The sequence below is a fragment of the Lagopus muta genome, chromosome 24, assembly GCF_023343835.1.
Source record: "Lagopus muta isolate bLagMut1 chromosome 24, bLagMut1 primary, whole genome shotgun sequence".
NCBI classification, from domain to species: domain Eukaryota; kingdom Metazoa; phylum Chordata; class Aves; order Galliformes; family Phasianidae; genus Lagopus; species Lagopus muta.
The window spans coordinates 1005281-1073615 of record NC_064456.1 but is presented as its reverse complement, the minus strand read 5'-3'; the positions used below and the strand labels follow the sequence as shown (position 1 = coordinate 1073615).

General features: G+C 53.0%; 4 protein-coding genes across 8 annotated transcripts in view; 2 read left to right on the top strand and 2 right to left on the bottom strand.

The window, feature by feature from the left end:
- CEPT1 (choline/ethanolamine phosphotransferase 1) overlaps positions 1-14861 on the top strand; it is a 23017-nt gene extending 8156 nt beyond the window's left edge. For 4 of the 5 annotated variants that reach the window (XM_048926366.1, XM_048926367.1, XM_048926368.1 and 1 more), the window contains exons 5-9: positions 7907-7991; positions 11319-11450; positions 12260-12418; positions 13084-13209; positions 13937-14861. In XM_048926366.1, coding sequence (XP_048782323.1) covers positions 7907-7991; positions 11319-11450; positions 12260-12418; positions 13084-13209; positions 13937-14056 — 622 coding nt within the window. In that variant the 3' untranslated portion in view covers positions 14057-14861. Of the gene's footprint in view, positions 1-2361; positions 2447-7906; positions 7992-11318; positions 11451-12259; positions 12419-13083; positions 13210-13936 lie in introns of all 5 variants that reach the window. The other variant, XM_048926365.1, reaches the window with a different exon arrangement.
- Positions 14862-18249: 3388 nt separating this feature from the next.
- DENND2D (DENN domain containing 2D) lies at positions 18250-27444 on the bottom strand. Its single transcript, XM_048926361.1, has 12 exons — positions 27009-27444; positions 25051-25235; positions 24744-24856; positions 24594-24663; positions 23640-23717; positions 23415-23555; positions 21689-21837; positions 21429-21606; positions 21228-21269; positions 20718-20808; positions 20355-20594; positions 18250-19700 (listed from the first exon to the last, which is right to left on the bottom strand). The coding sequence occupies exons 1-12, from the start codon at positions 27064-27066 to the stop codon at positions 19639-19641; spliced, it is 1407 nt and encodes a 468-aa protein (XP_048782318.1). The 5' UTR covers positions 27067-27444; the 3' UTR covers positions 18250-19638.
- An 8366-nt stretch (positions 27445-35810) lies between these two features.
- MYBPH (myosin binding protein H) lies at positions 35811-45607 on the top strand. Its single transcript, XM_048926360.1, has 11 exons — positions 35811-36467; positions 36649-36783; positions 38332-38499; positions 41077-41165; positions 42121-42316; positions 42649-42788; positions 42901-43060; positions 43514-43650; positions 44090-44276; positions 44944-44985; positions 45447-45607. Exons 1-10 carry the CDS (start codon positions 36047-36049, stop codon positions 44952-44954), a joined length of 1644 nt encoding a protein of 547 aa, XP_048782317.1. The 5' UTR covers positions 35811-36046; the 3' UTR covers positions 44955-44985; positions 45447-45607.
- Positions 45608-48118: 2511 nt separating this feature from the next.
- Positions 48119-62831, bottom strand: ADORA1 (adenosine A1 receptor). Its single transcript, XM_048926369.1, has 3 exons — positions 62390-62831; positions 61744-62118; positions 48119-49053 (listed from the first exon to the last, which is right to left on the bottom strand). Exons 2-3 carry the CDS (start codon positions 62082-62084, stop codon positions 48420-48422), a joined length of 975 nt encoding a protein of 324 aa, XP_048782326.1. The 5' UTR covers positions 62085-62118; positions 62390-62831; the 3' UTR covers positions 48119-48419.
- Positions 62832-68335: the final 5504 nt, after the last annotated feature.

The following is a 68335-nucleotide window of genomic DNA, read 5'->3' as shown; positions in this document are numbered from 1 at the left end:
GCAGAAATTGAGGGCATTCAGTGGTATGGGGCACAAAACCGGAACAGAATTTGCCTGCTGTTAGCTATGCTGTTGTGGTTACTGGCTCTGGTTCTAGACCCAGACTCATTCTGCTTGGATTCTGTACTGCAGCTGCTCATGAATGTTAGGAGCAGCTGTTTCTGCAGACTCAGTACTGCATTTAACCTTGTGAGGTCGGTGTGCAGGCAGCCTGGCTCTGCAGGAGCTGTCTCAAATCCAGAGTAGTTAGAAGTGAAGCTGGAGCTCTCAGTCACTGCTGGAGCAGTGTGGGATTCTGCATTGGCACTCAGGTGCTGTTCTAAGGGACACAGACCACAGCAGCGATGCTGGTGCAGCACAGGCAGTGGCACAGAACAGAAGGGAGTCCTTCACACTCAGCAGTGCTGGTGGGTAGTGCTGAGATCACTGGCATCCACCCAGAGACATGGGGATGTTGCTGCATCATGATTTCCATCATTTCCCCTGTGAGTTATTCACTGGGTGTACCCTAACCCTGCTGAACTGAAATATGGGAAGTTGGCACTGGTGGAAATTAGTTGTGTGTGCATACAGACAATGGAAATTAGTTTCTGAGGATGTTTTATGATGGCATATCAGTAAATGCTGAGAGGAAGGAACAGCTCAAGAAGTTCCAGTTGGTTCCTTGTGAGCCCTCCTGCTGTACGACTGCTGAGGTAGAAAGGAGAGAGCAATAACTGGGGCTGTATTTCAGAAACCAGCCAGAATGAAGCCTCCCTCTCTGGTAAGTGTTTCACATTTTGTTACACTCAAGTGAAAATGCAATTGGCTGAGATTAAACTCTGTAATATCCCTTAAAACAAAGCATTTGAATTCCAGTGTGTGTCTCACAGCCTTTTTCTTCTGTGCTGTGACGATGAACATTCTTTTCTTGCTGCAGTGCTTCCCTTAGGAAAACACACTTTTGTCTCGTGGTCGGATTTGTAGGTTGTGGCTCAGCCTGAGTAATCCCACTGCACTGCACGACAGATGGAAGAATCATTTCTCAGAGCAGGGTGCTGCTGTGCAGAATTTTAAGTAATGAACACAGCCCCGTGAGTTTCCCAGCCCCATCAGTTGCATTTTGTGATGGGAAAGGAGTGCTGCTCTTGTCTGCCTTGTGCTGCCTGGGGCTGTCACAGGGGATTCTGGATGTAGAGGAGGAGGGCACAGGTCTTCCCCCATGGCTGTGCACAGCAGAAGGGCTGTCAGTGCTGACTGACGTGATTTTGGGGCAGTGTCAGTGTCTGCTTCCTGTTGTTGGTTGGTTCACTTCTCAGGAAATCTCTTCACTTTGAAATCCTTTCAGTTCACCTTTCTGGACAAGAATGGACTGCAGCTGTTTCTGAGCTGAAACTTGATTCAGGGTGATACTTATAAAGCCTGATGAGTTGTTTCATCAAACAGAGCCATCCAAAAACTGCACACTCAATGTGCTCAATAAATTAGCACTGACAAGTGTGTATTTTGATGTCTGACTAATCACTTGTGCATTAATTGGCTCAGGGCTCTTACCAGCTTGATGAGGGAACCTAGCAGAGTGGCCAGCACACAAAAGCCTTCTTGCTGCCAACATCTGAGCAGGGTTAAGCACATGCCAAGGTTGGTGGCCTCTTTGTTGAGCTTTCCTAATGTTTAGGAAAAAGCCACGTGTCAATTACAAATACTGAGTGATGTAGGAAGAAAAGGAAAGTGTAACTGTTCAGAAAGACCAAAGTCATGTGTTGTGTGCAATTTCTCTTCCTATGTTTGCTAAAACAACAATTTAAATCTCCTTAGTCACTGACCGTGATAGAGAACAGAAAATGGGTGTCAGGTGGGAATTGGGGCATGGGACTGAAAAGTGAGCATAGTGAGCTGTGCTGCTCTGCTCCCTGAGCACGGGGCATGGCAGTTGTTGCTGTTCTGAATGGACTTTGTGAAGCACTGCCCAAAGAAGAACCTGTTAACACTGAAGTATTTCATTCTGTGTGGGCTTGAGAACGGGATGGGGAGACGGGAGGTCTTGGGCTGCTCTTAATTGTGACCTGGAGCAAGGAGTTTAATTGTTTCCTTATCCAGAAATGATGAGGCTTTCTCTCGTGCTGAGTAGAACATGGAATTGTGTCACATCTGTGTGTGAATCCCACCTGGGTGACAATGCTTTAAACTCATTCATACTGTCACTTTGTGTGGCTGCTAAAGCCCTCCCTCTCACCCCTTATGTTCTCAGTGGCTGCTCTCTTAACGTGGCATAGCAGTTTTATTTTACACCTCCGATGCAAATCCGTTCTGATGGGTTCTGAAACCGAAGTGTATAAAAAATAATGAACGCTTTGAAATGTTTCTTTCCCTCGCACGTAGATTTGATGTTACAGAGTCGGTGCTCTGTACAATAGTCATGCAGCTCCTCACGGGAACCCTGGGGCCTGCGTTCTGGAACTACACGGTAAAGCCTTAATGCTCCCAGCAGTGGTGGCATGGACTGAGCCTCCCAGCACCTTTGTCATGCACAGAGTAACTGGGATAGGAAGTGCATCTTCCTGAGGGTATTTCACACGTGCTTTGACAGCAGGGGAAAATGTTTGCTAAGTCCGAAAGAGCAGTAAAAATCCAATCTAACCACGTTGTTCTTCTCTGAAAGCATCGTGTTTTCGCTTGGAAACAAAGCAAGGCTGCCCTGAAGAGGAACAGTTTGCTGTGAGCATTGCTTGTTTTGTCCCAGGCTGTGCGAGCAGCTCTGTCAGTGTGCCTAAGAAGCTGTAAAGAGGCATTTCTTTACATGCCATCTCACCAGAAGGAAAAAAAGATAAGGATTGAGCTCATTGAGGGAGCTGTGTGCTGTGTGTTACACAGAGCTGCTGGTTAATGCCTCTCTTGAGCTGTACGGCTTCACCCTCATCTTCCAGTCTCTTCACTGTGCTTTCATGAAGTGACTTTGCTTTCTGCCTGTCTGGATTCTCAGAGTGCTTTCTGCTGCTTTGCCACCCTTCAGGAAGGACTTCTCTTTCCTATTTCAGCTTTCCTAGCATTGCATACCATGGTGTTCTGCTCCCTCCTCCCTGTGATAAGATGCCACCAGTAGGATGCAAGTTGGGATTTCTGAGGTTTCTTGTTTCTCCTGGATTATTTGCCAGGAGTTTTCCTTGAATTCTTAGCGGATAAATGATGGTCCTTTGGCCTTCTCAGAACTGTTATAGACTTTAAAATGAAAATCTCCTGTATTTCACAGACTTGCAGGTCCTTACTTCAAGCTGTGCTGATGAGTATTACACTGTTCTTTTTTGGTCTTTAATTTTCTATGCAGTGTTTCAGCTCAATCTCTGCTTTCAGCATGCTGCTGGGCACGGGCTCTGCTTTCAGTCCAGTGGTGTCAGCAGCCAGGTGTGTGCAGCAGGGTCAGCAGTGCTGTGAAGGCTCAGCTGGTCTCCTTAAACACTTGGTTGTCAGTCTGTGGGAGGCTGGAAATACTTTCAGAAATAGTTTCAGGGAATGGCAGTGTAGCAGGTAATGACTGGAAGGAAGAACTAAGATTATTAGTATTGTTTTTTTGTACCCTGCTGCAGTACTGGGAGGCTCAAACTTCAGAAGCAGCCGGTTGGTGTGGGGGCTGTGTGAGGAATCAGCTTCAGCTCTGCAAGGAAAGTGAATGGATTAGGATGGGTGCAGGGGAGAGGGAAGAGTTCTGTCCCTTTGCACAGCTGGGCAGGGACTAATGGCCATTTGTCTAGGCTCTACCAATAAACCCCCCCTTGGGAAGGATGCTTTGCCATGCTTCACAAATAAATGCTGCTTGGTGGCACTGCTGTGTGCAGTGGGTGTGAGTTCTGCTTCTCATCCTCCAGCAGCAGAATGCAGTGTTTACCTGTGACAATCCCCCCCACATGCACTTATTTTAGGCCAAATTCCAGAACAGCATTAATCATCTTAAATTCTTGCTTTTGGATGCCTTCTGGCATCTGTATTTTTAGTCTTAACTAATAAATGAAGATGCTGCTGCTGCTTCCAGGTGATTTGCCTGGCACACAGACAGCATCACGCTTATTTTGCAGTTGGAGATCGATGGTATAGATTTCATTCCAGTGCTGCTCTGTCTCTGAAATGGATAAGCTACAGGAAATTGCTATTTGTGCTGTTTCACATCTGGTAGCTGTTTCAGGTGGCAGACAATTTTGATGAGAAGGTGTAATTGTGGCCCTGTCCTGGAGCTGCTGCCAGAGGGGCACAGATGGGCTGTGTGGGTTCCTGCACCATAGCCGTGCCTTGCAGTTGCATGTGCTGGCAAAAAGGTTTTTAATGCATTAAAGAGAAGGGAAAAAAAAATGCTAAAAATTGCTAATAGGGTTTGCTTACACTTCTAGCTTATGGAGAGGTTATTTAAAAGATCAGCAGGTTTTTAATCAGTAAAAGAAAACCCTCAAAGACTTTAGGATTCAAGTTAAGTAATACAGTTTACCAGGCTGTGTTGTGAAGTGTAAATGCTCAGGACTGAGGAGCTGCAGCTCTGCACATCTCCTCCCACAGCTCTGCACTGTCATCCTGCAGTGACTGATGGTGGCAGGGGACTTGTTGCAATGTTTCACTCTCTCTTTGCTGCTTCTCACAGCCCAGAAGCAGGAGCTGTAACCAGGTGCTGGCAGCGCTGCTTCGTGCTGCACGCACTGCATTTACAGGAGCTGCCATGAGGGAGCTGAAGGTAAACAGATCTGGAAAAATACTCAGCGCTTCTGTAGAAAGCGTTAAAATAGTTTTGTTCCTGATAATCTGCTGTTCTGGCAGAGAAGAGAGGTGGTAAAGCTGAGGTTGGTGTGGCAGGGCAGGCGCAGTGCATTGCAGCGTGTGACGCCTTGGTGAGCGCCTCCAGCATCTGCAGCAATGCTGCTGCCACACGGGGTCAGGAACACCAGCAGCACGGCATGAAAAGCACCTTTCAAACTCTGTTTCCACGCTTCTCTTTGTGCTCTAAAGCCCTCAGGTATTCTCAGTTAATGTTCATTCAGCTCTCACTGGAGCATGCAGTTGTTGGTGTCATTCGACCCAGTCCCTGCTTGCCGTCCTTTTGCAGAGCTCCCATTTGTTCTTTGGTAGCACAGTGAGCTATCAGTGACTTGCAGTGCTTTTTTCCCAGCCTTGCAATTAAAGGCTCTGTTGAGGCATTCTGAGGTGGTTAAACCAGGTCTGGGTTCTTTGTAGCTTTGCCTTCAGTTTGTTCTTTGTTCTCTGGCTGTCCCTGGTGATTTTAAGAAACTTAATTTGGGGTCCTTTGTTTGTTTTGAAGATGAAACAGTCCTTGGTTTATTTGACAAGGTAATCCTTGGAGCTGAACTGCTTTGTGTCTGCTGAGGAACTTTGCAGTAACTCCACATCCCTCTATTGTAGTGTGGGCATGTCTCAGGGAACTGTTTCATCTTTGCTCCATAGGTTCTGGGGAGCAGCTACGTGTTGTGCCATACATCTCTGCATCAGCTGAGCGACACAGACTGTTTGGGCAATGCTGACATGACTCAATTTATCAGGAAGCAGCAGACAGAAAACTGTCAGGTTAGGGGAAGTGTGGCCCCAAGTGATTGCTGAAAATAGCAAAGAAGCTGTAAGGAACCCCTGCTCTCGAGCTGCAGGACTTCTGCTGCTAATTCTCCCCGTCTGTTTTTCTTAGGATGTCCACCATAGCATTTAAACATACAAACACGAGGAGAAAATAGTATCAGGCTTTGAACTGGCTCATTCCCTTCTTGCTTTGAAATGGTTTCCTGCAGGTCTGTACAGCACCAGGCTGTGCTGCTGTGATCCACTGGGGGCTGCACATCCCAGGGCTTCTTCTCTGATGGCCAAATGCCACTTTCTGTCTCCTTGTGCAGGTGCCACCTCTCCTTTGCCATTCAAGCAAAAATATTCCTCTCTTATGCGGTGTTTTATGTTCCTGTCCTTATAGGAAGAGGCACCTCAGTGTGCAAAAGAATTGTCTCAAAGGAAAAGCTCTATTTCTGGAATATTTAGGCAGGAACTGTGTACCCACCTGCTCCTAAATAACTTCCACCAAAGCAGGCTGTTACCTTTTCTCAGTAGCTTTATTGACAAAGCCATTATTGCTTTAGTTTTTTGACTTGCAAGGCATTCTCCTTCCAATTTTCTTTATTACTGTGAAGTGTTTTAAGGGCTGTTGACAGCTTTTCTGTCTGCTGGTGGCAGTCTGCTTACCCTGCATTCAGAAGCCAGAGCCTGTTGCCATGCTTTCAGTCCCTCCTTGTCCAACTCAGCACAGTGTTGCTCTGCTGCTAAGAGAGGCAGCACAGACCTTCTGCTGCCCTCTGTGCTGTGCTTGCATCACTCACGAGGCTGCAAAGTATGCAGAAGGAAAGCTGATATGCTCTAAGCTGGGATAGGGACCTTTCTTTCCCTTTCCTTCTCTTGTTTGGGTCACTTGGAGCCAGTTTCCTGATCTGGTTGGTGCCGTGGCACTGTGGAGGAAGCAGGCTGAGCTGCTGTGTTTGGGCAGCAAGGAGCTGCTCTTTGGAGATGCTGGGATGAATGTGGCTCATAGAAGCAGCCTGCATTTAAAACAACTGCAGACACAGCATCAGCTCTAGTTAAATGAGTGGAGGAACAGCGTGGCTCCTTTCCGTTTTACCCAGCTTCTGCTTCCCAGGGTTGTTCCCTGTTGTGATCTGGCTTCGAGGAGTTGCCAGTTTAGATTCCTACATTCTTTGACTCCTGAGCAGCAGCCATCTGGCAGTGGGAGCCTGGAAAACAAACCCAAAACACCACTGGGTAATTCCAGCATCAGGCATATGCTGCATTGATGCATTAAAATGTCATCTGACAGTGGGTGATGGTGCCAAGAGGATCCCTTCAGGTTCAGCGTTCCCTGACGTTTTCACCCTTGACACTAAGATGCACTTTATTCTTATTGGTGGCTTAAGCTTTTAATTTGTCATCGGTGGATCTGAAATCTTGTCTTCTGTCCTAAGGAGCCGCTTAATGCCTTTCTGCAGCACTGAAGTCAAAACTCATTTGTTCTGCAATTAAACTGCAAGCCGGAGAGGAGTTCTGAACCCAGGAGGCTTCGAGGTGATTGCTGAACCCTTCCCAGCTGCCCAGCGCTGTTCTTAGTGGTCATGTGGGGGCTGTGGAGTGAGGCAGAGCTGTCTGATGAGAGAAATGTGTGCCATAAGTGTTTGAGGTTGGCCCAAAGGATTATTTGTGATCCGGTATCTGAGTACGAGTGGCGTTGCGTGGCTCCGTATCACACACCAGAGTCCTCTTTGCTTTGCTTCCATCTTTGACTCCTATTTCTGGAGCTGCTTCGTACGGCTTTGCTTTCCCTTCTTGCTCAGACTTTTTGTTTTATGGTTTTCAGAACAAAGGCTTAAACTCAGGCTTTTCTGTAAGCCTTTCCTTCCTGCCCTGCTGCAGCTCTCACTGCTGGGTGCTGCACTGTGAGCAACCTGAGGTTTGCATCCTCTTCAGGGATTTGTTTTGTTTTCAAGTGTGATGCTTTTCAGAGTTAACATCCATTGGGGAAATAATACAGTAGAAGATGTAACAGTGGCTAAAAGCATCTTTCAGGTATTACCACCTGTTTGTTTTTATGGGCAGGGTTAAAACTGAACACTTCTGCAACTGGCAGCGGTCAGCCAGAACAAAATGAAGGGCTAAAAATGGATTTTTATTGCAAAATGGATTTTATTGTGAAATTAAACAAGTGTAAAGCAGCACGGCTTTTACTTTTAACAGTAAAACTAAAATGTATTTTGCTTTTTAAGGTGCTGACGCCTCTTCTGTGTTCCTCAGGATCTTGAAGTTCTTTACACTGTGCATGATAGAGGGCAGCTGCCGAGCTTGCAGATAATTGACTTGAAATTGCTTTGAGTAATTCTGCTTTTCTTTTTGGCTTTTTGTGCTTAATCAGAATTGATGTGACTGAAGTGCAAATCTTCATAATAATCATGCATTTACTGGCAGTGATTGGAGGACCACCTTTTTGGCAATCTCTGGTAATTTTGTTCATGTTCTTATCTCTATCCTTTATTAATAATCTCAGACACCTGGAAGAACCACCTGCCTGCAGCCTTCCTTTGTGAGGGAAAGGTTTTTGCTTCTTCCTGTTTCCTCACTATTAGCATTGAAATGGCAATAATTGCACACTGGTTTTTACCAGAGTTAATTAAAAAAAAAAAAAGAAAGCTTTATTTCCCTTTATTTTGTCATATTTTGCAGGTAGGAAGCTACCAAATATTTCCCATACTTACATGCACCTTCGGTGAAGCCCAGCTTCCTTTGAGTGAGCTGGCCAAAACTTGAATGCATTTTGTGCCACAAGCTAGATCAGGAGCAGGAGAGTACTGAATTGGACTGATGGTATGGAGGAGAGCTTTGGAGATCAGCTGGGGGCCATCAGTACATAATTGGGCCTGAGTGTGCTCAGCTCCTGCTTAGGTGATGGCAGCAGAGCACAGAACAAATTGGCCATCTTTAAAAAACAAAAGATCATTCAGATTGAACCTGGGTGCAGGTGGGTCCTGGGGGCTTCATGGGGCTGCTGCTCAGGGGGCAGCTGAGCTGCTGCTGAAGGCAGCATTGCTCCCATGCTGTGTGTGAAGCCACACTGGGCATTTGAGTGCATGTAAATCTGCACATGTATGGATTAAACAGAAACAGATGCCTGGAAGTGACTTCCAAAGGATTCTTTTCCTGGAGTGTTTTCCTCCCTGGGCACTGATCATGTCTGTGCGCTCATAACATCCTTCTGAAGGTGGATAAGGGAATCTTGATCAGCCATAAAACCAAGAGATGGTCAAAAATACTGAATCGCATCTCCCCAAATCACTGATTGATTGATTGATTTTTTTTTTTTTTTTTTTTTTTTTTTTTTTTCTCCCTAATCTGCTTCCTAAACCCCAAGAAAGGAACCCTCTAATGTTGGAGAGAATGTCTGGCATGAGGAGCTAACCTTGGTTGCCTCCATCTTGCTGCGTGTGCTTTTGGCTTGAGCCTAAACACCCCCAGAAATCACACACGATGCTGCAAAGTGAATGAAGAGCATCAGCAGGGATAGAGCTCTGCTCTACTAAAGCCATGAGGCTGCAGGTCACGCTTCTGGTGCCAGACTTCTCCAAAGCAATTACTGCCACCGACATCCACGCAGCTATTGCTTAGCTTCCCAGTTAGGTTTCCCCAATTTATTCTGTTTCCTTTTCTCTATTTGTTTGAGAAGAAAGCAGAAAAATAACGAGTTCTGCCACAGAACCTGTGGCATGGTTTGGGCAGGGTGTAGTTTGGGTTATTGAGGATCATATCATGGAGTTTGTGAGAAGTGCTGTGTTGCAGCATTGGGTGGAACAAATTCCCAGTGCTGTTTTGAAGTCCAGCACTGGAATTATGGAGGAATCTCCCCAGAGAGTAAATGCCTTCAGGCTTCCCCTGGCAATGAGGAGTTTTCCTTTTTTTCCTTGTGGAATTGCTGCTATTTACAGAGATAAACACTGTCTGCTATTTGCAGAGCAAAATATATCACATAAGGAAACCACCCTTATTTAATGTTGCCTATGACAGCAAAGTTGGTGGCTTGGTCTTGGGATTTGTTTCTTGGGGAGGGGAAAATAAATGCAATGAAATGTGTGGTCGTGTGCTCAAACATTCCACTTTCTGATGCTAAGACGTGAACAAGCAAAACAGCCCCGATTTGCTGAATGCAGAGTTGTGTATTTGGTCAGTTGCTGCTTCCAGGAGCTTTGCTCTGCCAGCTGTGGGTGCTGTGTCAGCGCGGGGCTCTTTCATGGTATGGGTCCCATTGGCTGCTGCCCACACCTGTCTGCTTCCCAGATCTGTTTTTACCACTCACAGACCTGTGATGGCATCTGGAAGGATCCACAGTGAGTCTGCAGGCCTGAGGTTTTGTCTTCTGTGGAACCATTTGCTGGAATTCATTCCCCAGCAAGCGTTCTTTAATCCACTCTTTGCCTGTTGCCACTTGTTTTTATCCACGTGTTTGCTTTTCCCAGCCAGACCTTGGTTTGCTTGCTTAGTCAGGACGTGCCCTGCTTCAGAGCAGCTCTCTGTGCTGCGTGGCCTTTCTCTTTGAATCAGTCACTCTAGAGATGCTTTTTTCCCCACCAAAATCCCCTTTTCTTTGGGGCAATTCAGCTTTAATCCCTTGATTCCCATATGAGGCACGCTGTTGCTTTCCTCCTGTTGGCAGAAAATCCACCTTCCTTAACCAGAGGTGAGACCTTCCCAGGTTCTGTGCCTCCTGGAAGGGATTGCAATTAGCACTCTGCTCTGTGGCAACCTGCCTTTTGTTTGCTAGCCATCCTTCTTTCTCTGCTGTCTTTCAGAGAATGCGTACCAGCAAGGAGTTAATGCTGCCACGTACAGCCCTGAGCAGATCAAGAGATTAAGCTGTTAAGCAGAATAACATGTTAAACACAGCAGAAAAATTAGTGATCCCTATCTGCTAAAAGCTACACCGTGTGCAGCTGAAAAATAGAAACAACCTGACCTGTTTTGGGCTTCTGTGAGTGGTTGGGCTCCTTGCTGCTGGGGCCAAGCGTTACTTTGGTTGAGTGCTGCAGCTGCTCAGCAAAGAGCCAGGGAAGGTTTCAGTGGTACAGGTCGGGTTGGAAGGCGTCGTTGTGCAGCTCTGTCTCAGAACCTGCTTCCATGATGTCTTTGCTGTGGTTTATTTGAACCGTCTTCATTTCTAGTTTCTCCTGTTCTGCTCAAAACACTGTCTTTAAGTGAGGAAAATAACTGCTTTTCAGCGCTCAGCTTTTCCACTTAGCAGCCCACCTGCTCGTGCTCCCAGGCTTGCTTGACTCTGAGATGACTTGTCTGATCTGTTCGCTTCCCTTGCCCTGCCTGTAAGGCAGCACCCAGCTTCTTACAGGCCTTTATTTAATCACCCCGGTGCCTCTTGCTTTGCCCAATGGTGGGCTGCAGCTGTGCATCTTGCAACCCATTTCAGAAGAGATGACAGATGCCTCCATCTTCCCACTTGCAAACTGGGTGGTGTAGCCAGGAGGTTTCAGTTTCTACCTGCTTGTTGGCTTTGGGCAGTTCTTTCCAGGTAACTGAAGGTGAGTCCCACTTCATGGGAAGCTTGATGGAAGCAGGACTGGGCGAATGCACACTTCTCTGATGTGCTTTGTAAAAACAAAACCAAACAAATAACACTAAAAATGAAGTCTGAGTAGTGGGGAGGGGGGGGGAAGAATGCAACAAATGGAGCATTGGAAAGTGGACTGTTTGAGTGCACCAGAAGTATTAAAGCTGGCTTCAGTGTGCTTGTGCATCTTTAACTTCTTTTCTCTTTTCCACTGAAGATCCCAATAATGAATATTCAGGTGAAAATATTCCCAGCTCTCTGTACCGTCGCAGGAACCATATTTTCCTGTACAAACTACTTTGGCGTCATCTTCACAGGTGGAGTTGGCAAAAATGGATCCACCATAGCAGTGAGTACTGGGTTTGCTCATTTTAGTTCCTTTCCAGCATGCAGTGGCTTTCCAGCCATGGCCTTGGTTTTCATTGCACGTGAAGGAAGCATGATGGTGATGCTTTCCGTTCAGTTCTTTGACTTGGGGAGAAAAGTTAAGATAGGCTGTGTAAGAATAGCTTTACAAGTCAAAGGTTTTACATTTCTGTGTTTAAGAAGGCTGTGGTGCTTTGATGTTTTGTATGATTAATTCAGAAGCAAACAGGTAACAGAAACATGTATTTCCAAAAAGTTCCCAGGCATCCAGTGCAGAAATCCATTCAGAAGGAAACTGGTCAAGCAGACCAGCATGGCTTTGCTCATTCTGAGTAATAATTACATTGCCAGTTAAGAAGTATAGATTTCTGTACAGGTGTCTTCTGCTACAGCAGGCAATATTGACTGTGAAGCCCAGGGAGCTTTTCAGAAGGCCAGATTAACAACGACTTGCTGCTTAGAAGGCTGTTCTATTGCTTTTTAAGCTTCACAGAGGGGAATCTCTCCCAGCTTCAAGTCAGCATCAGCCCCTGCCTGGGTGATGAGTGCCAGCACGGTGCAGTTCTTGCTCTTGTTGTTCAGCGCAGGAGAGGTTTGGCCACGCGCTCAGCTGGCGCTGGCTGCAGTTTCACCACATCTTGTTCCTGTTATTGCTGGTGCACAGCACTTGCTTTTCATGTGTTCTTAGTTTAAAAACCACACGTCTGCACGCCATGCGAGCGTTTGGCTGGCTGAGATTGTTTTACAACGTGCACATTGTCAACTTCATGCCTTAACTTTATCTCACTGCAGGGAACCAGCGTCCTTTCACCTTTCCTTCATATTGGGTCAGTGATTGCACTCGCTGCCATGATCTACAAGAAATCTGCTGTGCAGCTGTTTGAAAAGCACCCCTGCCTGTATATACTTACTTTCGGTTTTGTATCTGCTAAGATAACAAACAAACTCGTGGTAAGTACACCAGAGTTTCGGGTTATTGCAGTAAGACTTCTTGTAACTCTTCAAGTTCTCTGGTTATTCCATCAGCTGACTTGCATCTGTTCTGTGTAGCAAAGTGATAAACACACTTCAGTAGCTTGGAGGTGCAGGGGATGGAACACAAGTTTTCTTCCACTTGGAACAGCAGCAGTGAACATCATGCTGATGCCATGGTTACACAGAGAGTACAGCTTTCAGCCCTGGGTTCTGTCTCTCCATCCATCCATCTGTCTCTCCCCCCTTTGCAGCTGTTCATTCACATCTCTGCCATGAGAAGGACTGGAGAAGAGCTGGCTGAATTGCTCTCCTGATGTGTGTGTGTGTGTGTGAGAGGAATGTTTGCTGGGGGAGGAGATAAGCTGACAGAGCTGTGGGAGTCTGGGACAAGAGCTTGAGTTGAAGTTAAGCAATTGGAGAGAAATAGTAGTGAGAATCATTTACTGGGTTGTAGCAGGGAGCTGATCAACCAAGTGCTGCCCCACGCTGTCCCATTTCTGTGGCAAACCAGCATTGCTGCTGTCACCAGGCACCTGATGCATTATACTGCAACGTGGCAGCTTTAACTGCAGCTTTTTTTGACTTTGGGTGAATCACTGTCAGTATGTTAATGTCTCAACTTCCTTTGTTTTTAACTGCAGGTTGCACACATGACCAAAAGTGAAATGCACCTGCACGATACAGCTTTCATAGGCCCGGCTCTGTTGTTTCTGGACCAGTATTTTAACAGCTTTATTGATGAGTATATTGTACTCTGGATTGCCCTGGTAAGTATGGGCTCACCTTGTCTGCAGTGATAACTGATATTTAGTGCTCTTTTCCTCCATGCTGTTGGCATTGGTTGAACCTAGCTGACTCCCCTTGAGGATGGTGGCACTGGGGACCTGCTTGACTGAGTCGATTTTTAAGCAGCCCTTTATGCAAACTGAGGTGAGGAGGGTTTGCTTGGTGCATGGTGCACATAGTTCATGTGGTTGTAAAGCAATGCAGCAGATCTTCAGAGCTTTGAGTGTTTTGAAGGTCTGTGATGATGCCTTATCAGGAAGGGGATGCGTCATTTGTGGTGCAGGAGCAGCATGGCTCTGCTTTCATCTTGTGATGACAAGTGTGCCCACAGTTACTGGTAGAACGCATTAGGAAGAGTCTTAGCATTAAACTCATCTACATTTTTCAAGCAGTCAGCCATTACCTGTCAGTGTTCACCCAATAAAGTTGATGGCTTACAGTTATTGCTGTTTGGAGCTGAGAGGGGAATTTCACAGCATTTGTGTAGCGAATGGAGTCTTCCTTCCTTGGACTCTGCAGTTTGCATTTTCTATTTCACAAAGCTGAAGGCAGTTCAGCATCTTTAGGAACTGCCTGCAGACAGCATTTGCTCCTGCAGAGTTGGAGATCTTCCTCTTGAGAAGAGCCCAAGGGTTATTTTCTTTCTGAAGCACTCGGGTCGTGTCACAGCGATGGCGTGGAGCTGATGTGTAACTCTTCCTTTGGCAGATCTTTTCCCTCTTTGATTTGCTCCGATACTGTGTGAGTGTATGCAACCAGATTGCTGCCCATCTGCACATCCACGTGTTCCGAATCAAGTCCTCTTCCACTCATTCTAATCACCATTAATAAACGGGGAGCCACCATGGAGGAAAACAGGAAAGGAGTTGGTTTTCTACATGAGGAGGGCAAGATGTGTTGGAGACTAAGGCAAAAAGCTGAAAGGAACAAAATCTGTGGTCATCAATGTTGTATAACTCTTACTCTTTGTTATCAGTAACACTCCTTAACTAGTCTCCTGCCTGAGAGAGTGAATTCCAAGCACACCCTTAGTCAGCTCTACATGTAGTCAACTCTGTTGGTTCCGAGCCCAGGAAAGCATGCAGAGAGCATTGCTCTCTTTGTAATTACTTTGATTACAGAATAATCTATGTATGGTGAATGGATCCCCAACAACTGAAGTTTCTAATGTAGTATAATTACAGCTGCAATACGACTTGCTTTTAATTTTAATATTTCGTCATCTCTTAGTGAAATACTTGTTTAGTGTCCACTTGAAATTCATTTACTAAAGACCTGAGCTGGTAACAGCAGATATCTCACTAACTTGTGTGGCTGAAGCAGCTGTTGAGGCTTGAGTCCAGGCTGATGCGGTTCATTTGCTGCAGCATTGCTGATAGAAGTGGTTTCTTGGCTGGAGAATACAGAGCAGGGATCTGCAGGAGGAAGGGATGAGCAGCATGCAAAATAGTGTGGTATCTTTGTCAATTAATTTTATTTTTTTAAATAAACGTGATCTAAAAGACAACTTACTGCTCAATTTTCTTCAGTGGGAAAAACTTTAAAAAGAAGATTTTACTGTTTCCTTTTTTTTATGTATGGAACTTAAGCAAAATTTCCTTTCTGCTCTTAATAAATAAGGATTCTGAGAGCAGCCGTTGTCTTCAGATGTGTGAGTTGCTCTGTCCTGTTGGATTGAAGTACTTAATGTTAAGAAGCAGCCACCCTGCCATTTAAAAAGCAGTTTTCTAATGCTGTAACTGCACAGTGATGTTGTTCTGGGATCTCCAAGACTTCTCTGTGCTGTGTAATGTGGTAAGTTGCTCTTTATTCTGTTTTTAATACCAGTTCAAGTGCGGAGGCTGCTGGATTTAATGAAGGCTTGAAACAGGCAGAAGTGAAGTGCTGCAGTGAGTGCCTCGCTGTGGCACTAAGGTGAATTTTGGACCCTGAACAAAGGGCCCAGGTTTGCTGTGCACAGCAGGATCTGCTCTGGTTGCCTGGGGCTGTTGGTGGGATGTGCTGGGAGCCTGGAGGCTGAAAGCCCAGACCTGTCCATGAGGTGTCTGGCTGATGGTGATGGAGAATTGTCTGCTGGGAACACAGAGCACAGCAGTGCTTGAGAACTGTTTCTTTTCTGAAAGGAGTGGATGTGGCTCATTAAAAGGCAGTGACAATAGAATGCTGAACCAAAGCCCTGCTTGGCTGTGGGAAGTGGAAATGTGTATTTCCTGTGGCAGCCCAGTGAGTGGAAAACTCTCACAGGAAAGGGGGAGAAAATTCAGTTTCTCCTCACCCAAAAACCCTTCTTCCATCTCCTGGGAGAGACCCGGCATCAGTTTATTGTGGACAGAGGTGAAGTCTCCCCAGTGGCAACTTGGAAACACGGGATGCTTGAGAGAGAACGCAGAGGGAGAAGAGCTCTGGTTCAGTCAGATGTTTCCCTTGAGGAGGGAAGAAGTGGGGCTGGCTCCTGCTTGGGGCATTGCAGGCATTGGGGTGAGATGCTGACTTCTCCATGGCAGCACGTCCAGCTGCAGGAAGTGCAGTGTTGGCTTTGCCTTGGTAGGAAGAGGCTTGCATCCTTCCTTGCTGCTCACCCAGCAAGTGTGGTGGAGTTTGGTCACACAGCCTTCAGGGCAGCAGCTGCCCCAGTTCCAGGTAACTGAGATGTAGATAGCATTCATGCTTAGTCTATCTAAACTGCATTCATCTGGATGAAGGTTCTGTCAGGGGAAGCCCAGCCTCTCACTGCTGCTCTTCAGGTGGTGGAGAAGAGCCTGCAGGACTGGCAGTGCTGGAAGCTGCTGAGTCTTCCCACTATGGGATTCCTTCCATCAGATGGGGGTGGGTGCAGAACTCAGGACCTTGGGAAGTCCCTGCTGAAGCAGTGGGGCAAACAGGGAGTTGTTCTCTTGGTTTTTAGGGTCTTGAGATTAAGCTGCTTTGAGTAACTTATCAGTGATGCTTGTGACTGATGTGGTGAAGAACTGAAGTCTTTAAGGGGCTGTCCAGGTCCAAACAAGCTGCTAGGAGGGAGTCCAATGCCTGTTGCAATGGGGAAATGCACTGTGATACCTTTTCCTGAGCTTTTTGTCAACCAAAAGCTGGAGCAACTTCAGGGATCCCTTCCCATGTCTGTGCAGATCAGGTTTCAGTGTTAGCAGAGGGCAGCATCCTGTTCATAAAGGAACATTACTGCTTGTAACCCCAGCCGTGCAGGGCACTGCTGTGGGCGTAGGGATTGTATAAATGCTTGTAACAGACGATGGAACGCATGAACTTTGGCACTGTGCACTGCAGCCCTGCTGTTTGTGATCATAGGTTATCCCAGATATGCTTGTAGGCCTAAAGTTGTTGTAGGAGGTGGAGGAGGAGCAGCAGTTACACACTCACGCCAACCTTGTGACACTCCTTTTCCGCTCTGTTGCATGCAGAAGATGCTGTAGAGGGAAAAGCAGCAGCAACAGCAGCCTCTGTGCTTCCTGCAGCACTGCATGGACCTCACATCCTTCAGAGCTCATAATGAGGTTTCCTGTGAAACCATCGAGGGAAGCTGAGAATGTGAGTTGGTGCTGGACTGCTGCGTGCTGTAAGGACTGATGGAGGGGTTCCCTGCCTTCCGCAAGGGCTTAGAGTGGGAAGAGGATGTTGAGATAGCTTGGGCTCTGATTCTGGCTCATCTGAGCATCAGTTGTGTTTCATGTTTGTGTTTTCTTCCTACCCTGCATTCACCCAGTGCCTCTCTGTGCCTGGTTTCATTTGGGAATGGAGTTATGGAGAGGTTTAATCCTCAGGGGATGAAGGCCACAGCAGTGTTCTGAGGTCAGAGGCAGCAGAGCAGCGTGCTGATAAGAGCTGTGTGTTATCCTGCACTTACCTGAAAGCACTCAGCAATGGTGACTGTGCTGACTGGTAGGTTAAACAGGCACAGGGCTGTTTGCTGCTGGTGTGACACACCGTAACACAAACCTCATCTTCCACACGGGGCAGCTGTGCAGCAGAACCAAAAGCACGGAGCCCCAGCCTGCTGGTTGTTTGTACTGCTGGGAGCTGCACTCACAGCTTATCAGAAATGAGCACTTTCCAGTTCAGGGCAACATTTCCTGGCATTGCTTTATTTACTGTTGCAGACTTAGAGCAAAGTGTGAGACAGACCTTGAGCAGGAAGAAGGGTTTAAAAATGCACGGAGTTTTGCTGGTTGGCTGCAATGTGAGCTGAGCACGGCTGCAAGCAGCTGCTCTGGGAGGCAGCCCAAAGAAAGGAGGGGATTTTCTTCAGCACCTGCCCTGCTTTTCAGCACTGGATCTGCTTTCTTTGCTGCTCTTGCTGCACATCCCTGAGGTCCAGGTTCTGGGTGTTACAGGGCAGGGTGTTGTTAAAGCTGTTGCTGGATTGTGCTGCCCAGGTGAGTAAGTAGTTCTGTCAGTCAAGCTGATTTTCAATGTTGGGCCAACCCAAATCCAGAAGCTCTTAGTGCTCACAGATCAGAAACATCACCACTCATAAAGGTGTAGGAAATGAGGGCTGAGCTGTGAGGAAATTAGAGCATAACCCAAGGGGAAAAAGACAGGAGAAGAGGTGGGGGTCAGGATTTAGGGGCCTGGGGGCAGACTGTGGCCCTGGGCTTTTTTCCTTCCTCTTTCATTGAATCATAGCACATGCAGGATGTCATAAAATGCATTGGAGTTACACCTTGCTCGAGGAAAGGAGCCGTTTTTGCACACCTCCATTCTCTTTTCAGCAGCAGTCGCTTTCCATTGGGTGCCTCTCAGGCAGAAGCAAAGCAGCTGCAGCTTCCAGACCTTCAGGCCAGTGGCGATGCTTCATTACTGAAGAGCTGCTGCCAAAGCAGGGACCACTTCCCTTTCTCCTCAATGAGACGTTATGCAGCTCAGAAGGTCAATGACTTCTCCAAACAACAACGAGTGAGAAGGAAAAGTGGGAGAGTGGTTTGTGCAGAAAGGATAACAGCTGCTTATTAACGCCCTGCGTTTCCGCTTCCCCTTCTGTGGTGGGAGATGAAAAAAAAAAGCACAGCCAAAGTTCACTGCTCTTTATTTCCCATAGGCTGATGGTAACTGTCTCACTCCCCATGATTTGGGACTTGTGGAGGCAAACACGACGCCTGCAGTCGTCCAGCCCCTTTGTGCCCTGACAAACAGCTCTCATCCTCCCCCAACCCAAACAGAAGCGGAGCAAAAAGTCACCATCCTTATTGCAGCATAGCAGGGCACATCACTGCTCTTCAGCAGCGCTTCTGCTGCTTCTATTTGTGCAGGGCTGCACCCTCAGCTGCTCCTCCAACAAATGCCCTCTGCTTCTGCCTCAGTTCTGTCAGGGTCCCAGCAGCTCTGAGCAAACATCTGCAGGTGGATCATGGATCGTGTTATTAAACGTCTCCAGCAGCTCAGTGCCACCATGGGGGAGTGGAGGAGGAAGGAGGTTATATTAAGAGATACTGTGATGACTCAGATGGGGCAGTTTGGCCACGCAGCCTTGGAGAGGAGGACAGAGCTCTGCCTTCCTCCACACCTCCTGCTGGGAAAAGCCAGCATCTCTCCCTGCTCATCCCTTCTCTCCCCTGGGAAGATCCAGTGCCAGGGAGGAACCAGGCAGACCTGCAGCTCTGAGTCTGTGCAGCAGCCCTTGCTTCCTGTGCAGATGCATTAGAAAAAGGGCAGAGCAGTGAGGGTATTTTAAGAGTACTTTAAGTCTGCTGCAGGCATCACGCTTCAGTGGCAGCACTGAGATGAACCACAGTGATACAGCAGGGGTTGGCATCAAACCCAGCAGTGAGGAGGACGTTGCCACGTTTTACTGTGAGTTAACCAGCACTTCCTCCTCCCCAGCTCTCCTCTCTCTGCTGCAGATCAGAGTCCTGTGACTTCCAGGTTTGCTTATGCTGTGAATAAGTAGCCTGTCAGTTCATTTCCCCAAGCAGCTGAAGTGGTTCCGTGCATCACCAACAAAGACAGCAGATACCAGAATCCTCAGAAACTATTCCATAGGATGCTACCTATTTGCCAAACCCATGTTTGGCTTACTTAGAAATTAACAGTGTTCCCTACTCATCACTGGTCCATTTTCTCCTTTAGCAATGGCCGGTCCTGCAGCTGCCCCCCACTTCCATCCATCAGCACACAGCGCTGGGGTTCCCCAGAGCAGCTCAGCGTGGGGCTGAGCACTGAGCCATGCTCCTGGCCCAGCCAGGTGGGAGGAGACACCCCAGCCCGCTTGTGAGCTCTGTGCAAAACTATTTTCCAGTGCAACGGTGCCCTGAGGGAAAAGGGAAAGGGCAGAAACCGGTGCTGGGTGCTTTCCATGAGGCTCAGGCAGGACAGACCCAGCAGAATCCGGAGTGCTCTGCCCTTGGCTGGGCACAGGTGGAACACACAGCCCTGCTGGGTGCCGGCCCTTCAGGCTGCTCTCAGGAGTCCCTTCGGTGCTTCTTCCGCTGGTGGTATTCTGTTATCTTCTGCTGGAAGTAGGCTGTAGGCACAGAAAGGTGGTTTGGGGTCAGCAAACAAGGCCAGAGCTGTCACAGCTGTGCTTGCAGCTCGTGCACAGAACTGGAAGGTGGTGCATGGGGCTGCATGGCACGCATTGGGTTACAGAGGGCCACGTCCAGGGGGGTCTGGGTGAAACAGGGTTGTGGGGATCCTCCACCCACCACCACTTCCCCCCCACAGTGAACTCAGGTTACACTCAGATTGGTTTTCACCCACATATTTGTTCCTGTTCCATTTTTGTGCTTTGTACCCAACCAACAAGGAAGAAAGTGGGAGACCATGAGAGTGCAAGCAGCTAAAAAAGGTGACACAGCAGGACCACAACAGCTCAGATTCTGCCCTCTGTCTGCTGCAGGTTTGTCCCTGTGTACCCTGGGCAGGGCGCAGCAGGCTGGGGAGATCCGTGTCCAAACCAAATATTTGTGCTTCTGTTGGCTGTCTGCCTAAGTGTCAAAATGAGCCCAGCTGGTTTCTGACTGCTAATAGGAGCAGAGAAATGCACTGAAGGTAAATGGGTGCTCAGGTCCCACTTACTGCCCTGAGCATCCCCAGCACAGAGCTGCAGCTCTGTCCAAGTATGGGGCATTTTTTCCCCTTCTCCACCCCCCCCCCAGCACCCTGCAGCCTCCTTTACCTTCCTGTGGGATCCTGCTCTTCTCTGCATCCTCAATAAATAAGGAGAACATGTTGGTCTTCACAAACTTCTTCACAAACCTGCGGTTGGTCTTGGAGGCGATGGCCTTACAGAATGCTCTCTCCTGGAAGGTGCCCAGGCCGTTTTTACTCCACTTGATGTGGGAGGAGTAATGCCCGACCAGACGGACAAAGAACTGCACAAAGGCCTCGGAGATGAGTGCATTCAGCTGCTCGGATGCTGGGGGAGGACACAGCATTAGAGGTGGAGATGGGACTCTGTTATTCCAAATGGAGCCCAGGTCTCATTAGGAGAACCATCTGCCCTCTGTTGCCTTAACCCCATGTAAAGAGACGCCCTTACTGTGGATGTTGTTGTTGCTGTTGTGCCTGTTCAGAGATGCCAGCATCTCATTCTGCAGCTTGATGGGCAAGATCTCCTTCTCATCGCCCACCTGGAAGGCAAATGGGGCCATGAAGGATCCATGTGGCTGTAGAGGTGCTCAGGGGCTCTGCGGGGCCCTGTGGTGTGCAGTGATGCTGGGGATGGGGTGCCCCACACACAGAGGCTGCTGCTCATGGGGCAGCACAGTGGGTGGAGGAATCCCTTCATGGGACACAAAGACGCAGAATCATCGGATCATTAAAGTCAGAAAAGACCTCTGAGATCCCGAGTCCAACCCCACCCCACGTGCCCACCTATGTCCCTCAAGGCCACACGTCCACCATTCTGAGCCCCTCCAGGGATGGTGACCCCCACCACTCCCAGTGCCAAGGCCACAGCCCTGCCACCGAGAGGCAGCTGGGACAAAGTGGGGAAGGGGCCCTTCGTGGTGCTGTCCCTCAGCCCAACATCCTGAGTGGGGAAACCTACCGCCCTGAGGATCTTCCCTTTGCACAGATCAACTATCAGAGCCTGGAAGAGAGCACAGAACAACGGGCTGAGCAACCACAGCCACCGAGACATCCGCTGCGCTCCTCCCCATTGCTGCTTCCCACCCAGCACAAACTCAGGGTCACAGCTGAACCCAGCGCTCAGCCAGACCCCTTCACCCCTCCTGGCTGCAATAAATACCTCCTCCATGGGCTGCTCCAGCACTCGCTCCAGGTGCCGCATCTGGATGCCAACCATGAAGGGCGTGGGGCAGCAGACGGTGTCAAGGAGGCATTCAGGGACCACGGGGATGTAGGTGTGAGCCCATGTGAAGGGGTAGAGGAGAGCAGCCACAGCATGGATGCACTGCGAGAGGACACTGCGAGAGCACAAGGAGCTCAACCTGTGCTTCTCCCAGGGCCTGGGGGGTATTTTGGGTAAAAATACAGCCCAGGACTGACCTCAGCTCCTCAGCCAGGAAGATGAGCCGCCGCTCCAGCACGGCAGAGGCGAAGATGTGCAGGATGAGGATGGGGCTGAGCCGCTGGAGCAGCGCTGGGAACTCCACGTGCTCCAGGTGGGCGTCCACAGGACGTGTGAGCACAATGAGCTGCGGGGTGAGAGCCACCGAGGTTGGAGTAAGGGGCAAACGTCCCTTCTGTGCCCACCTGGCCTCCCAGAAGATGATTTGGGAGCAATTCATGACCACGGCGCTGCCCAAACATCCTGGAGTTTGCAGCATCTGCATCGAGACCTCCTGCAAAGCACAGCCTTCCCCTTGTCCTGCACGGGGATTTGGGACACGCAGAAACAAAATGCAGGGGATGCCACAGGCAGTGCCTACTGTAGCATTTACTGATTAGGGCAGTGGAGTTGTAACCAAAGTCCTCCAGTGTTCACGAGGCCCCAGTAGGAGACCTCAGCACACAGCCTGCGGGCAGCACTGGAGAAAGTCGCCCAGAAAAGGGAGGAAGGCACAACTTCTGCTATGAAAACCACACAGACTTCCTCAAAAGCCATCCCAGGAGGGCAGGCACGCTTCATGCTTGCAAGGATGCAAAGGTGAAACATCAGGCTGGTGTTCGGTGGTGGTGTGTCCCTTCAGTTGGCTTTGCCCTGGGTGCACAGCCCCCAGCAGTGAGCTGTGACACAGCGCTGCATGAGGTGGGACAGCCCTGTCACCTCTCTGCACCTTGCCTGCCCTGTGGGGTCACCCTGTGCTGCGACACTGCCATCAAAGTGCTGCATTCCCAGCAGGCAGCACAGGGCCTCCACAGCCTCTTCCAGCACAAATCCTGTACGATGTCCAGCTCTCAGCCCTGCAGCACCCAGGATGTGTTTCCAGCCCTTTCCCTGGGATCTCCCTGCCTCATTCCAGCCCCTACCAGGAGCCTCACATTCCATCTCTTTCAAAGAACGTCCCCATTCACCCTGCTTCCCCATCACCCCCAGCCACGCTCCTGCAGCCTGGCCCTCAGCCAGAGCATTGAGCAACGTGCAAAGCCCTTGCACAAGTTTTCCTGGATGAAGAAATCCCTTGTAATTTGACAGGCAGCTGCCAAATGGCACTGGAGAGGGAGGATCCTGCTCTCAGACCCACCCCAGCAGGACGCATCCTGGGGATGCTCAGCACTGTTGCAGGATCCAGGGCAGATCCTTCCAACTTCTCACTGCAGTTTCACCGTAAGAGAAAGGGAAGAACAGAACAAGCTGTGCTTGTGCTAACCTGGCCCTGTGCTTTGCATGGGCGAGGTGGGCACCGTGCCCTGCTCAGATCTTTCTGAGCAGCACTGCAGGTAGGAGCTGGGCTTGCTGCATGCCTCCAGCGTGCCTTTGGTGCTCGGCTGAGGCGGTGCAGAGGGCGAGCTGCAGCCTGCACTGCTGGGTTGCAGCCCCGAGGCAGGGTGTGAACCAGCACAGCCCCAGCACAGCAGTGCTGACGCTGAGGCTGTTTGAGCAGCGATGCTCAGGAATGGTGTCAGGTGAGGTTTTGCACCGAGGGCTCTGGGCTGAAGGAGCTGCAAAGTGGCATCGCGCACAGGTGGGCTCCATCCTCACCACTGCTCTCACCCACGGGAGGTGGCACCTCTGTCCCCCAGGGCACAAAGTCCTCACTGCCCAACCCAAACCCATGGAGGCAGCCCCACGCTGGAGCAGCACAGAAAGTGCTGAGTCCCCACAACCAACCTCTGTGCCCGACTCGGGGATGAAGCTTTTAATGGTGACTGTTTTCCCCGGAGCTGGAAAGGGCGATTCCCGCAGGCCCTGCATGAAGGGGTAAATCACAGCCATGGAGATCTGACGCCTCTTCTCCACCTCGTCCAGGATCTGAGGGAGGCAAAAGGAGGCCACGAAATGCCAGCAGGCAGCAGGGCGGCCGCCTGGCACAGCGGTACCCGCATAGAGCCCCACCTTGGAGAAGAGCCCAAAGCAGCCCAGGCAGCTGATGATGCAGAAGACCTCAGGGAGGCGGACACCACGGCCAGAGGGCTGCAGGAGGATGGGAGAAGGGGTTGAGCATCTCCCAGCCCCATCACGTCGGATCCCTCCTCCTCCCAGTGATCTCCAGACCCATTCACCCCAAGGAGAACCTTCTCTGGAATTGGAATGGGAAAAATCCCAGTTGCTCGCTGGGGGACTTTCAGAGCTGGGACTTCAGCCATGGATGTGCTGTGCTGTAAGAGCACAGGGCACCAGGGCCCGGAGTTTGGATGCCAGGGTTGTTCATCATTTTGGTACAAAGCCCTGTGGCACATTCCCAAACTTTCCTCCCCATCTGACACCTCCTGCCCCATTCCTGCAGCTAATCCCACCTCCTGATAAAACAGCACCAGCGAGTGCCCAGGTTTCTCTTTCCTTTCCACCTGGATGATCCCACACTCGTTTCCTCCTTGTGCTTTCAGCCTTTCAGACACCCAGTACCAAAATCTTGGGTGCAGATGTGGGGAGAGAAGGATGGGGTGGTGGGATCAGCAAGTCACTGAGCGTGGGCTGCAGCCTCATGGCTTTCTGTCCCTATTTAAGTATCCTGCATGTGAACTGAGGCCCAAAGAAGAACTCCATCGTGCCCCCATGCTGCCCAGAATCCGTGAGCTGAGAGGCAGCCACAGCTCAGAACATGGAATGGGGCTGAGAGCACCCAGGTCCTCCGTACCCAACATGGGCACCACACACATCCCTGTACCCAGTGCTGTATGGGGCTGGCACCTCCCACATCCCACCTCCCAGCTCTGTTCTGGGCTGCTTTCCTCCACCCAGCAGCCAACTGACATCCCAACAGATATCAAAAAACACCCCAAGCCCATGGGGCAACCCCCACTGCTCATCACACCGCCTCCCATTGGTGCAGCCACAACCAGCGCTCACCAGCAGCCGCCTGCAGTAACCGATCTTCCTGCTGCCATCCACATTCGTCAGGACGAAGGAAAAGGTTTCACTGTGAGGAGATACAGAGCATGGGCACAGGGCAGCTGGCAGCCCACAGCCCTCCAGGTGGGACCGCAGCAGGGCAGGTACCTGGGGAAGGTGGTAACGGGCTCCCAGTTGTTGCCGTCGGGGAAGCAGAAGAGGGGGATGGCCTGCAGGAGCCGCTCCTCCTCCTCCTTCTGACCCTTCAGGAGGTTCTCACGCTGGAACAAAATGATGCCATTAGGGGGATGGATGGCACCCACAGGGCTGGGGTGGCACGGGATGGCTTTGGGGTGCCTGCACGGGGTACCTCCCTGCACTCCTCTGGCTCTGGTGATGGGGAAGGGAAACGTCCCCTTTTTCCTCTTAACCTCAGAAAACTCATCTTTCCCCAGAAGGGTGCAGGACCAAATACCTTTGGGAACTGATACGCTATCTTGGGTTCATAACGTCCATCTGACATCTTCTTCAGTGAAACCACCACCAGGTACTCAAAGAAGAACTGCCCAGCAGAATAGAAGACGGAGCTCCGCTCTCCTGCCTTTCCCAGAGGCACACGAGATGGGATGCTGTCGGCTGCAGGGGCCTCCTGTTTGCCTTCTGCAGCCAAAAAACAAAGCCAAAACCAGCAGAGAACAGTGAAAGGTAAGGCTGGGAGGTGTGCAGGGAGGGAGAAACAGGGCTACTCGTAAACTGGACCTGGCACATAGTGGGTTCTGGTCCCTCTGAGGGCAACAGGGGACCCATGGGTGCAGAACATGGAATGGAGAGAGACAACTTCAGTGAGTCTTCTGGAGGAAATCAAGGCACCATCAGACCCCCACAGCCCTCCTTCACCCCATTCCAGAGAGGTTGGGGATGCCCAGAGCAATGCCTGGGCACGGAGGGGGGATGGAGAGCAGAACCACATGGGAATGCTTTTAGAGCACTTTGATTTGTTTCCTTAGGGGGACAAAGAAACAGCAAACAGCCAGCACAGGTCTGGTTTGAGCACCTCCAAGGGCTCCGTGAGATGAATCCCAGAGTCTCCCTGCCAGATGCACTCAGTCCTGGGAACTGCTGATTGCAAATGAGATACCAGAGGGTTTTCCTTAAACCACAGCTCCCACAGCAAAGCAGCTCCTTGGAACTGCACCCTTTTTCTCGTTGAGCTGGTTGGGAGAGCAGCTGGGGAGCGTCAGCTTCACAGCCCCACAATGAGAAACAAGAACGAGGAGAGCCCACAGCGACATGCCCAAGGGTGCTGGGGTGCTCGTGGTGGGACAGCAGCATGGAAGGCTGGGGGATGAGCTCAGTACCTGTGCTTAGGTACATAGCAGGCAGGAAAACGGGCACGCAGCTGGATTAAACCTGAAGTCTGTCCCTGTATCCCAGGGATTGGCTGTGGGTTCCTGTGGCAGCTTGGCCACTGTCGTGCACCCTTAAGGCTGGCCTGGTGGGCACCTACAGCCTTCAGCCTGCAGACATTCCCAGCTGTGGATTTTCACCCCTCCCTCCCATGGGCACAGAGAGGACAAAGGCTGCAGCGTTGCACCCTGCCCGCAACGAGGGCATTGCAAGAAAGACTTCATGCTGCACACGCAGCTTCCCACGCTGACAGCGAGCTCCTTATCAGCCAAAGGCAGAGCTGGGAGCTGCACAACCCGCCCCATTGTGCCCTTGCTGCCGGCTGAGTTCACCCCGTGCTGCCACCCACCTGCCCCGACAGAAAGGAAATGGCTTTTGCTTCACTTTCTACTCAATGCTGAGAATAAAATCGTAAAGCCCCGAGCGTGGCTTTAGCTTGATGCTGCTGAGAAAACCTCTATTTATGTCTCAGAAACGCTCACAGATCGTCAAAAACCAATTTCTGCACCATCCTCCAGTGGTACCGTGCCCTGTGGGTACCAGGGCTGTGGGGCGCAGCCACGATGCCGGGTTCCGGTTCACCCTGCGGTGCTGCCTTTGGGGACGATCCTTCCACGTGGGGGATGCCCTCGCTGAGCTAAAGGTGTAAATACCCTTTGGTGTGGGGCAGACTCGTTCACGATGGGTTTTGGTTGAGGTTGGTGGGAATAGGGCAGAACGGGAGGGGTCGGGCTGAGCCCCCAGAGGGTGTTGTGAACATCGGAACCTGGGATAAAGCCTCGGGTTTAGGGTGAGCCCCCGGATAACGGATAAACCACGGGGATTTAGGGCGTTTGAGACGAGCCCTGGGATTTGGGATAAGCCTCGGGATTTGGGGTGAGCCCCGCGGCAGAGGCTCGGGGAACGCTGAAGCGGACCGAACCGGTGCCGACGCGCCCGCGCTGCGCTGCCCGTGCGCATCCCCGCTCCGCCCGGCTCCCGCTGTCCCGGCACCGTCCCGTCCCGTCGGATCCTCCCAGCGCTCACCTCTGCGGCGCGGGCGCCGTAGGCTCCGTCGGAAGAAGCTGCTGATGGAGGAGGCCATGGTGGCCCCGACGTGGAGCGGCCCCGGTGCGGCGCTGCGGGGAGCTGTGCTTCCGCCCGTCGAGCTTTCGCTTTCCCGGGGGAGGAGGGACGGGACGGGGCGGAGAGGAGAAGAGAGGAGAGGAGAGGAGGAGCGGGGAGGGGGAGCCGGGCCGCACCTGGCGTCGGATGGAGGTTGGGGAGACGGCACCGGGAACGTGGGGTGCGGAAAGAATGGGGAGCACCGGGAACCAGGAGCACCGGGCACGTGGTTCTGGGATTACCTGAGTATGGGGAGGGCCGGGAGCATCCCTGGGCACAAAGGAGCCGGGCACGGCAGGGATGTCCTACGGCAGCAGCCGCTCCGCCTCCCCGGGGCTCTTTTGGGCAGAGGAAGGGGGCGAGGCTGAGCCGCCCCTGTGCAGGGCGCAGGTCCAGGGCCGTTTGCTGGGATGGGGAAGCAGCTCCAGCTGGCACCGCCGAGCTGCGATTTTGTCCAGGTGTGGGAAAGCTGCGCTCCCACCTGTGCTGGCGCTTCTCCGTGGGCAGAGCTCTGCACCCTCCCTCAAAAACGCCCGGATCGGCCCTGTGGGCACAGCTGTGAGGTGCGATGAGTTGTGCACAGTCCTCAGCCCCGCTGTCAGAGCAGTTTGCAGACGCTGCTTTCCTGTACCCAAACCCCCCCTTTTGCCCCCGGTGATGTCTTTTTCCCCCACCAGGGCCATTGGGAGCCGTGGGTCCGGGGGGATTTCTGCCGTTCTGGGTGGTGGCAGAGCACTCGTGCTTCACTGAGCAGACGGCAGCAGGATTGTGTGCTGCTCCCAGGAGACATTTCCTGTTGGAACAGCAGGAGAATAAAAAATTTAGGGGTTTTCCCTTTCGACTTCAGAGGAAAATCCCTCCTTTCCTGGAAAACGGAGCCATCCTAGGAGAGCAATCATTGATTTCAGCCAGAAGAAATCCCCGAATTCCTTGTTTGGTAGTTGCTTTTTCTTTTCTCTCCACATGCACAAAGCTTTTCTGCTTGCTCCCTTTAAGCCAAGCACGAATGCATTTCGCCATCACCTCGCTCTGCTCTGACAGCTTCTGTGCTGCGTTCCCAGCCCCAAACCTCTGTGCTCTGGAGGAACACTGTCCCTTTGTGCCCTGGCCACGATCCGTGCCCTGCTGAGTTTGGACTCTTCCCACTGAGGGCTCCTTTCTGCCAGATTCCCACCGTGCCAACAAACAGACACATTGTGGGCTCTGCTGTGGGTGCACAGCCAAAACTGTTCTGCTTCACTGCACCGAGCCAGGAGAGCTTTTGTCTGTTCTTTTGTTTTGCTTTGTGGCCCCGGTGCTGATGGCTGCGTGCTGGAATTCTGCAAGCGTGGTGCATTCAGGGTGCAAACGCTGTGCTGCAAACATTGCCCTGCGAAACCCCGAGCGTTGCACCAGGATCCTGCGCTTGCACTGCAGCTCCTCCTCCTCTTCCTGGTGAGGAAGGCCCGCGGCTGCCCCTTTTCCCCCTCCTGCCCTTTCCCTCCCCCTCACTGGGTGCTGCATTTCAGAGCACCCAGGCTCAGATCCCCACAGTGTAGGATCTCATCTCATCCTGCCCGTGGCCGACCTGGGGCTGGGCACAGAGCAGGGGCTCAGGGCCCTCATAAGACCCCACCCCCAATCTGTGTTGGGTTCCCCTACTGGGGCCGGGAGCCCCAGGGCCACATCTCCAGCCCCAAGTCCTCCTGTCCCCATACCCAGAGTGCAGAGAGCCCTGCGTCCAACTCACAGCCCCCCAGAACGTGAAAGAAAACCTCATCCTTTAGTTTTAAGAATTGTTTTTTGTTTTCAGAGGAGGGTACAGACCCAAGTCAGCCCTGCTGCTTTTCCGTGCAAGTGAGACAGATTTAACCCCAAGCATTTCAATCTGCCCTTGGGACTCCTTGGAGGGGTTGATTAGCAGAGGAGCTGGGGCAGGACTGGTGCTGAGCTGCAGCCTCCTGCAAATATAGTGCAGGGAATCCGCTCCTTTCAGGGGCAGTTTGATGGTCAGGAGGTGCAGAGTCGTCTCAGCTTACAGCTCCATGGCCGGGCTGCATGCAGGCACCCATAGATGGAAAGGGCTGAGCTGCACAGCCTCAGGTGTAGCAGGAGAGATTCCCCAGCTGCCCTGTGCTGAGCCAGGAGCTGATCACGGGTTAAAACACCACCTTTGGGCTGTTTGGCACTGGGGGTGTTTCAGGGGTTAATTGCAGCATGCAATGGCTTTCCACCTGGATGCACCTGGTTTAACCCTCAGGTGCTCACTGCCTCTTTGTCTGCACTTCTCCCTCCTCATTACCCCATGGCTGTGGGATGGAATTAGCCTTCAGCTGAGCTGGAGGAACCCATGGCTGGAGTGGGGGCAGGTGGTGGCAGCAGGTTTTGAGTGGCTTTTTCAAAGCTCCGGGCTTTGCTGCCTCAAAGCACCATGGTTGTGTCACCTGCTCACTGCTGGGTGCTGTGGGGTGATGGAGGTGGGCATGAAGATGGCTCAGCCCCTGGAGGACGTGGGGCAGTGCTGGGGCAGCCAATGGGGGGGGGACCCACATGAGACCTGCAGCCCCACACCTGGTGCTGGCCCAGACCTCTCCCCATATCCCTCTGAAGTACATTTGCAGCTCAGTGCCATCTGCCTGGGGGGCGGCGGGTGGTGAGAGCCCCCGGTTCTGCTGGCAGGGCTGAAAACCTCAACCCCAAACCCAGCTTGTACCCAAGGAGCTCTGTAAGATTTGCTAATCTCAAAATATTGTTGGCATCCAGGACAGTAATTTACTGCATGTTTTGCCACAGCAAGTACTTTCCAAAAGGCCATGCTAAGTTTACACCGGAGCAGCTGGGATCAGATGTCAGCTGCTGGCTGCTCCTTCTGTCCCCCTCCATCCCCCTGTGCTGGGGTGCAAAGGACATGGGTTCCCTGCACCCTGCAAGCAGGAGGTGACGTGGGTACCAGGAAAGGGAACAGTGGGGGTGCATTGGCCATGCAGGTGGTGGGGTGGGTGCATGTCTGGCTTGCAGGTTTTGCAGGGCACGTTGGTTTTGAAGTCATGCAGCCACGGGTAGGAAATAGGCAGCCCTGGTGCCCAGGGCCTGGCCACGTTTACCTTCCCAAGGGCTTTGCAGGTTGTGAAATTAAATCAGCTTCTCAGCTTTGGTGGCAGCTGAGCAGGAGTGCTGCACATCCCTGCACATTACTGCGGCATTCCTCCATCCATGGGATCCCGAGGGCTTTGCAGGAGCTGGGGAGGAAGGGTGCTGTGGGATCCCGGGGTGTTTCCAGCCCATGGGTGGAGTGGGCTCTCTTTGCACTGATTCCATTGCAGTGGGGATCGTCGTTCATTCAACACTTAGGATGTCCTCCTCCTTTGGAAGGACCATGCTTTGGAGGGGGGGGTGCACGAGACCCTCATGTTGTCCACAGAACCCCCTGGGATTTCTGCCACCTCCAAATCCTGGGAGATGGAAGCAAACCATCACAGCAAAAGCCATTGCCAGGCTCAGCCCTCTCTGGGTCACAGGGGCTGCATGTGGTGGCATTTGCCTGCAAAAATACACACATGTCCCTTTGTGTTGGCATGAGCATGTGCTAGGAGGAGGAGCACCCTCTGCCATGGCTGCTTTCTCGATGTTTTGGGTTGAGGGATCAAACCCCATTCACACACTGGATCCCCAGGTCCTGGCCCAGCTGCTCTGGAGGTGCTTTGGGGTGGTGATTCCTCCAGGAAAGGCACAGGGATGTCATAGGGGGCTGTCCTGGTGTGGAAGGGGCAGCAGAGGTGGGTCAGGATGGGGAGCAGTGCCCACACTCCCCATTCCTCACAGCAGGCACACATGGAGCATCCAGAACAGACTTGGGCCAAATCTGTGGGGACAAAAAAGGCGTCTTCCCAAATTCAGGAGCAGTATCTGGAGGTTTTAGCAGGGACCCAGAGTGAGGACTGCTTGGTTAAATGTCCCCATGATGCTCTCTGCTGGCAGCAGGGAAGGGTGCAGCTGGGCCACTGTTGGACAATCCTGAAGTGGGTTTGTTTTCCCACTTCCTGGGATGTGGAGCAAGTCATGGCAATGTGGGCATGGCCTGACCTCTCATAGCCCCCATCCCATCCTGTGAACCCTGCAGGGAGGGGGCATGGCAGGGAGGTCCTGAATGATGGTGCCTAGATTAGAGGGAGACTTTGGGGTGGGGGGGATCCAGGATACGCCGCCCCTTGTCCAAGGTTTGCTCCTCTCAGCATCACAGCATCCTGGGCAAGGGCAGGGGAGGGAAATCTGCAGTGCTGATCCTGCAGGAGGGACGGGGGAGAAGCCCCGGAGATGTCAGAGTTGTGTTTGGCAGGTGGTGGAGGCAAGAGGATGCTGAAGACCAAGTGAGTGCGTGCCTTAGGCTGTAGCTGGTGGTGGGATGTGTTTTACACCACGGCTGGGCTAACTGGGATGCACTGGATGCTACCTGGGGCTGCAGGCACCGAGCTCAGCAAAGCAGGATTCTGGGTTATGCTGTCTGCAGCCTGTCCCAGAGGGAGACCAGGCAGGGCAGGTGGTGACAGAGCCTTATTGGCATCCCCAGCTGCTTCTCTGGCCCTTGGTGGAGGTGACCCCCAGCAGGCTGAGGACAGCAGGGCTGGCATGGGCTCAGCCTGGGATAGGTAAGCTCCTGCTGCCAGCCATGGAGGTGGGGCAGGGTTGGAAAAAAAGCCATGGGAGGCAAAGCAATGCATTGGTTTTGTCATGGCTTCCGGGTGCCGGACGTGGGTGACTTATGGGGTGCCAAGGCCCACAGGTGCTTCTGCCTCCCTGTGCTGACCTGGGAGGTTGCTGCTGCCCTGTGCAGCTGCGATGTGCAATGGGGCTGCCTCAGTGGTGGCACTGCTGACACCACTGTGACACAGCATTCCCCATCAGACTGCCACCTCCAGGAAAGCTGAGCTGGGCTCTGCTCCCAGTGAGGCACTGGGCAGAGTCTGGGCATCCCCACTTGGGTTTCTCTGTTGCTGTTCCCCTGCCAGCTTGGAGGATGGTTATCCCAATTCTGCCCAAAAATAACACCCTGATGCTAGCAGGGCTAAGTGTTGGTATCCTCCTGCCTGCATCTGGCTGCTCCAGTGGAACGACTTCAGCTCCAGCCTCCAACAGCATGGTTTGGTGAGCCGGTGCTGGGGTGGGTGATCCCCAGGTGCCAAATTGAGCCACAGGGACGCTCAGTGCTGGTGGTGTGAGATGATGCATGATCACACCATGGGGACAATCCTACAGCATCCACCGGGCTGGGCAGCACAACCCATATTTGCGTTCCCAGCTGATACCCCAATAGGAGCTCAGAGACACCCTGAATCGTGCTGGATGCGTCTCTCGATTGCCTGGCTGTTCTGCACACACAATAAGGACATTTTAAAGTCATCCATCACTTCGCCTGGGGGCTTCAGAGGGGGGGTTGCTCCCATGTCCCTGCTGAGTCCCTGCCTGCGCTCATTGCTGTGGGGTGAAGTAAGCATCTGCTTGCGTGCAGTGCACCAGACGGAAAGCTTGTCTGCATCTCAGCCCACCTGCCGCCTGCCCCGGTGCTTGACTCAGCGTGCTGTGAATATCGTGGTGACGGGCAGCCTGGAAATGCTGCTGGAGCCTGGAAGTGACGGCAGGCATGACACGACCCTGAGCTGGTGGCTGTGGTTGGTGGCTGCGTGGTCTCCGTGTGAGCGCCACGGTTTTGAGGAGGTCTGGCTTAACCCCTGCAAGGAGGGGTTGGGCTCCAAAGGGCTTTGAACGCCTCCTGTGGGCGTTTGTCTGGGTTGGTTGGGGTGTTTTCCATGGAATCCCAGTGCACACAGCATGAACAGGACTGGAGGTGGCCATACACTGAGGTGGAGCACTGTTCCCATTGGACATCTCCTTTTGTCCCCATCTCCCACACCAGTGGGTTTCTCCTACTCTCCCACCAGCACACTAACTTCAGCTCCCCACAAAGCACGGGTCCTTTGGGGACACTGCTCCATCTTTTTTGCAGAAGTGGCTCCTTGGCCCCCTTTCCCCCTCCCTATCATTCATCCACAATTGAAGATATTGAGGTGAGTGACCAAACCTCAAGGCTGATCCCTTTGGGAACCCTTTGACTTTGGGTTTGGGCAACCAGCCACGATGCCTTGGTGACCCCCGTCAGGGAACGCAGCGTTTCTGTGCTTGAGTGCATTTAATGTATGGTGGCTTCGCTGGTGATGTGAGAATTAACAAGATGCCAATATACTACGGTAACGTGGCCCAGATAAGGCTGGGTGATAAGCCGTGTTGATTCACTTGCTCTTAACCTATGAGTCATCCTGTGAGTCAACAGAGCAAACAACGTGGAAACGTCACCCAGCAGGTCCTAAAAACTCAGATTTTGTTCGTATCAAGAACTGCGAGTGGAATAATTGCATTGATGTTCCTTTCCAGGGGAAAATGTTTAATTTGCAACTGCACTCACACAAATAGAAATAGAAATCAGAGTGCTCATTTCCTTACAGACAGAATTTTGGTATTGATCTTTTTAATTCTTTTCTCTGAGCTTCTAAAATTGCTTTTCTCGACACACAATCGAAAGAAAATTCCTGTTTGCAAAGTGCTGTGGTTTAGATTAGACATCACAGTCATTTTGGGGGGAAAAAAATGAAGGCTTCAAGCAGAGTTGGTGCACAAAATGGCCACCTGTGAGCTGATGGGAAAGGCCAGCAGGTGTGTGCCAGCCATGACAAGGCCGTGTGTTGGCTGAAGTCCCCCATGGAGACAGCACTCAGAGGGCCAGCTCTGGGCAGAGGTGCTGGGAGGTCTCGTTCCACCTTCATTTAGATTGAGGAGGTCAAAGATTGGACAAAGTCTTGGTGGCTCAAGGCATTGAAGAAACGGAGTTTTCCCCAATCCTACTGCCCTGGGAATGAAGGATGGTGGAGAAGGATGGACAGACCGTGGGGCAGGAGTGTCGTGCTGCAGATTGCAGACTCTGCAGCCAATGGGAGGAGTGGGGTGTTGGGGGTTGTGCTCACACTGCTGGATCCCCCTTTGACTTGCAGGGCCAATGATGAGTTTTCTTCTCGCCTTACAGGAGCACAGCAGGCAGAAAATGGGAGGTCTCCTTCACACTCTTCCTGGGGGCTGGCAGCCACCCTCTGCTGTGTAGAGGACATCAGGCAATGCCTTTGTGCAGCCACCAGTGCTTGCTGTCCCTGTTTCCATGCCCAGAAGCGGACCCCTGTGCTTGGCCAAACCCAGCACCCAAGTAGCACCCAATGGGCCCAACAACCAGCACTGTTGTCCTGGCCACTTTTCTTCCCACCAGCTCCTTTACCCACCCAGGGTCCTCCTCCCCATGGGACACATCCTTCAATGCTCTGTAGATCTTTTCTCGGATGTTACCCTCTCATTAAACACCAACCTGGCCCCTGGGGTTTTGCTTTGCTCCATGCCCTTCCAGGGTGCCCCCAGCTCCACCCAGAAAACCTCTCCCATCAGATCATCATCTGTCAGAGCACAGAGCTCTGTGTACCAGCTGTCCCTGAGTGCTCTCTTGACCCTGATGTTTGTGTCTGGAGGTGTTTCCTGGGGACCACGTAGCTGTGAGCCTTTGGAGAAATGCCCAGAATCTCCTCCATACAGCATCCATGGAGGGAAATAGTTGGGGAGAGGAGAAAACACTCTGTTGACCCGAATTTGAGGAAGGCTAAGGAATTAGACCATAGGTTACAGAGGCATTTTTAGTAGCATACCATGCGTGATATGGCAGCAAACGAAACAAGGACAGGCAGGGGGGTGAGTGGGTTTATATCCTATAGAATAACATGGCTTTGGGTTACTGTGGTCCTTTGGGATGAATTGGAATGTGAGGTTGGCAGAAAAGTGGCTGCATGTGAGTCCTGGGGTGACCAGACCCCATGGACACAGTTCTGCTTTGTATGTGCAGAGCCAAGGCTGCAAGACACTGCAAGGCTGTCCTGTGCTCAATGTTCTCCAGGAATGTGGGTCAGCAGGGCTGGGGAAAGCACAGAGCAGGTGTCCATGGGGCTGTGCTGAGGATTGTGATAGGGAAAGCAGCTGTATCAAGGCCAAGGAGCGATGGGGAGGACATGGAGAGAGGGGATCTGGTGCTGACTGTAGGACTGGGAAGGGTTGGGTGCTCAGGTAGGAGCTAGGAGAGGACCTGGGTACAAAGAAGTGGGGAAGCTCCTGAGCATCTTGCCATGGTGACCCTGCTTTGGTGAGGGGTTGGTCTGGATGATCTCAAGAGGTGCCTTCCAGCCTCAGCTCTTCTGGGTTTCTGGGACTGAGCTGGGGAGCAGAGTGGCCTTAGGTGATGGCAGGGAATAAGGAAGGACCTGGGGGGCAAGTGGGTCAGGGGAGCAATGTGGAGATCAGGAGATGGAGGGTCTTGTCTGGGACAAGGCATGAGGTGTGTGGGGTGAGCACAGAATTTGGGGCCGGCAGGTAACAACTGAGATGGCAGTGGTGGGGTGGGAAGCTCACAGTGGTGGTGGTGTGGGAACAGGAGTTGTGTCCCCAGAGAAAGGTGACCTGGCCCTGGCCTGCGCAGTCCCGTGCAGGCATGGGGGGAGTGGGGGGGCAAGACCATGTGTTGCAGTCCCATAGGAGGGGGTAGGGGCGTGCTGCTGAATGTGCAGGTCCCGGGTGGCTATTCCTGGAGGCCCCCGCCTGCGCAGGCAGATTGGTTTGCAGGGAGGTGACAAGTGTCAGCTCAAGCCTATAAAAATCTCCAGCCCCTGTCCTGGCTCAGTGACCCGATTCCCCCCTCCCAGCACAGCCGTCCTGCAGCACAGCCCGTCCCTTCAGAGTGGAGATATTGGATCCAGAGTGGAGGCTCCCGGTCCAGATCAGGGACCCCAGCTTCAGAGCTAAGATCCCAAGTCTGGAGGACAGACCTTTGGTTTGGAGCGGGGACCCCCACTGAAAGCAGAGATCCAGGAGCGGAGACCCCAAAACAGCCCCTCGGCTTTGCAGCTATGACTGGCAAAACGGCTCCAGCTGCTGCAAAGAAAGCGCCAGCCTCGAAGAAAGCACCAGCCCCAAAGAAAGAGCCGGCACATACCCCAAAGGAAGAGCCAGCACATACCCCAAAGGAGGAGCAAGCACATACCCCAAAGGAGGAGCCAGCACATACCCCAAAGGAAGAGCCAGCACATACCCCAAAGGAGGAGCCAGCACATACCCCAAAGGAAGAGCATGCCCCAGCCCCCGCTGCTGAAACACCCCCAGCCCCCGAGCATCACCCCGATGCGGAGCAGCCTGCGGCCCCTGCAGCTGAGCACGCTCCGGCCCATGAGGCTGAAGCGACTCCAGCCCATGAGGAAGGATCCCCCCCGGCTGCCCCAGCTGAAGCCCCAGCCCCAGCCCCAGAGCCTGAGCCTGAGAAACCCAAAGAAGGTGAGGAGGGGACTGGAGAGTGAAGTGGGGAGGGGAAGGTGTGAAGATGAGAAGGGGACACATATGGGTGAAAAGTTGGGGCATGAGATCAACAGTGATATTTTGGGAGGGGGGTAGGGTGGGTGGGCTGATTGCTCCCCAAGAGCCCACAGCCTGCCCTCACTCCGTGGCTTTGTTGCAGAGCCGCCCAGCATCCCCTTGTCCTTGGCTGTGGAAGAAGTGACTGAAAACTCTGTTACACTGACCTGGAAAGCACCGGAGCAGACAGGCAAATCGAGCCTGGATGGATACGTGGTGGAGATCTGCAAAGATGGAAGTAGGCTTGGGCTTTCCTGCCTCGTAAGCATGAGAGTGGGCAAGGTGCTGCAGAGGTGTGGGACGGAGCTGGGTGGAACTTGGCAGCACCTTTCTGTGCAGCCCGTTTTCCTTTCTTTGCCCTAAATACTTCGATTTAAGTGATACATATATTTTTTTCCTATAAAGGAGAGGGTCATCTCGCTGGCTTCAGCTATTGGTGGTCTCTTTAGCAATGGGTTGGACTGCAGGGGTTTAATGTCACTTCTGTATCCAGCTCAAGGCTGGAGGAGGGAGCAGCAGGCCCATGGGGGATGGTCTGGTGATCATGAACCTATGGAACTGGGACAGGCATACAAGACCGTGGGAGGATAAAGACACAAATCTCCCATGTCTGCTTAAAGGAATGGGGATAAGATGGGGGGACGAGAGGGGAAAGTGTTCTGCTGGGTGGCGTGAGAGGCTGGCATGTATCAGCAGGCAAGCCCACCCCCAGGAACATGGGGCTCAAAGAGCCTGGAAGGAGGATGGATGCAGAGGATGGAGATGGGTTGGTGGGCGGCAGCAATTAGCTGCGGTTCTCCGGTTGCATGGCTTGTTGGTGGAATGAAGGAGGTGGGTGAGATGTGTTTTGGGCGCTCTTGTGAAGCCCTGCTTGGCCTTGGGGTGAGAGCGAATGAGGTGTGTGGGGACAGCAAGGGGAGGCTGGTGCTGCTGGGCTGGGTGCTGGGTGAGGCTGGAGCAGTTTGGGAGATCCAGGGGGTCCATGGAAACTTGACCTGTGGCCTTTGGCCGTTCAGCTTGTGGCAGGCAGGATCAACACAAGCAAAACTACAAGCTTGGCCAGGGGAGGCTTTCTGTCGGGCTGGAGGCTGGGGAGGTAACTGGCTTGACAGGACCTGTGAGGAGGTCCAAAGATGCAGGCGTTCCTGGAGGAAGCTGGCTAACAGCCACCAAAGGTCATGGTTTTGGATGCTCTCCTAGCTTGCTTTGGCCTTGGCTGAGTGGCAGAAGAGGAGTAGTCACTCAGTGATGGCCACGTGGGCTCTGAGACTGCTGCATTTGGGCTGGTACAAGAACCTGGGTGGCCAAAACATGGTCAGATTGGAGTGAAGGTAGAGTAATGCCAGTGGCAGGTGATGGACAGGCCTTACCCAATGTGGAGGATGTGCAGGGGAGCACGGTAAGCCACAGCAAAGGATCCTCAGGATTTGAAAGATAGGCTGGCAGGGTGGTCAGAGGATCTTAACTACTTCCAGAAATGCACCTGGAATGTCAGCAGAGCCCATGTTTGTTGGCCTAACGCCTTGCAAATTGCCTCCTGCACAACCGTTGACCACCTGCCAGTTGGTAACCCACACTCCTTGGCAGGGTGGGGAGGCCAGGTGCCCCAAATCTGATGACATGAATCTTTCTGCTTGTGCCTTTCCAAGGCACAACTTTCCAACCCTTTCCAACCTTCCAAGGGTTGCTTCTCTGTTTCACCTCCTGGGGTTTGATCTTGCTGTCTGGGGGGTGTGCATCCATCTGGCCATGCCGCATCTGTAGGGCCTTGCTGGGTTTGTTGCAGGTACGGATTGGACAGCTGTGAACAAGGAGCCTTTTCTCTCCACCCGCTACAAGATCCAGGACCTTAGCTCTGGTGAGAAGGTCCACGTGCGGGTGAAGGCCATCAGTGCCAGTGGCACCAGCGTCCCAGCTACCTTGGAGCAGCCAATCCTCATCAGGGAGATCACTGGTAAGAATTCGTGCCATGCAGTATCCTCGTGTGCCTTGTCAACAGGCAAAGAAATTGCAGCTCATCCCTGCAGCCCAATCCTCTGCCCTCTCACTGTTGCAATCCAGCCTTTGACTGAGATGTTATCCTCCAAAACAGGGCCCAATTCCCCCGGATTGGGATGGGAATGGTGCAGCTTCCTGACCTCAGTGCACTGATCTTGTAGGTGGGAGCGAATTGCACCCAGAACACAGAGCCCCGTTCTCCCATTTCATTGCAATGGCTGGGAAATGGCCTTGCATCTCCTCTCCTTGCATCTCTGCTGTGCCAGCACATCCCTGTTAGGCAGCAGGGTCGGAGGCAGCTTTGTTTATATAGCTGAGGAAAGTCGAGAGCTGGCTGTGTGGACATTGGGAACTCTAATCACGCTGGACGCGCTAATGAATGGCTTGCTCCCATGCTTAGCAAGACTCGCATTCCTACTGGGGTGCAGCAAATGTGCTGAGGTTGATGGATGATTGCAAGGCTGGTTTTCATTTAGCTGACAGGAAATATATTTATTTATCCTTTCTGGGGAATTATTAGTGCATAAGTTTTCCCGTGACTCAAAGAACAGAGATTTTTTCATCAGCTTAAAAGTAGTATTAATGGCAGCACGAGCTATTGCAGGAACTGCCAGCTTTTTGTAGGAAAGGACTTGGAGAAGGCTTCCAGCATCTGGAAAGGGTCCTGTAGGGCTGTGCGTGTAGCCTGTTGGGTGCTGTGTCCAGAGCTCTGTCTGAATCCTCTGGGGACTGAAGCAGAGATATCACAGAGGTGTCTGCCAGCGGTGCCATGTTCACCTGCAGATCCCATTTTCCTTGCAGAACTGGGGAAACCGAGGCACAGGGACTGGGATGAGATGCCAGGCGCACAGCTCAGGTTTCCCGTTGGCAGTCCCATGCTGCACCACGCTGCCTGTTCTGCTGTCATCACTGCCAGCTTTTTCCCAACCACGTGTGCCAGCTGAGAGTAAAACGCAAAGGGCTGGAAGATCCATGCACAACTTGCTCTGTTCTACATCTTTTCCTTTTTTTTTCTTTCTTTTGCTGTCTGAAACTCTTTATTGGCATATTGGCACTTGCCAACTTTTGCATTTCATCTGAACCACAGCCTGCCACATGCTTTGGCTGTGCTGAGAAACAAATGACCCCTCCCCAGTCCCCCCAGCGCTGCTGGTGCACATTGGGTGCCTGAGTCCGTTCATCCCCATCCTGTCTGTCACATTCTGGCCTCCCTGTTTTATTCAGGATTGCATCTTGCAGCCCTCTTTGGTACATATACAGCGTCAGATGGGGCTTTAAATAGCAGCAGTACATGCAGCAGGGATTTTAAGAACAGGTGGGATGAGTGGGTTTGGGAGGCAGAGAGAGAGATGGGGAGAAACCAGCCAAAGATTCAGCATCTTGCATGGAAATAGGGCAAGGCAATGCCTTCCCAGCCACATGCACACTCCATCTGGGCCACTGTCCCAGCCAGCCCTGTTGGCTGAGCTGAAGAAGACACCCATGAATTAATGTTCCTCCAAGGAAATCCAGTTTCTCTGCCCTGCTGGGATGAATGAGCCCACGCAGAGCAGCAACACGTGGATTCCTGCAGCCAACAGCTGTGTGCACAAAGCAGAGACCTCCCCAGCTGTCAGCGGGGCCATCTGGGACCGTCGGGCACCTCCCAGCCCTCACTGCTCACAGCTGTTGAGGCTTCGCCTGCTCCTGGTTTAATTCTGGCTGTCGCCCTGCACGAGCCCCCTCCCCAGAGCTGAGCTCCAGCACGTTTAATCCAGGCAGAGACACACAGCTCTTTTATGAGGGGCTCACGTCAACTCAATGCCTCCCCAGAAGGATTGCTGGCTCCGTGCTGGTTGAGTTACACGGCTGCTATTTTCACCCTGGGAAGGAGGCATGCACTCCATCCGCATTCTCCAGTGGTTTTCTTGCTTGTCTTTGTTATGTTCCCTTGGGGACATCAGCCTCCATTTTCTAGCCTGGGCTTTTGTAGCTCTGCTGTAAGAAACTGTGCACCATCTTGTCCTCTTGACAGCCCTGAGCCTCTGAGGAAGAGGTCTGCCAAGCCTTGCCCTTGCTGGAAGTTGGGTTGTGTGTTCCTAGAAATTCTGCTGTGTGAGCTGGGACATAAATGGTTCCCAACCAGGAGATGCTGCCCACGGCTTGCTGTCACGTGGGCTCTGCTGGTTAACCCACACCAGTTGCCATGGGCAGGCTATAAAGACGGTTTATCGTAGTGGTGCCATTGCATTGCAATGGACAAGAAAGTAATTTTGGAGTGTTGGCAATGGGAAGCACGGTCCAGGAGATCACAGAATAGTAGAATCATTAAGAAAAGACCACTAAGATCATCTGGTCCAACCATTAACCCATCATCACCATGCCCACTAAAACCTGGTGATGAAAGGGAAGAGTTGCTTCTGGAGAGGACATCTTGATGGCCAAGAGCAGAATGCCTGGGATGGGTTTGCCTATGTTTGACCACATCTATGAGATGCAATGAGGCTGTGAGCTGTGATTTCCTGGCCCCACTGTTTGACTTTCTGGTTCCCAGATCTGCCAAGGATCCGCTTACCTCGCCAGCTGCGGCAGGTGTATGTCAGGCATGTTGGGGAGGCCGTGAACCTGCTGATCCCTTTCCAGGTATGTGGGTGATTTGGGGTTTAGTCCCTTGGATTTGCTCACCCAGGGTTGGTTTCCCCAGTGACCTTCCTAGCCAATGTAGCATGCCCCATTCTGCTATGTGCTAGCTTGTCCTGGTCCCCATGTCTTACGGGCTGAGAAGGGTGAGAATTCCTCTCCAATTCCTGCCTAGCTCCCATTGGTAAGGGGACAACCCCAAACAGATGAGGGCATGAACTAGGTATTGCTGCTGTCTTAGCTTGTGGTTCCTGTTCAGGAACTTGGCTTACAGTGCTGTGGACCCAGAAACTCAGTGCTGGGTGTCTTCCCAGGGAAGGTGGCTATTTTGGAGCAGGGTAGCCCCAGGGCTGTGTGAAGAAGGTACTGAAAACGATGCTGGTGGGACGAGCTGGAGTCCATAGTCCATCTCCTGGGCTAACATTACCTGCTGTCTGTGGGATCCTCAAAGCATCTCCACTATAGCATCTGCTGTGGATTAAACCCACCCCTGAAACACCTCCAAGCAGGGGGAAGCAAGAGACAGAAAGCTGTCCCTGCAGTGAGGGACTTGTCCACCCCTGTCTTGTAGGCAGCTGGGAGCCTGTGCTGGCTGTGCTCCAGGGGTGAATCAGCCATGGATACCAAACGCAAACCCTTAGCTCAGCAACATGAGCACGGCTCTGTCTGCAAATCTCTTGATAGGCAAATGAATTTGCTGGGTGGGGACTTTAGGGACGGATGATGGGTGGTGATGGGGATTCGCTATAGTTTCTTCCCTGGGCCCTGCTGGATGGCAGAGTGCCTGCTCACCGCAGGGGAGTTGGACTAGATGACCCTTAGGGTCCCTTCCAACTCAAATGATTCTATGGTGCGTATCCAGGCCATGGCTGTGCCTGGATGAAGTGGAGTGGCTCTGCTCACCCTGTTGGGACCACGTCCTTCAGTTGCTCTAACCTACCTACATGGGTTCCTCCAGGGAAAGCCGCAGCCCCAGGTGACCTGGACCAAGGACAACCAACCCCTGGACACCAGCCGGGTCAACATCCGCAACACAGAGAAGGACACCATCTTCTTCATCCGCACGGCGCAGCGCAGCGACTCGGGGAAATACCAGCTTGCAGTGAGGATAAATGGAGCAGAGGACAAAGCCATCCTGGATATCCGAGTGATTGGTACAGCTACCGATGGGGACCTGTGGGGTTGTGCTGTGAGAGCTGGATCTGGGGCTCATTTCTGCCCTTTGGTTGGGGGTAGCTCCTGGTCTGGGCGGTATGGAACAGGGACAGCAGCAAAGCAAAGGCAAGGCCCTGGGGTCCTTCTTCCATTGCATGAGGAAATCACTGTGGGGGTTGCAGGATGTCTACCAGCCCATGCCCATAGCAGATCCTCACCTCTCGTGTGCTGCAACAGGGTAAAAATACATTAAAAATGAAGAAGATGGACAGAGCTTAGTATTTGTGGGGAGCAAATGAGGACACAGCCATGTGAGTGTTTGTAATTGCAGAGCGGCCCAGTCCCCCCCAGAACCTGAAGCTGGTGGATGTGTGGGGCTTTAACGTGGCCTTGGAGTGGAGTCCCCCAGCAGACAATGGAAACTCTGAGATAAAGGGCTACACGGTGCAGAAGTCAGACAAGAAGAGCGGGGTGAGTCCGGCCACTCCTGTGCCTCACGTACCCCAGTGCTGGGGCTGCACCCCTGGGTTCCCTTTCCTTTAGGCAGCCTCCAACCGCTTGTTTTTGTTTTCCCCCCCATCAGAAATGGTTCACAGTGCTGGAGCGCTGCACCCGCACCAGCTGCACCATCTCCGACCTCATCATAGGCAACACGTACTCCTTCCGTGTGTTCTCAGAGAACGCCTGCGGGCTGAGCGAGACAGCAGCTGTTGCTTCTGGGGTGGCTCACATCAAGAAGACAAGTGGGGACGGGGAATTGGTTTGGGGTGATGGGGTGGGAGGGAGGGATCCTGTCCCCAACAGGGCTTCCTTGGGGTTGGGTCAGTGGTGATGCCTCCAGGCTGGTCACCAGGATGAGCCCTGCAGGGCAAGGCTCTCAGTCCTTGGGATGGATGAAGTAGAAGGTTCTGAGGGGCCTGGCCTTGGTCTGACCTTCTGCACAGAGCGAGACAAGCATCACCTTGTTGGCTCACAGGCAGGAGGCTGCATCAGCCCAGGACTGGTTGGATGAGCTGAGATTGATAGACAGGGCTGGTTGAGCTGAAGGCCGAGCCCTTGGGTCGCTCTAGATGCCGTCTAGCTCATGTGAGAGAGCAGAAGTATTTTGGGAGGCTTGGGGCTGGGCTCACATGGCTGTGTGATGGTCAACCAAGGATCCCAAACTCTGCCTCACCTTGATTTCATTAATTTCCTAGAAACTGTTTACCAGCCACAGAAGATCCCTGAACGGGACATGATGGAGCCCCCCAAATTCACCCAACCCCTGACAGACCGAGCCACCACCCGGGGCTACAGCACTCACCTCTTCTGCTCCGTCCGGGGCTTCCCCCAGGTCAGTGCTCCTCCAAGGGCAGCATCGCCTCTGTGTGCAGGCAGCCGCCAGTTGGGCTCTGCAAAGTGGCTGGAAGTACTGGGAGATGGCTGGCCATGTCAAATGAGGGCTGAATGGAGATAGGGTCTGGAGCTGCCCTCTGAGTCAAAGCAGGGCAGGTTGGGGCGTTTCTGCACAGGGAGGGGAGGTTGGTCTCAATTCAAGCCATGTCCTGTTTCCTTCCACACTGAAAGAGGAGCTGTGGATGGTGGTTAGAGCTCCAGAATGGGTGTTTTAACTCTATAAATGGCTTCTGACAATGGATCCCATCATGGCCAGTGGCACTGGGAAGGACCAAGGCAAAGCAGAAGGAGATGGCTGTATTTTGGGACAGTTAGATTTCTCATGTTTCTCCCTGCTTTAAAAATAAATCAATAAATGAAACCTTTCTGCCTCCTAGCCCAAAATCATCTGGATGAAAAATAAGATGGAGATACGGGAAGATCCAAAATACATAGCAATGATTGAGCAGGGCGTCTGCTCCCTGGAAATCCGCAAGCCCAGCCCCTTCGACGCGGGCGTCTACACCTGCAAAGCTGTGAACCCTTTGGGGGAAGCCTCAGTAGACTGCAAACTTGATGTGAAAAGTAAGTTTGACTGAGGAGAGACAGGAGCAGGTCTCCCTGCCTGCTTTCCACTGCAAGTGGTGCAGCTTGCGCCTCTTTTCTGTTGGGTTTTGGTGGAGGAGGAGCTGAAAGGCATTGGGTTGCTCTCTGGCTTCTTGGGTTTAGTCTTGCAGCATCCCTTGCTTTTCATTCATGGCCAAAAAGTGGGCAGGAAACCAGAGTCTGTAGATGCAAAGGAGCAGAGATGTTGGCAGAGGCTATAACGGCCACTTGCTCCTCACTGCGTCCACCATCACTTGTGTCCTAAGTCACCCCCAAGCCATGCGTGCCAAAACTGCTTCACTTGCACCTGGGGTGCCATGATTTATGTCTCAGGATCCTGCCCATGCTTTCCAGCTCCCATTTCCCTGCCTCAGCAGAGAGCCCAAACCTTGATGACAAGCTTGTCCTTGTGCTGGGGACACAAAGCACCTGACCATTGCCTAGGCTGGAACATGGTGTCATGGGGACAAACTGTCTGGGAGAAAGCAGTGCATGTGTCAGCCCTCAAAGCGTGAGTGCACAGGGATGCTGTGCATAGGTGTGAGCACACTGAGAGGATTTGTCATGCCCAGTGCACATTTAGATGTCATAGGGGAGTGAGGTGAAGGGACTTCAGGGCCTTTACATCTCCCATACTTTCCTACAGTGCCCAAGTGAGGACAGGTTGGAGGCTGAGACGAAGAGTGAGGTAAGTTGGGACTGGGGCTGAGGGTGGATCCTTTGGGGATGGAGCAACTTGAGTATCCTGGACTGGCCTTTGCCAGCTGCTGATGAAGCCCTGCTTGAGGACTGCCTCCTCCTAGGGTTGGAGATGTGCTGGGGGGGAGAGATGGGAGAAACCTGCCCCTTTGCTGGGAGGAGAGAAGGCTGTAAATGGGCCAAGAGAAAAGAGGACATGAATGGGGAGACGCATGAACAACAGTCAGGGCTTGGAGATATGGGGGTGAATACACACATAGGGGGCTGGGGGCAGGTATGAAGGTGTGTGAGACAGAGGAGCAGAACAGCTGCAGATGAACCTTGTGGGGCAGATGAGGGTGGAGGAACTTGTGTGGGTTTGTCATCCCTTGGAGCCACAGCTGGGATTTGGTTTCCCATCTCACCTTCAATCAGCAGCTGGCAGGACTCAGATCCTGTTCTTTCACCCAGGTGGATGCTGCAGCAGCACAGCACGTGGTGATGCTCCCCGTCACAGCCTGCAGGCCTGTCCCCTCCCCAGCAGTGCCCCTGGGTCCTGCGTGTTGTCCTGGCCATGGCATGGCCCTCTCTAGGTGTGTTTTTATCCATGACAATAAAACAAGCCTATCTGAGCTTTGGTCCTCAACAGTCACTGTGTCCTGCAGTGGGGGGGGGAGGGGGGGGGCACCAGGGTGGAGGAGAGGGAGCTGTAGGGATGCTATGGGGTGTCACAGCATTCCACACACCCATGGGTGGAGGAGACAGCTTTTGAGAGAGTGTCAGCTTTGTAAAACATGAAGATGGCTAAAGCAGAACCAAACCATCAAGGAGAAGGAGGAAGGGTTACCTGCTGCAGCTGGAGAATGAAGAAGAGAAACAGCAACATCACAACACAGTCATGTTGGCATACCTTCATCCAAGTGCAAGTTCTTCATCCTCACCAGGGCTGCCATAATTCAGCAGCACACCATTACCCTCTCACCCAAACACAGACAGGCTGTGCCCATGCATTATATAGAGGAGGAATCAGCCCATTAGCTACACGTCCTTCATGTGCAGGAAGGCAGCCTCATTACTTCCATCTGTGAGACAGCTCAGGTCAGATGTTGGTAATTAACAGAAAACCCAGACAGATCCATCAGGGTGAGCGAATGAGCTGCTAAGCAGGGGTCAGCAGCACAGAGCACTTTGCCATCAGCACAGCCTGCTGGGGTTGATGGAGCAGGCACATGGGGCAAGGAGGCGGCATGGGGTCAGACCCACAGACTGACATCCTGGTGAGCCATGGCAATGCAAACCTATGGATAAAGCTGCCACCCTTGCTCCATCAGCCCTGCAGCCCATCTGCCTCAGGTCCCCCAGTGCCCAGACTGAAGCCTGAGGGTTCATCACAGCATTGCTCACACCAGACCACACTTTCCACCATCAGAGGGCATCGTGGGATTAATTTTTATCCCAGCCCAGGGTCAGGCTGGCTCGTGGAGGTGGCTGGGGTTAGTGATGCCACCAGGGTGCAGGTCGTGGTCCAGCTGGCTGGGCAGTGAGCCAAGCAGACCCACTGGGCATTGGGCACTGATGCTGATGTTCTGCCCTCTCACATTGTCATCATCTCAGCTTGTGGCACTGACAGGTGAAAGACAGTTGCTGGGAGCGGGCTGTTAGCAGAGCAGTGTGCAGCCCTGTTGAAGAGAAGAGGCATCATCGACCTGGAGCAGTGCTGCACACTGTGCCCCTTTTCTGACTGTTAATTCAGCCCTGCCGGGCAAGGAGTGTGTTTGTAACCCCCCAGGGAACCAAGGAGGGTAACAGCATCCACTCATAGTGAGCCCTCCTGGGAAAGGTCCAGAGGGCACACAAGTGGAAAAATCTGCTAGACGTATATTTTACTGAAAGCAATCATCCAAGTGCCTTTTAATTTATGAACATCCCAGTTGTTAGGTTTCTGGGCACCTTAGCAGGGAGCAGGCAAAGGCATCATTTCCAGGAAAGCAACCTCTTGCAGAAATATGACACAAGTGGGAATCTGACCTGTGTTCAGTAAACAACAGCCCTAATCTGCAGCCAAGCTGCTGCTGCGTAAAGGGGCTGTGGGCAGGGGCTGGGGGTCCTCTCTGGGTTGCCCTGGGGCTGCAGCATCCCTGGGCACTACTGATAAGGGATTTGGAGTAGGATGGGGGGCAGTTGGGGCCCCTCTACAGAGCTGAGACCCAAGACAAGCATCCATCTCGTTTTCTCTTTTGTTCCTCACTCAATTTACCATCCGTGGTCTGAACCTGCAGGGCTCACAGCCACCCTGAACGTATTGAGACCCCTGCAGAATGTGTGGGATAGAGCCCCTCATCCCTTCTCATCCTTTCTACCACGCTCCCTTGCTATCCTCCTCTTCCTCTCAGAGCAATGTATGGCTGTCTGCAGGGGTGGGCCAATGGTGAACCCACGTGCATGGGGTTGTGCTCCATAGCCAGTGAAAGAGCCACCCATAAATCTCAATGCCCTTTTCCTCCCAGCCCCTACGGGAACTCACTGCAGTCATTTTGCCATTGGTGACGTCTGAGGGGCACAGCCCTGCCAGGGCTGGGAAAGGGCCATAGGAAATGTGCTTCCAAAGGGAGTCCAATGAATAGGGGACGCTGATAAGAAAGGAATTCCAATTAACTCTAATTAACTCTTCCCACCGCTGGAAGAAATCCTGCCACAGATCTGAGTCTGGCAGTGCTGCTGTAGAGACTGCAGAGCTGGGTGGGGAGGACAGCTCAACCCCACCACCAGCAGGACCAGCAATACCCCCTGCCCATGATCAAACCTGAGAGGCACACATGGCAGCATCAGCCCTGACACAGCGCCCCCAAACCACCCCAGGGGGGTGCAGGCTCCTCTGCTCCCCTGGGCAATGGAGGTGTCTGCATTCTGTACACATTGTCTGACTGTGTGGGGAGGGAACAGGGAACAAGTGGGAGAGAAATGAGGCAAACAGAGGCTGGAGTGATTGCAGTGGTCTTTTCCAACCTTCATGACTCTATGGAGGAGATGCAAACCTGCCTTGCACAAAGGGCAGAATGTGGTGGGCAGAGCGTGGGGTGCCCAGCATTGCAAACAGCTCCAAGGAGCCATTGGAACCCATCAGTGGTGGAGGACCTCCAGGGTGTTCATTACCATTTTATTTTATTTGCGTTAAGATAAACCGCATCTTTATCTGTACAACATCTCCTTAAATACTTGGCAACACTTAAAAATAAAAATAATAAAACGAGAACAATAACAAAAAAAAATAATAAAAAGAAAGGAACAGTGCAGGCTACAATATCAAAACAGTACGATGCTTGTGAATAAATAACCCCTGGGGGCAGCTCAGGGGCTGGGCTGTTCAAATTGCACGGGGAATGGCAAACTCAGCCCTCCTGGGTCCTCATCCCCCCTTCCCTGGCAGCAGTGATCTCTCAGCTCTTAGTTGATCGTCTCAGTCGTGGTGCTGCTGCTGTTTTTGTTGGTTTTGCAGCAGAAGTATTGGTTCCAGATCTGCTGGAAGGCTGTCCGGAACTTCTTGATCCTGAAGGCATAGACAACGGGGTTCATGGCCGAGTTGCCGTGGGTGAGGAAGATGGCGATGTAGGTGAGGATGTGAGGCGTCTTGCAGGATGGGCAGAACAAGGTGATGCAGTTGAGGATGTGCAGAGGGAGCCAGCTGAGCACAAAGAGAAAGAGAACCAGTGCGAGGGACTTGGCGATCTTCAGCTCCTTCCCATAATACTTCTGGGGGTCGTTGGAGCTGGAGGAGACCTTCTTGTTGAGCTGCTTGCGGATGAGATTGAAGACTTCCAGGTAGATGAGCAGCATCAGCAGCAGGGGCGGCAGGACCCAGACGAAGAAGTTGAAGTACACCATGTACTCCATGCTAATGACCGTCTCGAATTGGCACTTGATGACAAAATCTGAATGGCTGGCGTTCAGATCCTGAGTCCCCAGCATCTTGTTCAGGTTATTCCAACCGAACATTGGGGTGAGTCCCACCAGAAAGGAGACGATCCAACAGCAAGCGATGGCCACTGCTGCTCGCCGGGGCGTCACCACGCTCTTGTACCTGTGCAAGAGACAACAACCACAGGGAGAATGAAACGTGAGTTGGAGCTTTTGCCTGGGGGTTCAGACTTCTGCACACGGGGTGGTCGTGCCCGTTCTGAGATGCCCATGATGCTGCTCACTCCATAGAATCATTAAGGTTGAAAAAGACCTCCAAGATCACTCAGTTCAACCTCAACCCATCCACACTGTGCCCACTGACCATGTCCCTCAGTGCCACATCTCCACTGTTCTCAACACCTCCAGGGACGGTGACTCCCATAGACTCCCATCACCTCCATCCCAGGGGATGGGCAGAGACCTCCTGGAGGTGATCCCAGAGCTTTTGGCATTGGTGAGAAGCCAGGAGGTGCATTAGTAACCACACGCTGTCTCCCTGCTCCAGCCCCGCTGGGACCCTGCCTCAGCCAATTCCCCCTGTGCTGGGGAGGAAATCGCTGACAAAAACTTCCCCAGAGACTGCTGGGTGGAGGAAGCATCCAGTGGTGCTAATGGTCCTCTGGGCACAGCTTGTTACATTTCATAAGTGCTCTCCCCATTGACCAAACCCTTTTTCCTAATGGGCTCGTGCCAAGGGATGGAAGGAGGAGGCTGGCTGTGTTCTGTGTCCTCCTCACCAACATGGTCCTGGCTCCCCAGAGCTCTCCAAGCGGGAACAAAGCCTGCTAGGTTGATTTTTCCCCCTGGTCCTCAGATGAAAGCACCTCCTTGGAGGCCAGACAGATTCACAACCCAAGTGTTTTTGCCTTCCACTGGAGAGGATTGAATGAAGGATATTTTTCTGGCTGTCTGCTGGGTTTTGCTGTGGTGCCAGTGTTAACTTGGTCATGGAGGTGGCTGGGAAACACAGAGTCCCATCTTGCTGCTCTGAGCTCCCTGCTGCTTGTCTTAACAAATCTGCCAAGAACTCAAACCCACTCCTTCCCCCTCAAAGGTCCACTCTGCAGACCCATCTCAAGGGCAGGATGGGAGCACAGAGGGGGGCAGGATAGAGAGGGGACATCCATCCTCAGGAGCTCAGAGGGTCCACAGCCGCCCATCCCTGATGGCTTTCCTGAAGGAACCCCCCTCTGTTCTGGGAAATCATTTCCAGGCAGATCCCGTGGGAAGGAGGTGGCAAGGCAGGCTGCTGTTTCCTCTGAGAGCCAGAGGGTGATTTATTCCTTGTTGGGAGGAGAGAGGGCAGGAGACCCTGAGAAAGCCATGGGGCAGGGAGATCTGGAGCTCTGGGGAGCCAAAGGGTGGTGGGAGAAAGTCAGCACTGTGGGATGGGTGTGGTGGGTGACAGGCCCCCATGCAAGCCTCACATCTCAAGGATTTTGAGGGTTTTCTGCTATTTTTTCTGCAGTTTGAGGTGCTCCCCACTCTGCAGCAGTGGTGTCCCATGGCCCCAGGCACTTGGGCATAGAGCACTCAGCCCTCCTTCCCTTCCATTGCCTGGGTTTGGGAAGCACAGGGGACAGAGGGAACACTGAGACCCCATTTTTAGCCGTGAGCTGGAGCAGAGGACACAGGTTTCATGCCTGCAGCCACAGTGGAGGGGATGGAGAACGGCTGCTGGGGGCCAGCACCAACAGTCCTGGCTCCACACTGCTCCAGAACAGGGCGTGCTGCTGCAGATGGCTATCAGGACAGCTGCAGAGGTCGTGCACAAGTCTGTTTGGTGCAGAGGGTGTAACACACACGCAATAGAGCAACAGTCCCACATCAGCACACAGCCCTCCTTCCTTCTCACTGCACATCCATCCAACCCACTGTACATCCACCCCCCACGAGCGCACATCCATCCCTGCTCAGTGCACAAATCCGTCCGTCCTTCTTAGTGCACATCCATCTGTCCTTAATGCACATCCATCCCTCCTCTATGCACACCCTTCCATCCTTCTCACTGCACACTCATCCTTGCTGTACACTCAGCCCTCCTTAATGCACATCCCTTCCTGCTCATCGCTGCACATTCACCTCTGTGCCCCGCTGCACATCCGCTGCTCCTCACTGCACAACCCCGGCCACCGAAAGCAAAACCTCCCTGGTTTATCCCCCTCCACATGTGCCGGTGTCATCGTGGTCACAAGAGATGGGACTAAAACCCAAACCAGCAAACTCACAGAAACCAGCAACATTTGGAACTGGGGCTTCTGTTGACTTTGTTCCTTCAAGCCACAAACCCAGGGCAGTGACATCCATCCCTGGGGCTCGAGGTGCCCACGCCCCCCATCAGCCCCACACAAGGAATGATAAAACCACAAAATGACTCCAAGTTCCAACTTTGTACACCCCACGGGGTCTGGACATGGGGCTCTGCTGCTCTGAAGGCTGCAAACCCTACTGAAAAGCAGGGAAATGCAAGATTCTCCCTATTGCTTGACCCCATGGCCCAAAGTGTTTGGTGGTTGGGGGAGGAGGGAGGGAAGAAAGAGTCTTTGCTGCTCCCATGTCTCTGCTTTGATCACACCAACAAGAAAACATCTTTCTCATCTGTCTCATTTTGAATTAATGAGATAGAGCTAGAATTTGGGATGGGTCTGGGAGGCAGAAGCACTAGGAAGTGCTGATAATGGCTCACAATTAATAAATAATTATATTATGATTGTTGTCATTGTAATGATTGCTACCATCATTACAAATTTATTGCTACTATTATTTTTATTAACAGCTGCCACGAAACCATCCAAGATAATAGTCACCTCCGTCATCACATCATTTGGGCTTGTTTCCTTCATCTGTGGGCTTTTGAGCCTGACCATAATTGCCAGTTTTCCACTTCTCGTCCCTTCCTGAAGGGCTCTGCGTTGTCCCTTCCCCATGGAGATGGCTATCGCCCCAAACCCTCCTGGACACCCCGCCATGGCCTGGAGAAAGGAGTGGGGCTCCTTGAGCCAGGTACGATGTACTGGGAGAGATGCTGGGGTGCCCCCACCTCAGGAAACTGTGGGGTGCCCCCCTGGCCTTCACCCTGAAGGTGTTATTTGCCTTCTCTTCCATTCATTTGTCATTTCCAGACTTGATTCACCTTCTACCACATCTTGACGTGTCCAGGTATCTGCAACTCACAGCTTGATCCACATATGGCACTCAGGGAACATATTCTCTTGACTTGGTTGACAAACCTTCAGTGATTCCACATCTGGTTTGTATCATACGTATTTTTTTTTTCCCCTCAGCATTTCTCAATATTCTTTTGTCCATAAAACGTGTACAGTTGCCCAGCCTGCCCTGAGATGCAGCTTTGCTGGTCCTCGCTCTGGTAGGGCTTACTGCAAAGCAGCTCCTGGGGAATTAATTCACTAATGAAGGCAGACCATCGCTAACAAAATGAAGCTGGAGCCAATGAAGTAGAAGGAAAGGAGACCAAGCTGACATGAAGATCATCTGCACTCCGATCGCACAGAAGAGCAGCCAGAGCATGTCCTGATCTAATTGAAAATCTCTAGGCAAAACCTCCTTGATCTCAGGGGAGTTTGGTTTCTGCTCCTTTTTCCCTGCTGTATCTCTGCTTCTGATCTCAGTGTCCTGGAGGCCTCTGGGTGGGCAGCTTTTGGTGTTTGAAAAACATCAGAGATGTGAGGCTCAAGAAACATGAAGCTGAGAAATGCAAAGCAGCATGCAAGTCCTGCAAGGAGCTACCTCAGCTCAGGGCTGAACGTGTAGCTGCAAGGTGGGAAGTGCTGCATAAGGGACATTGAGCGCTCCATCTGTTCACATCCCTCCTTTGTGATGGTTGGGAGCTGTGTGGCTCTTTGGAGTCACACACCCATCTCTCAGCCCTTCATGCTCCCAACACCCATTCAAAGACTGCAGTGAGACAATAGCAGAGCCCACGTTGTCTGCAGACGTGGCCGGAGCTGCTGGGTGATGGCTCTCCTTTCCACCACAAGGGCGTTTCACACCCTCCTGAGTCATCCCTGCAATTCTCACAGCTGGGATGGAGGTGACAGGTGGCAATGAGCCACGGAGGTGATGTGAGAAGGCACCTTGCGGACAGAGGGGTCATTTCAGCCCATTGGTCTCCTGATGGCATCACTTCTGGTTTTCCACTTGGGAAGAAGTGAGGGTTGGTGACAGCTGGTGGGTGGATCGTGGCCTTGGGAGGGATCGATGTCAACCAACATTAGCCAAAGCTGGTGGCTAGATAGAGCTCTCCATGTCAGCCTGTACCTGCAAATACTTCAAAGGCAGGAGATGGATAGCCAGCATCTGCCAGGAGATTGTCCCAGCACCGAAATCCCAGTGGCATCCAAGTGGGTGAGGCTGAAAAGCACCAAGAGCTATTAAAAGAAAGGATGGGGAACTTACAGAAGAGGATATAAGAAGGGTCTCGAGTTGTTCTGTTGGCTGGGTGAGCAGGAGGCAGGAAAGCTGCGATAGCATCTCCTGGGGGGAGGCATTAGTCCAGCTGTGAGGCACAGCTGAGGTGGGTCTTTATCTCTCAGCTGCAGAAGGACACTTCAGAAGATGAGATATCCTAAACTACAGATGGAACAGGAGATTGGTATCGGCTCTCCTTTAATTTCTTGGTTCTGCACTTCTGCTTGCTGACCCGACTCCTGCTTTGTAGTCAACAACCCCAACTCTGGTTTCTTAGGTACGGTTTGTTATTGCAGCTCGGGATCTTCGCGGCACATTCTGTCACTGCAGAGGGAACATTTCCCTTCACGCACTTCATTCAGCTCCAGGACTGATACCTCCAAGGCTGAAACATTGGCTGGAGGCTCAGCAGACAGGGGAGGTTGTTTTCCCCACCCAACCTCTAAATGAGAATTAGGAGAGCTGATGAGATCTGCTGCTCCTCAGCCGCAGAGGACACGATAACCCAAAACAACCCATCCAGCATCTTCTGCACAGGGCAGCTTTTCCCTGCTTTAAAGCTCAATTTCAAATGCAGAAAGCAGGCAGATAAATTTCTTTTTTGGCTAATGAGCTGTCTATACGTACTTTCAATTAATGAAACCTGTCTCAGAGATGCCATTTTGCACTTCCACCTTCAGCCCAAACACAACTTGCTACAAATCATGGGTAAAACCCGTGTTACTCAACTCTGCAACATCAGGGGAACAGAAGTGAGGAACAGAACACGCATGTGTTTAGTCATCAAGTTATTTATGTACACATGAATCTGTCCAGGGCAGATCTATACATCTTGATCAGCCGAATGCAGCGCCAAATTGGAAGTGAAGGCTCCAGTTAGCACCGCAATCAAATGTTCCCTCACCGCAGAGAATTGATCTTTCACCAGGAAAACAAATAAATGCAAGTGCAAAGCAAACCTGAGGTTTATTATTTAATTCCCGTTTCCTCCCTCAGGTTTAAATGATGATTTATTCCCTTGGAAGGAAACCGATTGACCTTGCAGCCTGGAAGGAACCTGCTTGGTGTTTGCACCAGGATGGCAGAGAAAGAGCTGAGACCTGAGAGCAGAAACTGCAGCGATAAATCACACCCTGTGCATCTTCCTAATTACCCTGGCAATTAAGTCCAGGCAGGGAGCAGTGGGAAGATGCAGCCCGGTTGCAGCAGGGCATGGACAAGTAGGACTGACTGGCCAAGCAGCAGCCAGTTCTCCCCATGTGTGAGGACCACACCGGCCCCCACGGAGCCTCCGAGGCCCCGCCATCCCTTTTCCTGGGGCACAAGGGACGTACAAGAGGGTCCCCACACAGCTGGAGATGGAGACGTTTTGCTGTGGCTGCAATCAGGGCTGGGGATGGCCCTGCGAGCACGGAGCATTTGCACTGCCCAGGCTGTGAGCACAATGGGAGTGGGTGCTGATCTCCATTCAGTTAGCCCTGGTTCTGCACAGTGGTGCTCGTCCATCTGGATGCAGGCTGTGCCATCAGCTCTCGGCCGCGCAGGGTCACGGGCAAACAGAGCCACTCGAGCTGAAATAAATGCGCCGTAGCTGCACGTTGCAGGGTTTAACTCACAGAGTGTTGATACCAGTGCAAAAAAGAAAGAGGAATTACACAGTCTGAGAGCCTGTGCTAATTATGGCTGTGTCTGAGGCAGCGTTTCTCGGTGCTTTCGGAGAGTTTGTAGCACCGTTCCCTCTGCGAGCAGATGGGGAAACTGAGTTGCAGAGGGGGGCTCTGCTGTGCCAAGCGAAGCAAGATGAACTGAGCTGAATGAGAGCGCATCCCCAGTGCCAGGAGCTGGCACTTCTCTCCTTTGAAAGTAGCCAAGAGAAAACTTCTCAGCTCTGACAGCAATGGCCCAGGGAAGGCAGTGCCCCATGCTGCTCAGTGCAGCCCTCTTTCCATGAGTGGCACAAGGGTGGTGGACCAGGGGATGTCACCTCCCTACTGCTGTGTCCCTGCCCAGGCATCACTGGTACCTGGGTGCTGTGCCCGTGAGCATCTTGTGCAGTCTCAGGGGCAGCAAAGACTGAAGCAGCTGAAGAAGACAAGAGGATGAGGCTTGGGGGCAAATCCCTTTCCTTTTTGAGAGTAATTTTTAATTAAGAACAAAATTCCAACCAAACCAACCAGAAGTTCTGGAAACAACGCTCAGCTTGGCGCTAGGGGCAGAGCCCAGACAGGAACAAGGCAGGGATGGGATGGGGTGGGGAGGGACAGGACAGGGCACAGAGGAACTGTCTGCTCTGTGCAGCAAAGGACAAACCCAGACACCAACAAACCTCCTAGCACCCGATCCTGCTCTGCCCTGCATCTCCAAAAACGTCCCTTCCTCCTCAGTTCTCACCCCATCAATAAAATGTTTCTTAGCCCACAAGCAACTGAGGAGGAGACCATCTCTGTGGGATTATTTCACACCTGCTGATGGCATCACCAGTGACGTCTTTTTAACCCCCAGACCTGCCTGTCAGGAAGGCAGCTAGCTACGTGCCTGGGCAGGCTGAGCAGGGCTGGGTGCTGGTGCAGCAGGAGCTGATTAGCTTATTGCTATTCTGCAGGGTTCCCTGCTGGCTCTGGGGCTGTTTTGTCCACATCTTGGATCAATTGCTCTTTCTTGTGGCTGGGCATGCCACGTGAGAGCAGCATGCCTGCCCCAGCAGCTGGGCATCCATGCTGCCAGCAATGGCATCTCCCTGCCAGGAGCTCAGCCAGCCCCAGGGAAGGCTGGTTTCTGATTTTGTGGGCAGGAAATTCTTCATTCAGGCACTGAGGGTGGTGTTGCCCCCAAGGAGTCACACTGCTCAAGTCATCTCCATCCCACCAGGCCGATGTCTCTCCCTTGCATGATCTCCTCCCTGCCCCATATCCCACTTTCTGCAGGCACCATGACTCCCTGCTCCCTGTCTGAACCTCCCTTGCACCCTTTGGACAGGATCCTGCAGGTTTTCCCTTGACCTTCCTCCAATCAGAAGTTTTTTTCCAGCCCATTGGTTTTGTTCCAGTCTGAAATGACTCCCATGTGTGTCACAAAGAAACTCATCTCCCAGGTCATTTCACCAGGTTGCCTCCTCCACACATCCTCCTCCTTTTTTCCCCATTCTTTCCTGTGCTCTGAAGACCTTTCCACCCCCTGTTCCACATCAGGATGTCAGACCCATCACAATTCCAACTTCCTGACTTTCTCTACTTCCTCCATCTCCAATCACTCTCCTCAAGTCCCGTCCCCATGCCCAGGCTGTGACCTCTCAGGATGAGTCGTTCTCCCACTGCCAGGCTGATTTCAGCATGGATATAGGACACAATTGGTTTCTGCATCCCCTCATTACACTTCCCCATGCCCAAAAGCCCCCTGTGTTTGGGTGCAGTCTGCTTTGGTGTGTTCTGGACAGAAGGGGTGGTTGGCTCTGGCCTCACTGATTGCAAACTGTGGCTGTTGGTCTGTGGGTCCCTGCCAACCAGATCTTGAAAGCACAGTCTGGTGGGCTTTGTTCCAGTTGTCTCCACCAAACTTATGGCCAAAATCCCTCTCCGGTCATCAGAGTCAAGCTGGCCTTTCTATAAAGGCGGGGTGACAGCGACATCTCTCACTGCTGCAGTCAACTTCTTCCAGCTCAGGGATGAAGGATGACCCAGGACAACCCAGCAAAGGTCTCTTCGGCTCCAGCTCCAACTGGCTGCAGTGAAGGCACACACCAGGGTGAGCTGCTCCTGACTCACTCCTGACACACTGCCTGCAGGGCCAGGCTGGGCTGGCAGGGATCAGGCAGACTGAATCAGCAGCTTTGGCAGAACCTCCTGTATCGTGTTGAACTATTTTCGCTGCCTCTATGGGGTCCTTGGAAAGTATCAGACCCCAGTGTGCATTGGCATCACCTCCACCAACCCAGCACCTTTGGAAACACCTGAATGAACCTTTGGTACCCGACTGTAAACTCTTCAGACCAGTAGGACCGTGGGTAACCCCTCTTTCACCGCACTCCTCCTGCACTGAGCAAGTCCTGGCACTGCACTGTGCCTCAGTTTCCCTAGCTGCAAGTGTACTATTGCCCTTCCAAGGAACCTGCCCTTGCATTTGTTGGTAAGGCATTGTCAATGTCTTTACCTCACAATTAGTAGCATTCATTAAAAAATCCCAATGAAAATCTTCCCAGAGCGTGATTTTGGAGTGTAAGAGGAAAACACCAGCTAGGAGCTGGTTACCATTCATCTCCCAGCAGGCAGATGGAAGCTCTGCCCAGGGGACAGATGTTGGCTCCAGCAAATGGGGTCAGGGCAGAACAACCCCCAGCAGCTGACCCAGCACACGGATTGCATTTGGGAGGCTGGGATGAGCTGGAGACTCTGCATGTGGGCATGGGGAGCAGCACCCCAACAGCCACACGTCTCCCCTTGCCTTCTTAGTCCAAAAATTATGGGAATTACCCCTACATTCAGAAAAATCCAGGCATTCCCCCCTCTCCTCTGCCCTGCCAAGTACGGAGCATCCAACACTTTGATCTTTGCCACCTCCCAGGGAGGGGACATCCACAAACCCAGAAGACAAAGATATGGGAACAATGCTCCCAGCCCAGCTCGCCCCCCTCCAGCCAGCATCGCAGTGGCTGTGGCTTCTTCTGTGACCTGATTTTCGGGCTGCCAGCAGACGCCTCACAGTGCTGCTGCAGCAGCTGTGCACTCCCAGAGAGTCTAATCCTGACATCCCATCGCAGAGGGAAGAGCCCCAGCCTGTGACTTAGCATTCACTTGGCTGAATGCTACTCCGTGGATCACAGTCATGATGAAAAGTGGCTCCATCGGGTGTTTGCAGGATCTGAGACTGATAAAACCTGCTGGTAAATGCCTGCCTGTTTCCAGGGCTCTGATCATTTTGGTGGCACTGGGTTCAGGCTCCTGGTCCAGCACCACAACTCGTCTGTGCCTCCTGGTTCTGAGCAGAGCATGATGTGAAACGCTGAGATTTAGCAGCCATGTGCTGAGCTGATCAGGGAGTGCTGATAAATACAACTTGGAAACAGCTCTCCAGCAAACCCTTCCGGGCTGTGATCTCTGGTTCCTCTTTGCTCTCGGCTCCCATCTACCTGCTCCCTGTGGGTCACCCTCATCTGCTAAAAATAAAGGCAGCAAGGGCAGAACAAAAGGGCTCTGAGCAAGAGGAGGCTGCAAAGAGCTGCTGGTTCCCAGAACTCCTCTGGTTTAGGAAAACAGGATTCCTTAGAAATGCAGCCTGCTTTGTAAGGCTGGATTGCATCTTTTTGTCAGCTAACGGAGCTGAAAGATGCCTCGGTGAGCTTCTGTGAACGTGAGCTCCCCAAAACTCCCTCAGCTCCCAATGAGTCGCCTGAATGCTTTGAAACCTGTCCTCCAAATTCAAAAATAAGCCTCAGACAAGCCGTGGCTTTGTTCATTCACTTGGTTGGATGGACAGAGTCACTCACCATTGCCCTCACACATCATTTGCTGCATTGTCCAGGCTGCTGGGAGCCATCTCCGGTCACCCTTGCTTCCCTGGGGACATTCCCTGTGGGTCACATCACCTCGTATGTAGCATGCACTTCATTTTCTTCATTTCAACCTTTTGTTCTGGATCAAAATCCTTCAGACAGCCCAAAATCTTGCTTCCGAGGTTCAGTGCCTCCCCCTTTCTATAGGGATCATCTCCAGGGGACCAAGAGCCACGGGGATTGGGGCCACCACACATCCCTACCGCATCCCACACCTCTCCTTCTCCATGCTGGCCTTGCTGCTGCCTCTCAGAGCCTAAATATCCCTACAGATTTCCCAACACTCACTGCTGGGAGCACTGGAAATACTTTCCATACCCCTTAGGTGCTTCTATTCTCCAATTCATGGGAATTTAGGCCCATGCAGTGTCCTGTCCCAGAGACCCCTCACCCTCCCACCAATCCTCCCTTGAAACCTCAGTGGAGGAAAACCTCAGCCCTGTGCCCCAGCTGGCCGAGGGTGATGAGCCTTCCTGTGACCCAACCCCAGCTGGCCCCAGGCCTGTGGCTCTTGGCAGGCCCAGAGAGAAGGGGAAAGAGCGCTGCAATCCCAGCAGGAGCCCAAAAAGTGTAGAGCCAAGCTGAGGAAGCATTGCACTGCTGCCTCCATCCAGGAGGTTACCTGCAATCCTCCTCACTGGTGGAATCTGTGGTCCAGGGCTGAGGGATGCTCCTGTGCTCTCAGATCTCCTAAGGCTCAGGGCTTTGCTGGAGCAGCACAGAGTGCCAGTGCTGTTCCCAGGGCCACCCACAGACCCTGTTTCACCCATGCTGTGCCTCAGCCTCCCCTCTCTGCTCCTGCCTCCCATTACTGAGCAATTTCCAGCCCAGTTTGATCTAATTTCTACATCTCTGCAGCATCGCATATTTGCTCAGAACCTTCAGAAATGGGAAATGCAGCTTGGCCAGGTGAGCTGCTCCTCAGGGTGCCATGGGGTGTGATGGGCTGGGGGCACCCACCAACCCTAAGTGTAAGGGTCATGTGCAAGACTTCCAGCAAATTTCCCCTGGTTTTCTTCTCCTAGTGTGTATTTCAAAGCAGATGAAGGGAGAGAAATCCTAAGGGAGCCCAAGGATGGGATCAGGCTGTGTTCTGGCATCCAGCATCCCTAGTCGAGGGGGCTGTGATTCCTATACTAAAGGAACTGCATCCCCATGAAAACATCCCTCCGGCACCGTCCCTCCTGCATCCTGCATCCCGCCACAGGGATGCTGGGGCCGGTTCCTGCCTGGCTCCTTCCCCTCCCTTTGAACTCGTTTCATCTTCCCTAAGCACATCAGGGAGGGGGAAGCGGGGTCTGGGCTGGGGGGACCCTGCTGCGCCCAGCGAGGGGAGATGGAATGCAGGGGTGCTGCTGGGCGGGGAGGAAGGATACGAGGGGGAGATGGGAGTTTTCCTCCAGCACAAAGGCACTGAGCCTATTTTAGGTGGCTTCCAGCTGTTTGGAGCAGCTCCCTTTGGGAAGCTTGGGGGGTGTGGTACCTTCTGCTCCACCTGAATGATGCTTTTGGCTTTATCTCCTTCAGTCAACTGCTCCCAGCCAAAAGCCCCCTTGCCTTCAGCCCCCAGGTAGCCAGCACATGGCATGGAAACTCATGCATCCCTTCAGAAATCCCAAACACAGGACCTGCAGGGAACCCTGGGGCTGCACAGCACCACCTCTGCAAAGTGCATGCAGGCATGGGACATCCATCCCCACAGAGTCCCCTTGGTCCAGCTCCCCCCATCAGTTCCATCCGTGGGAGCCCCAGAGCCCCAGATGCAAAGGTGATGGGCTGAGAGGGCATGTCAGCACCAGAAAGATGCTTCAGTATCATTTTATTGTTATTGTTGGAATCCAGCAACAGGCTGGGGGAAATCTGGAGCATTTCAGGAATTCAGGAATTCTGGAGATTCAGGAATTATTCTTCAGTGGTATTTTCTACCATTTGTGATCCCTGATGTGCTTAGGGCAAAAAATCACCCACAGCCAGTGCCAGCTGCTGGGAATTTGGGATAAGGGTGGATGAGAGTGGGAAGGTTGGCACCACTGTGTGCAAAGTTATTCAATACTGAAAAAGATCTGAACAGGCAGAGCAAAATCTCACCGTGCTCAGACCAGGATGGACCAAATACAAAGTTAATATAGCAGGAGAAAAACCCACCCAAACTACACGCGGCACAGAAGGCTCCACCTTAATGCTCTCAGGGTCCTGGGTCAGGGCAGAATTTGCCCCCAAAAGCACAACTGATGCTCAGAGGGAGCAAGGGAGGAGAGGCTGCATTTGCTGGGAGAAGCAGAGACACGAGCTCAGCGGTGCTGCTAAGTATAGACCTGCAGTCCTCCCACAGCTGAACCTGTCCCCAGCACACAGAGGATGCAGAAGAACCAAAAAAGCACCAAAAGCAGTGAGAGGGCACAGAGGGCTCTGGAGTGCTGTTGGGGTGGAGAATGGGGATTTTTCAGGCTTGACAAAAAATACATGTACACAAATTGTGCAACGGGAAACTGTCTGAGAAGCCAAGTGTGGTAGGGAGGGAGTGCACAGGGACTGTTTCTACTCTGTGCAACCCCTACCCACAGGTCCCTGAGGCTGTCAGTGCCCTCCACCTTCAGCACGGGAAACCTGGGCTGAGGACAGAGCCGTCGTCTCCTTCCAGATACAAAGTGGAGCACAGTGACCCCCCCGAGCAAAGCAACCAGAGGCTGTGGGATCCCCCTTACCCAGCCTGCCCCGATTCCTGCTGCAGCCAAACCTTCCTGCTGGTGCTGCTGCTTCTCAAAGGGTTTGAGACATCTCTGTTCCCTCTGAACCCCCCCAGTGCCCACCCCAGACCCACTCCTCTCATTGTCCTACCTGACCGGGATCTTTACCCGCAGGTACCGATCCACGGCGATGGCCAGGAGCGCCAGGATGGAGCTTTCGGTGAGGATGAGGACGGGACACGCCATCATGAGGCAGCTGTAGAACTCCGTTTGCGGTCCGATATTGATGATGATGGCTAAAGGGATGACCAGAGCACCCACGGCCACATCGGCCACCGCCAGCGAGACGATGAAGCAGAAAGTGGCATCCCGCAGCGCCTGGTTCATCTTCACAGCCCAGATGACCAGGATGTTCCCCGGCACCGACACCAAAGCGATCAGCACTTCGATGGAGATGTAAGCAGCCTGGAAAGCCGACACGGGCTGTGCCATGATGCTGCGCTCCCCTCTGCGCTCCCTCTGTTACCTGCAAACGCAGAGGGAGGCGGTCACAAACTGCGCTGCGAGCCGAGATGGAGCCGGGACGGAACCCGGGCGGGGGTGGGGTGGGAAAAAAAATATCCCACTGCCTGTGCCGGCCCCCCTGGACCTCGTCCTGCCCCGTCCCCCCGCAGCGCGTCCGTCCATCGCAACGCACCGCGCGGAGCGGAGCTCCGTGACCCGCCGCGCCGGGGGGGGGGGAGCGGGGGGGGCGCGCGCCGCCGTTCTGCTGTCCGTAGCTCCGAAGGACGCCTCACCTTGTCCGGCTCCAGGAGGTTGTGCCGGCGGTGTCCCCGAGTCGCGTTCAGCCGGCGGGCAGGGAGGGGGGCATGCTGCGGGACGGGGGGCTGCGCTCGGCCCCGGTGCCCAGCACCGCGCTGCTCCCGCAGGCAGCTCGCAGCTGAGGACGGAACATCACATGGTGCGGCGCTCCCGCGGCCCTTTAAAGAGCGACCGACCCGATTTGGGGCTGCGCAGCCGAGCGGGGGCGAGGCGGGCGGTGCCGGTTGGGGTTGCTCGCTCCGCAGCCAAACCCGGGCTCCAAAAGCCTCACGTTTCGCTTTCAGCTCCAAAACCGGCTTCAGAGCCCCGTTGCAGGGGCAGGAGTGGAGAGGAAGGAGACGACGGAGCAAGCGCGGAGCACCCGGTACCGGGCACGGAGCAGCAGCCGCTCGGTGCTCAGTCCCGGGCCGGGACCCGCCGGAGGGGTGGAACCGGCGATGAAAATCGCCCCCAAAAATCAGTGCCGGGGCGGGGCTGAGCCCTCGGAGCAGCACTGTGGGTGCCGAGGCTGCACCCCGTGCCGAGCAGTGGGGAGGGCTGGGGAAGAGAGGGGGCTCATTCCTATCCCCAACAAAGCACGTGGAAGAATGGTTTCCCCAAGCTGGGGCTGCTTCAGGTGTTGGTTAAGAGTGTGGGAGAAGTTTGAGGTAAAATGGTCAAACCCCACATTTCTGCCCTGGGCTGGGAAGTGGTGCTCGCTCTGGTGGAGCTGAGCCAGCCAAGCCCAAAGTACCGCAGTGCAGCCCTCAGCCCAGCCACTGTGGGCATGCAGCACCCATGGGTGGTTTCCACACCCCTAAGTGGGAGCCAGGCACCTCCAGGGCTCACCCTGCACATCTCCAAATCTCTGGGTTTATCTGAGTTCTACAGGTCTGGTCTCCCCAGCCCTGTCCAGACCTCTCCGCATCCTTTCCTCTGGTGGGAGTGGGGCTGGATTTGTCCCCTCCTCTGCTCTGCTCTATGCAGTGAGAGCTGTCCTACTGTTTGAATCTGTCCCTTGGCACCTTCTCCATCCAAACCTGTGCACCCTAAGGCAGGGCTGGGGACATCAGCGGTGACATCCCATTCCCAAGTGCCACCATCAATGATGGCCCGTGGGCTTCTCCCTCACCTCCACAGCTGAGCAGAGGGCACAGGGTTGGGGTCAAGCATCCAGGGGCCACCCGGGGGCTGCGTTGCGATGTCAGCTGTGGTCACTTTGTGCCAACAGCAGGGCAAGGAGAGCTTATGCAGGTTTAAAAGATCCGTTCTCTCTGCAGGGAGAAAAACAAATCAGGGATGGTGCATCCACGTAAACACTGTGCTATTTATGGGAGGTGTTCAGGCTGTGTCTCACTGCGCATCCCTTCTCACACATCCTCTGCAGGAAGCCATTATCCAACTTTGGGCTCAGCCTGAAGCCAGAGGCAAAGCAGAGCAGAGCTGCCAGAAACTCCGAGCTCCATTTGGGTCCCTGTGCACATGGATATGGGTGCCAAACTGCAGCCTGGGTTCCTCCAGTTATCCTGCTGGTAATCCTCCAGTTATCCTGCTCGTATCCGGCTCTGCACAATGCAGGAGTGGGAAAAGCATCCCAACCCCTCACCAAGTGATGTCCTGTGGGAAGGGTCCCTGCAGGCAGCTTCTGGCTGGGAGCAGAGCAGGAAAACCATCACGTTCATCACGGGAGTGAAACGCGGAAGTGAAGGCAGGCAGGTCCCAGCTGAACTGCAGGCAAATCCCTCCAACACAGCAACTGAAGCCACTCCTTTTCCTAAAGTGAATTCTCAATTTGCTCTCCTTTCCCAGACTCACGCCCCAGCTTACCTAATCTTAGCAGCACTCCTTATTTAAAAAAAACCAACAAAAACAGCACACCCAAATTGTGCCAAAACTGAGCTGCGAGTCTGGGAGTCCGCCAATGGGGATGAGCTCCACCATCAGCCTGAGTAGAATTTCTCAAGGCTTTGGCAAAGGCTGCGAATATTGACCGAGTAAATGTGGCTGCTGGCTGCTGCAGGGCGTGCAGGCATTGCTGCTGCTGGACGTGGCGTGAGCTGCCTGCCCTGTGCAAACCAGGCTGGGCCTCGTATTGGAGGTTCCTTTAAAAAGCACAAAATGGGATTTTGTGGTGAACATCAGGCTCCCAGCAGGCTGCTCAAGGTCTTCCAGGCTCTTGCTGTGGGGTTTGGAAGGAGAAAATGGGCTGAGCTGCAGAATGGCCAGGAGAGGACACTCACTGTTGGCAACCAGAAGGGGAGATGGAGGGCTGGGAGGAACGGTGAGACTTACAGGATAGGAGCAAAGCTGGGCTGGCAGGGAGGGTTTGTGTGATGCAGCAGCATGTTGGAGCCGGCCCTGGGGCCTGGGGCTGCACCCAGAGCTCAGCTCCTGCCAAGAAATGCACATCCAAGAAAGTGAATCAGGGTGTGGGGTGCTCCTCCCCCACAGCTTCCATGCGGGAATGCTTCCTGCCTCAGCTTCCCTACAAGAAGAGCAGCTCCAAGGTGCCATGGCTGAGATGGAGAGGGTTTCTCTCCCTGTTCAGTCACAGGGGCCGTTCTGGAATACTTCTGCTTGCAGAAAGAGGCCTCTTCATTAGGAAAGTTAATTAGAAGCGTGGGTGATGCCAGCGCTGGGTGGGCTGCCATCTCTGCAGGCATTAATTAGGATGAGCGACGCCCCGAGCAGCGCAGTCCAGTGGTCTGAGACAAAATGGCCTGAGCAGAAATGGGCAGCAAAACAAAGGGGAGACCTGGAGCTCCTCTAAGGATGCAGCACCACGATGCTGCTGTGCGATGCTGGGTGACACAGAGCCCGGCCCAGACGTTGCTGTGGGTGCTCCATGCCTCATCCCCTGCTGTTCTGCCCTTTATAGGGTGCACGGCCCCTGGGCACTGCGCTGGGTGCATCTGGGGATGTGCAGCAAATGCTCAGCAGCTGTGACACAGCTTAGAGAGAATTCCTGGGAGACGATCCCAAATGCGAAGTCTTTTCATTTTTGTTTGGGATCTTGTGTGGATAGGCCATATAGGCCATGTGCTGGCTGCATTCTAAAGCTTTTTAAAATATTTTTCTTGACACTGCAAAGGCTTGTTTTGTTTTGCTTTGGTGTTTTTTTTTTTCCTAAAGGAGCCACGTTTGCCATCAACTGGTGGGACTCCCAGATTTTGCCATCAAGCACAGGACGGAGGGCTGGCTGTGCACTGACCTGCCCTCCAACAGCCCTGTCTGCAGCTGTTGGCTGCACTGCAGAGCCCGAGCTGTGGGTGTGATCCACAAGGGATGCATCCTCACTCCCCTTCTCCAACAGTGTGCCACACTCATGGGATGGATGTGAGATGCCCAACCCTGCCAGCTGTTGTCCACAGGCAGCTGGGACCAACCCAACCCCATCTGCACCCCCCAAGCTGGCATCCAAATCCCCCTTCATGCTCCACAGCGCTGCTGAGGTGCTCAGGTCCCCATCGCTTGGTGCTGACATGATGTTCATGGGGTGTTGGGTTGGTTTTTTTTTTTTGCTCTTCCTGAAGCTGGCAGGAGAAAGTGCTGAGAGATCACCGGGGCAAAGGCAAAACAAATCCCAAAGTTCCCATTGCGCTCCTCACCAGCGCCGCCCTTGGCACAGCACTGGGTAGAGCAGACGGCCGGTTGCTCGCTGTCTCTGCCCCTCCTCCCCCCCCTAACGTGGGCCCTCCCCCTCCTCACACCGTTATCTCCCTTCCACTTTTAGGACCTATTTTAATCCCTCACGGACCCAGTGAGTGTTATCGAGCCCGGCTGCTGGCCAAGAGCTATTCCTGCCCACCCCTTCCAGCAGCCTCAGCAGCATGGACAGCTTGGGAGTGGGTTCAACCTTTCCACTGCCATCCATCAGAGGACTGGCAAAACCCTTTGTCTTCTGTGACCACCCCTTCAACACACCCGGTGCTATGGGATGAGCTCCTCTTTTGATGAGAAGCCACCCATGTTGGGGCAGGATGGTGCTTGCCAGGGCAGGAGCAGGGGGTGTGAGCGCTCATAGGCGTGCAGCAGCAATGGCACATCCTTCTGGGGCAAAGATTGGGGTGAAACCTCAAATTCCTGGAGACAGGGAGAGAAAAAAAAGGGGTGAAGGAGGAAAGAGGAGGTGAAGAAATGATGGCAGTGGAGAGAAGTGGCACAATTTAGTGCCACGTGGAGGTGTCCCTTCGCACCGGGGCATCCTGGAATGGGTGTCCCATCCCCAGTAGGACAGGAAGACCACGTCCTCATGGCTGCTGTTCCTGGAGTTTGCGTTTCTCACTTTAGAAATATGTATTTCTATTTTAATATCCCCCTGATTCCGCTTCCAGCTGTCCCTTATGTCTTTCCCAGCTGGACAGCTCTGGGTTTTGGCAGCACGGCTTTTCTCCTGCTCAGATCATCACCCCCAGCACAGGAGCTCCTCTGCCCGGGGCTCAGAGGTGATGCTGACACCCGTGAGCCCTGAGCCAGAGCTGCTGCCTCTGCCTTCTTTCCTCCGAGCCTCCCCAAGCTGAGAGGTTTCTTGGCACTGTGCTATTTCCAGAAATGAAATCGGGACAGCAGCTCATTGGCCAGCTCCCCCGTGTTGTAGGAAAGGCTGCTCAAACCCTCCTGCAGATCCCTATTGGAAAATTCCTCATCAGCACAGGGGATGCACCTCCTTCCCTGCTCTTCCAGCCGGGATCCTTTGGCCCCAGAGCAGCACAAACATTACCCAAAGTGTCTGAGCAGCAGAGAAAGCAGCTTCCAAGCCCTCGTCCCCAGGGGCAGCTCGGTGCTGCTGCAGTGGGACATGTGATTTTTGCATTGCACACAACAACACCGCGCTGTTCGGTGGTGACATTCCCATAAGAAGTCCCTGGGGTTTCTCCTGCCTTTCCCCGCTATGGGCTGGGAGGGTTTGGGGCTGAATTTGTGCCCTGGGAGGTGGTGAATGCATTACCCAGAACCCAGCACTACTGTGGGATGGGATTTGGGGGTAAGATGGGTTGGGGTTTGGGGATGGGATGGGATGGGATGGGGGGAGCACCAGATTGCAGAGCAAAGACCTCAGATGCATTCTGAAGGCATCTGTGAGAACAATCCTGTATTTCCTCCATGTCTGGGGGTGCAAATCAGGACCACAAGTGGGGTTACCCCCAACAGTCCCCTTCTCCCCGTATGGGCAGCAGTCAGATCCCAGCGGGCTGAACGCAGGAAGGCAGCAGCCATTCCCCACCAGGAGCTCCAGCCAAAGCTGTGTTTGCTGGAGTCCATCTCCGTGGGTGGAGCACGGGGACAGGGCAGGGGAAGGAAGCTCCCCCCAGCCCCCATCCCTTGTGTTTTCCTGTGGGGATGAAAGAGGTGAAACCTGATCTCACGTCTGCTCTGCCTTCCCAAAATATTACAGTGTTACAGCTTCCCTCCTCAAAAGCAATAAAGTCGACGGGGCCAAAAGACCAGAAGTGACACAGGTGCCAGGCAAGAGCACCTCCTGCGAGAGATAGAAGGGATAAAACCACTGCAAGGCACAGCCCCGATGGGGCTCCCGATGGGGAGAGCAAACTGGGATGGTAGAGCCCAGATCAAAAGTCCACGTCTAGGATGGATTTTCCTCCATCCAAACACACCAAAATTGCAATGGAAAGGGTTTCCGGGATGTCCCCCCGCGTCCCCTCCCTGAATTGGGATGTTTTGACCCCAGAGAGACGCAGGAGCCTGGAAGGGCGACGAGAACCGAAGGAAGCCAAATCCTGAGCGCTATTTTCGGCTCTCGGACAGGAAAAGCACCTGCTGGGGTCATTACGCCGCGGGAAAAAACAAACGTCGGGATGTTGTCCCCGGGGGGTGGGATGGGAATAGCTGAGCTCATCATCACCGCAGGGGCTCGGGTCCCCATCCCCGGCACAGCGCGGGGTCCGGGCGCGGGGCAGCGGAAGCGGAGGGGTTTCGACGTC

Excerpts from the sequence above, each read along its gene's own strand:
- DENND2D (XM_048926361.1), bottom strand. The coding sequence starts at position 27,066 with ATGGCCTCCTCCATCAGCAGCTTCTTCCGACGGAGCCTACGGCGCCCG. Across the intron at positions 21,838-23,414 it reads TCCCCGAGTCGGGCACAGAG|CTCATTGTGCTCACACGTCC; the intron begins GTTGGTTGTGGG and ends CTCACCCCGCAG. Across the intron at positions 20,595-20,717 it reads CAGCAACAACAACATCCACA|CATCCGAGCAGCTGAATGCA; the intron begins GTAAGGGCGTCT and ends GTCCTCCCCCAG.
- ADORA1 (XM_048926369.1), bottom strand. The coding sequence starts at position 62,084 with ATGGCACAGCCCGTGTCGGCTTTCCAGGCTGCTTACATCTCCATCGAA. Across the intron at positions 49,054-61,743 it reads CGGGTAAAGATCCCGGTCAG|GTACAAGAGCGTGGTGACGC; the intron begins GTAGGACAATGA and ends TCTCTTGCACAG.
- MYBPH (XM_048926360.1), top strand. The coding sequence starts at position 36,047 with ATGACTGGCAAAACGGCTCCAGCTGCTGCAAAGAAAGCGCCAGCCTCG. Across the intron at positions 36,468-36,648 it reads GCCTGAGAAACCCAAAGAAG|AGCCGCCCAGCATCCCCTTG; the intron begins GTGAGGAGGGGA and ends GCTTTGTTGCAG. Across the intron at positions 36,784-38,331 it reads GGAGATCTGCAAAGATGGAA|GTACGGATTGGACAGCTGTG; the intron begins GTAGGCTTGGGC and ends GGTTTGTTGCAG.